The sequence below is a fragment of the Labrus bergylta genome, chromosome 6 (assembly GCF_963930695.1).
Source record: "Labrus bergylta chromosome 6, fLabBer1.1, whole genome shotgun sequence".
In the NCBI taxonomy this organism is placed as follows: Eukaryota; Metazoa; Chordata; class Actinopteri; order Labriformes; family Labridae; genus Labrus; species Labrus bergylta.
In genome coordinates this window covers 7,769,293-7,835,573 of record NC_089200.1, presented here as the reverse complement: position 1 = coordinate 7,835,573, position 66,281 = coordinate 7,769,293, and the positions used below count along the sequence as shown (strand labels likewise).

The window sequence follows — 66,281 nt, the reverse complement described above, 5'->3', positions numbered from 1 at the left end:
CCGTGTTGGACTAGCAGGTGGTTTGTTAAATTTTATGTTATGATAAGAACCGAAAAGTGAGTTTGGTTTAAGTACCGTGCTCAGGGAGATTGTTGTTGTTGTTGTTGTTGTTGTGTCCGTCTTCATATTTTTTTCAGCCTGTGATGTCACATAAATATAACCACATAAAAAAGGATATTATTCTGTTTTAACGCTTCTGAAAACTAAATTAGAAATGCATTCAGAGTTAATCCAATAATATTTAAAAGGCACAGGATAAGAAGTTGTGTTCCTGCTGCATGTTTAAACATATCCTTCCTTTTGGTTTTGGGTATTGTAACTTTATGATTTAATACGTTGTTTTATTGGCTACTGTTACTGTAAGTGACTGTTTTAAGTGAAAGTGAAGATTAAAGTAATCAAGAATGGCTTAGATAAGTTTAATGGTCATAGGTTTCTTCTTATTTAATAAAGCAATTTATTGAAACTGAACTTTGCTAACAGGGTGAACAACGTGTCTCAACAAATCTGAGCTTTAAAGGTTAAAGAAATGGGCTGGTGATTTAAAATGTCAACAGTTCCCTTGGACATAAAATTGATTATCTGGTTGTGGAATAACTGCACTCTTTTAATACTGATAGATCAGAACAGTCCATGTGGGACTGTGGGCAGGGGATTTCTTAAAAGAAACACCAAAAGAACGTGTTTGTTTCTGTGACCTTCTCTGTTTCAAATGAAATGAAATGAAAAAAAAAAGGGCCGACATAATATTGTGAGTATGGTTGGCCTCTCATGAACTTCCACATTCAAGACCGCAGCAGAAGCGAACAAGCAGCTGCTAGATGAATGACCTAAAACCACAAGCTCCACTTCCTGGAAGTGTTCAGAAATGTAACATGTGTGAATATTGTTGAGATTATTTTTAATTTAAAACTTTCATCATATGTTTAATCCATTTTGTAGAATATAATACTACCCACAGTCTGTCCACATTGTAACAATAACTTATAAATACAGCTACAGAGTACTTCAGATTGAGCTTTGATATATGAATACTACCTTAACTTTGTCCAGAATATGAAATGTAAGGATTTGCTGGTTTTCTTCTTCATTTATATTTTCTCTTACACCAGTGTTTCCAAAGTGGAGGTCGGGTCCCCCTGGGGGCCTCGCTAGGTGCCTTCCAAAAAGGCAAAATTTAAAAACATATCTTCTACCCATTATTGAAAAATAGATACAAAAATGCAGTTCAATTTCAAATAAAACCATTTCATTGAGTGAAATGAAAATGATGTGTGAAGATACTTACTGTAAAGATGAACACACCTGTGTGTACATTATGTTGTATGTCCACAAATGACTTGTATTCTGCTTCAAGCCTTTCTTACAATAAATTACTATATAAAATACATCTATGGTGTCTGTTGTATTCCTTTGTGTTCTTTTTGCGTTACCAGGGATTAGATAGTCCTCGCAGTGCGCTGGGTGATTTTGAGCTACGTTTTTAGCCTTAACCACCTCCAGGGACTCCAAAAAGTTTGGGAACCCCCCCCCCCCCCCCCCCCCCGAGTTAGTCAGAGGATTAGACCTTGACAAAAGAGCACCTCGAACACTCTGGACTCTGAGAAACTTGGGTGAGCTGATTTCTTCAGATTTTGACATTTAAAGGCCAATGGATGGATCATGAAAATAATCAGAATATTAATGACAAATGAGGATAATCGTTGCCTGAAGTCCTAATGTTGCCCTTTGACAACAGAAAACACTAAGAAGTCACACAACCCATGAAGGAGAGGTCCCTCAAACAAGGTTGGAAAGTAAGCTCTTTTCTCAAAGCAGTTGTATTCCCCATATTTCAAACAACTGTTTTCATAAATGATTTATAGTGAAGGCCGCAAAATTTATTTTTCACCATAAATACAGAAAGAGCCGAAGTAGAGCTGTTCCAGAGAACTCCCAGTTTTACGAGTTGCTATATTTCAATTGCCACACTTTCCTGATGGTCATAATGACATATCAGAATTTAATGACAGGAGACGTGGAATGACTGAGATCCATCACTGGCCAAATTATCAGTGATTTACATAGCACTAAAAATAGTTGTATAAGAGTCACTTAAGACAAGAACCATTTCCTTAGTCAAGGCAGACATTTAGTGACTGCTCCATCCATCAAGATAAGCATTAGTTTTTTAATTTTATAGTGCCGTCATTGATTCGTTACATGAGCTCCGTTTACATTACATTTATAACACTCACTTGGTTGTGTCGTATCGGGGTCGTTTGGGGGCACAGCATTGTTTTATTCTACTATAATAGTCTAAATGTATATACTGGTTATTGAAGGGGGTCAGTGGAATCAGACAAAGGGAGACTAAAAACAAAGCTCACAACAAAACTTGAGCTAAAAAATGTGTTGATGAATTAAAAGATGACACAATAATAGTTTTTTTTTCTGGGCATGTTGGATTATCAATACCTCAGAGACCGTTTATCTGATCATAGATTTGATATAAAAGTAGCACATTCAGGATATTCCTGAATAGTCAAAGTCATTATACAGGTATTGAACTGTATCTTTTATATACATACCATCCCTCTCAGTTATCTGCTTTTCTTTTAAATTTAATCTCTCTGGTTGTATTCAAGATTTTAATTCAACGTTCTACGATTGAATTAAAAAGAACTAGTGTTTATAAGTAGTAATGTGTAGTCCTTTAGGGGTAATTAATGCAACAATCTATCATCTATCATCATCCAACAGAGAACACTGTCAGAATCAGAATCTGATGACTCCTGAAGATATTATTTGGGGCCTTTATGACATCATTCTCTCTCTTGGTTTGCCCAGACGAGACCCGTTTGTGATCCAGACTGGAACACCCAGCGGCTGCATCCATCAGGACCAGGAGAGAGCTGGAGGAAAGACTTTTTCTTCGGTGTTAAATCTTTGCTAAAAGGCGGAAATGTCTCCGTCGCCATCAAAGCCTGAGATGGAGAGATGACGGGTTTTATTTCAAGCTGAATACTCACTTCTGACGTGGCTTTCCCTTTCAGATTAGGGCTGCTCATTCATTGCAAACACAGTGAACTCTCATCTTCCAATTCCCACTTTTTCTTCTTTGCATTGCTGTTTTTGTGCGTGTGCTTTTTATTGTATTTCCTTAATCCTGTATTCTATTAAGTCAGTAGATGGCAGCAGTGAACAAGGACGTTCCTTCACATTGCTTCACAAACCTGAGAAGACACAGTAAACACAAAGTAAACACACAAACATACAAACACAAGGATGAATCATGACTTTCTTAGAAAGTAAAGGGATTTTCTGCGTACTTCTGCTGACCAAATTAGTTTTAAAATGCATTTAAAAAATGTAGGATATGCCGTATGCCATTTGTGGCATCAAAGAGGAAAGCACACATTTTTGGATGGCATTTCTTTTTGTTTCCCTTTTTTATTGCTGCGTGCCTTTTAAGCACCCAAAGTGGGAGTCATTCATCACAGTCAAGGTTAAGTACCTGGTGATAAATTCAACAGACCTAAAACCGTGTCAGTGTAAACAAGCTTTCATTGTGTGATAATCATGTGCTGATATGCTTTCATGCAATCAAGACAAACACAGCAAATTCACATGACAGGGGTTTTATTTTAGCACATCGATCAAAGAGAGGGTTTTATGGCTGCGGCTAAGTCTAGATGTGGGTTCAAAATTTATTACAAGCTTTATTTAAGATGTAAGACTTTGCAAATTTTAGTCAAGTGTAAATCAAGTGTATTTAGTCAACACAGATTCCCCCAAAAGGTATAATTTGAATTTATTGAATAACTTGACTGTTTTCATAGTGTCCACTTAATATATTTTTTAAAAGTTTATTTAGTTGGGTTTTTTTTTTAAACCTTTTTTATAAAAAACAAAACAAAAGAGAGAGGACAGTGGAGAGTCAGAAACAAGGGGGTGAGAGAGTTTGGGGAATGACATGCAGGAAAAGGAGCCACAGGTCAGAACCAAACCCGGGATGTCCGCACATGGGGCACGCACACCTTCCACCAGGCCACCGGCGCCCCTGTCCGCTTAATATTTTAAGATAAGTTCAACTTTATTGATCCTGTCTAGGAAATGAAAAAGTCAGAGTAAAGGAGAGGAGGTAATCAAGTGATAAATGGAAAACATAAACAATAATAATATAAAAAGCAGTGACATTAATAAAAAATAATAAGTGCTTGTTGCTTCTATAAGGCTGTATTTCTTAATTATTTTCATATGACATCCTTCATGAAAAGGGAATTATCTCTTCTCTGTCAAAGGGCCTCCGAGAAATGTTTTGTGCAAACAGTTTGACTGATTTCAATACAAACAGAAAAACAAATGCAGTCACGATGCTGTTTCATCCCCCAGGACATCCCCCTTTCTTCTGCTTGGCCACTATTCCATTTGCTCCTTCCTTCATCCTCTCTGTTGTGAAACTTTCAAAGCATCAATGGGTGCTTGTTTCGGTTGACCATCGTGTGCAGGGCGACCTTTGGAGGAAAAACAACATTTTGTTATGGTTACACAAACAAGCCAGTGAGTGGATATCCCCGAGAAAGAATTAATTTGATTATTTTAGGCACATATTGCGCCTGCAGCAGAGCCATTCTTGTGATCCAATCACACAATGGTTTCTTGTTTCAAGTTAATAAGGGCTATTGTCAGGATGGGAGCTTGTTTTCCGATAAGGTTGTTAGAAATTATTTTGATTCGTTCCAGTGAGCGAGGCCGAACATACATGATGCATTGTGGATCCACGCCGCAGGAATGTCACATTTTTGTCACATGGTGGATCTGTGAAATGTATCAGTTTTGCATAAGCCTCCTTACAACAACAGACTTCACAATGTCAAGGCAGATAGCGGTCGGAGAGAATCGGCCCTCTATGTGTATTGAGACACACATTTTAAGTAAACAAACTGTTATTCAAAGCCGCTGAAGAGTTCTGGCCTATATCTGCTGGGAGCATGAAATCCAGACAGATGATGCTGATGGTATCGTTCAGCATGATTCTGCTCTAGTGTAAAATGTTTGTTTAGATATGCTGCTGTGGCCTTTAGGCGGTGGGCGCATGTGCTGAATACGCGGAGGAGAGGAGTGAGAGATACTCTTTGAAAGACGCTGAGGAGAATTATCAAGAAGTGCCACTTCTCTTATCTGAGATTTGTCCGTATAATTTATATGCTAATGTAGAACATTATGTAAGAAAGTCTGTTACTTCAGAACATTTTTCAGAATGAAACCTCATTCTAAACTTTGAATGTAGATTTGACATTTCCTGGCTTTTTTTTTTGTGGGTGCACAGAAGAGATTGATTCATGAATCATTGTGACTAACTGTTCTCCACTTGTGGTTTCAATACTCCATAGATCCAGAGTCAAAATATCAATGATATTGCCTTACCCTCATTACACACCACAATGACTCATCAGGTCGTTGACTTAGCTCACTGCCTGTTATGTGTTCCCACAATCCCCCCCCTGGGGATTGAAGTGACCAGGTAAAGACCTTCATCACCTGAGCTGCAGATTAGAAATGTGTTTGCATCCAAAGTATGAAAAAAAAATGCAAATCAAGCTGAATTGAATGCTGATGTAAAAGTACCTTCAAATGAAGACCGCAAGTCAAACATTTATTTTTGTGTTTAAAAAAAAAAAAACGGGTCGATGTTTCCCCTCTTCACTAAGGGACCTTTGTATGAGGGGGCAGAAGATAGTCGCTCATGACTAGCAAACAGTTTTGCAGGGGTAAACTGATTTCGCAGCGTGATGCTGGAACCCAATTTGCCGGTTTGACGGTATTCCACAGTATGAAAGTTCACCGTCATCATATTGTGCACATTCACTAATCTACAGTATGTGTAATGTTGAAATCTGCTGTAGAAAAAAAACATAGGTAACTTTAAATCAAGGTCACAGTATTTACCATTAACTAGCTGCTTATTAGCATGCTAATTAGTAGCATACTCAATACCTTCCAATTACTACTTATTGATGAAGTTAAGGTCTTAATATCCTTTGCTCACTTCTACCTTATAAGGGCCGTACTAAGCTAAGCATATTCATGTACAACAACATCCCACTTACTCTCAATAAGCAGTAAGTATGAAGGTATTGAGGGCAAACTCTTAGTTAATGGCCTATTAGCTTTAGACTATATGGTCATAGAGTAAGGTACTAATAAGGGCTCAATAATGACTAATAAGCAGCCAGTATGCTACTAATAAGCATGCTAGCAAGCTAGTTAATGGTGAACATTGTGACCCTAATTTAAAGTTTCCAAAGCATAATTTGATAATGATAATCACTGATGTTTGTTGGTCCATAAAAATCTTCTGCTCATTGTAGCTAGGCTTTTCTCATACTCGGTCAATATGGCATATGAAAACGGACATGATTTGACGTGCTGTTAACTTTCAACATTCTGGGACTCAAAATGACCACAAAACTCTTTAAGCGCTAAAGAGAATGATGAAGCTCAAGGCCGGACAGCATCCGGCAGAGAAGCTCTTGTTGGCTGCCTCGACACTCTCTGCTCGAGTGATGACCGTCAGTGACACTTCAACGTGATCTGTGTGCCTTGTACTTGGACTTGAAAATAAATTTGGATATCTAACAGACTTTAGAATAACATTATCAATGGGCTAACTGTTCAATGATTGGTCGGCCATTGGCATTAATGACCGTTTAAATTGCGTTCTGAGTCTGGTTTTACACCATAAAAATCTAATATTCCTGGATAAATAAAGGTTAAATAAAAATGTGTATATCAATATTTATTATTGGAACCCTGGTGGCAAATACACAAACTATTCATGATAGACTAATGGGGGATGATCAAATGTAAAGTAAAGATAGTATAATAGAGCATTCAAATCAGCTGCTGACTCAATTCTGTCAGTCAAAGTTCAATAACTTTGACAAAAATGAGCTATAAGACACCTTTTGGTCATACCAGACCTGCCTAGGCAGTATAGCAGGAACACACATAAGTGTATTTATCTTGTTAGGGGTGCTTTTTACTTTAATTGCATATTCACACTTTAAAAACTGCAGATTTTGTATTCCAGCTTATTTTCTGCATTAGACTGCAGATATAGCCTCCCTTACTCTACCAGCCCTTTCCCCAATCACCTCCACCCTCCACAGTAAATCCTCAAGGACATTTATACGCTGAGAGCAGATCCTGGTATCCCAAATTCTCCTCCTACGGCTTCCTCCCTTGCCACTCTTCCTTCCCCTCTCTGCCTTCTCCCTGCCCTGTCATCTCCTTTCCCGCCTTGCGCTGTGATAGTTGAAACTACTGCTTTCCTCAAAGTGTGAGTGCAGCGTTAAGAAGCCCTTACGAGCGTCCTTTTAAGGTTAACAAAAGTTTCAGTAAGCATTCTAAAGAAGTCACTCTTGTCGAGCAAATCAGGCTTGGGGCGGGCATAAATCCTCTGGGTATAGTCACGGCATTACCCGCAGCGTCTGTATGTGCTGATGACTACAAAATTGAAAAAGAGAGGCTCTAATAATTCTGAGGCAAGTTTCCCTCAGCAGTGGGTATTGATTATTTGTGTGTGGTGAGAGATTTGGAAAATTCAATTAAAGGAGTTGTGCAAAGGATTCATAAATTCAGCCCCTCAGACCCGTATCCAGACGTGGTTATGTTCTAAATCAATGCTGCACCTCACAATATATTTTCTTAGGAACATAAAAATAAATAACATTTAAACAGTTCTGCTTACTACAGAAACAAATTTTATTTTCCACAAAGCATTTTTAGTAAGAGCCAAGCACTGACTTGTGCACATCTTCGGGGTGCTAACGTATTTTTATTGCACTTTTTCCCATAAGAAAATCCCATATAATGTGAATTTTGAGATGACAAAATGAGAGGAAAGGGGACGCCTCAGCAGAGTAAAAATTGATCAGGCCATAGATGGTGGGGCCCACGTTGGTGAAGATTTGTATGTCAGCAGTAATGGGCTGTATTAAAAAGAAGATTCCTTAAGATGTCATAAAAGTGATGGGGCTGTGTCGCCGGTCCACCCAGGCAGCGCTCACACTACTGCCACATCAATCCTAGCAGTCCTCACAGACAGATGCCACCTACCCACCGGGAGTTTTATGCCTCCTGATTGAACACACGCTTGTAATTAAAGGGGGGAGTTGTATATTAGGCTGTTTTGGTCCAAGTGAGGACGGTGGCCTTCGATCGACAGCGCAGGTTGCAGAGTATGCATTCCTTTAAGACATGATTTCTGAATGTCATTGCATTTCATCTCAGGGTGCAGAAAGTACACCCATGTGTGTGTGTTGTTGTTGTTGTTGTTTTTTTATATTCACATATTGAGAATAAAAAAAAGTAGATGTTTAAACCAAATCTAGCTGAGGGCTGAAGCTAAATGTGTTTTGATGTGCGAGTGAATGTCATTGCATTTCATTTCAGGATTAGAAAATACACTTAATTGTGTCTTTATAATGTTTTTTTGTTTTGTTTTTTTTAAGATTTATTTTTGGGCTTTTTGTGCCTTTAATGGAGAGATGGGACAGTGGACAGAGCTGGAAATCAGGGAGAGAGAGAGAGAGTGGGGAATGACATGCAGGAAAGGAGACACAGGCTGGATTCGAACCTCCATACATGGGGCGCACGCTCTAACCACAGCGCCCCATGTTTTTATGATGTTAACATAAAAAGGAAACAATCAGTTATGTAAACATGAGGTTTAATCATTTATAAGAATCATCAAAGGAGAAGATTTTGGATTAGTCACAACCAAGCGGCAACCTCCGGTCTTGAAAAATTAAGCCAATGCGAAGGCGCAAAATCCTGCGGTTCGTCAAGTGTTCGCTTGAGGCTGGCTCCAAGACAACCAGAAGTCAAATAAGCACATGACAGGCAAAAAAGACAGTAACCTCGATGTGGGCAATTAGTGAAAGTTATCTGTGCGTGCCTGCCTTTTGTTAGAAGTTCTCTGAAGTCACAGACTACACAGTCTAATTACCCGACGGACACAGATCATGAGTAACTTCAAGGTTTATCATTTCTTTTTCAGGGATTTGAGATCAGGTCCCTCATGTGCATCATGGACTGAGACACGATAACAATTTTGAATATGAAATGACAGAAAAATGTTGGTTTTTGAACAGGATTGTTTTTGTTTATTAAAAACCTCCTGATACCTCTTTCCTCTGTGAACGTTGAAACTTGACAGTGACTGTGCTGTGTGTAATATCAGCGGGTGCCAGTGGGGTTACAATCATGTTTTCCTCTCTCATATTCCCCTGGTTTTTTGTTAGCGAGGCGTCTCTGCTGTTGACAGCTAATGGAATTGCACTTCACCTCTTGTGCGTACGATCCCGCCGAGATCAGGCAGGAGATGAATGTGGAAGCCGTGCTGTCAGCTGTGAGGCTGAGATGTCTCACAAGCCGTCATTCATTTGCGGGAGAAGTGTCTGAAACTGCGGGAGCGAATCCCCTGACATGTCAGAACCCCTGTCTTCCTGCAGCCCGAGCCTCTGCCTGGCACCTGACAAATGTTGATTCTACATTAACCACAATGCTGCAACGCTGTACAAATAATGTTCTTTCAGATGGCAACCCTCATCCCCTAAAACTATGCAATCCTCCCCACCTGTGCAGTTTAACACCTTATGAAAAGTAAAGGTTGGGGGGGTGGTGGGGAGGGGGATGACTGTCTCACACAACACAGTAGTCTCTTTATTTGGCAGTGCCTGGGAAGGCCGAGGCCTCTCGCTGCCCGAGCCGACCTACGCAACAGCTGGTGTTCACAGCAACATTTCCTATTTCTGCCTAAGGTGGATCGTGTAACTCTCACTTTATCACCCTTAGAGGCCACATGAAGGACAAAGCCAGCGCGCCCATAAACAAAACTAATGTTTTGATACTGGCCCCTTAAGAGTTTGAAAGAAGGACCCGGGGTGCTTTTAATGCCCCCTTACCACCGCGGAGCCATCGAATAATCTCATACTGATGTTTTTCTCCACAGGATCTAAATCTGCTGGCTCATTTTCTTATTTCTGGAAATAACCTGTCTCAGCCATCTTGGACCCCTTGGGAATATTCTTTCTATCTTTCATAACAGAGGTTTTTTTTTATGCCTTTATGAGAGAGACAGCATCAGATATCAGAGAGAGAGAGAGAGAAGACATGCAGCAAAGGAGCCACGAGTCAGATTTGAACCCGTTCTGCTCACTTTGTGGACGGTAGCCTCTGTACATGGGGGTGCGTGAACTAACCGCTCGGCCACCAGCGCCCCTGAGGTGTAATATTTAGAGCCACAAAAAGCAGGGATATTTATTGTGGATAACAAGTCAGACAGGAGCCTTTTGTTCACTGTGGATTTAAAACAAACAAGGCTCACTTCTGGCATTTAGCTCCTTTTTTAAAACTCCTCTCTCATGAACTGGATACTCCATTATCAGTCTGAAAACGCTTAAATAGACGACATCGATACTAGCATACATCTTCAAACAGAGCAGTGTAAACAGAGCAGGAGTATGACATCATATCCTTGCCTGTTAACTGTTTGTAATTGATAGGTTTCTATGAATTGACTAATAATATGTTGACAAAATTTCGGTGCACATTAATTCCCTTTTGAGTTAATCGATCACCTCAAGTTGATAAAATGAATGTCTGATTCTTGATTCCCAAGAGGCTTTAAATCACCAATTTTGCCCAATTTTGACATTACAATTTTTATTTTATTTTTTCAATCAGAGAGATATAAAAACAAAAATCCTCACATGTAATGAGTAATAGCAAGATACGGATCGGTTCAACATCTGTATGGCCCATATTGACTCCGTTGACAGACATCGGCACATCTGCAAATAATGTGGCATGAAGCGATGTCAGTAGCCGATGTTTATTTGTTGTTTTCTAACTCTGACTTGTTTTCATCGTCAAACACGAGAGACGTCGGTGGCATTGTGGGAGTCTTACACCAAGAGAAGTCATTCGACAAACATTAAAAGCTAAGTTGTTATTTCAAACATCTGTATTGGCATCGGCCCTGATTTTCCCAATCTGTGCATCTCTCTAAATTATCGATCGATTATGAAGCATTTGTAGCCTTAGCTTATTTGCATGCTTGCCCTTGATGGAAAAGGAAATTGCAAACCATTCGATTTTCTTTCTCACCCAGTGGACTCGTCAAATTACTGAAAATGAAATGCAAAACAATATTCAACTAATCTTTTCTTTTTAACACTTCTCTTATGCTGAACTAGTACTTGAACTGTATTAAAGTATAACTAACTAACGAACTGTAATCAATTAATTTGCTTTACACATTTCGGTCTTCATACTATCTTTCTGGATTGACCCGACTTTACATAAACATGTGAAATAGAAGGGCAAACCAGCGTCTTTCACGCCGCCTCTAATTGCCCCCTCGTGTTCACCCCCCATTGTAGTAACAGTTAACTCAGATCTCAGGCTCCTATTTGTCCCTCTGGCCCATTATTGGCTACCGGCCTGGAGCCTCAGATGCACAGGCAACCCTCGCTGACCTGATAACATTTATAGTTGTAATGGATTTTTTTATGCCCGTCATTAACTCGCTCGGAGATTGGAGAAAGAAATAGCTTGCACCTTTTTTCTGTGGTATTTCAACTTTTATGGCGTTATGTTCAGATGTGTCACCTTCCATCATCTCTTTTTAAGGCCTGTCCCGTCACTGGTTTTGTTTTAAATGAACAGGTCTTTTGAGCAGGACCCTTGTAGTATCTAGGACTGGTAATGAATATTTAATGATGTTGAGTAAAAGCTTTGAAAGATATAATTTCTGTCCAATTATTGGCTCTGTCCATGGCAGACTGTTAGGGCTGATTTAGTGAGGATACTTGGTAAATGTAGACAGTTTATGTGAAGCTGCTCAAAGTCTAATCATTTTACAATGTCGCATTAAAACCACGTTCACTTTAGGTCATTGGGATTTTTTATTTATTTTCACAAGTTTGTACAAAATTACTTCAACAATGGATAAAAAAAGATACCTTAGAAAACCTTACAAAAAGTTCACATGGATAGATGATGATAAACCGTTGCTGCTGGACCTGGGTCCAGTCCCATCAGGGAGGCGTTTAATTAAAAAACCCTGAAAGAGGTACAGAGGAAGGACAAAATAACAGGAACACCTTACAGTTTCTTTGACTCCAGCACCACCTTCAAACTATGACTTTCAAAGTTAACAAAACGTTTCATCTACTCATGTCCCCGTGCTCTTAACATTAACTGAACATTACAGCAGGTGATCTTTTTATTGTTGGCACCACCTGGCGCCTGAGCTTACAGGCACAGAGAGGACTGTGTCTAAAGTCAAATGAGAAGGCAGCACTCTGCTGATTTGTCCCTGTGAAATATGCCAGAATCGGTGTAGTTTGAAGTGTGAGTGGAGAATCATTGGGACCAGCAAAACTATAATTGCAGTAAAGAGGAATGTTTGACATGAAGGAAGTCATGTGGTTATGAGACGGTGGTACATTTAGAGCTCTTAATTGAATTTTAGTAACAGATGAGTGATTTCAAAAATCAATTTGGTCCAAACTAGAGAATTACTACCATTCTTTCCTTTCATTTGATGCCACATCCTCTGAGTTGCTCTAAATTTTTCCATTTACAGCTATTTAAGCAACAAAAGGAGAGAAAACTGTAATTGTATCAAATCTCAGATTTTTTTTTGGTCTAATTCAACGTCCCAATTGACCTGATGTAATGCAGGGAGAGATAAAGCAGAGAACGTCCATATTTAAGAACCTGGTACCATCAAGTTAGTGTGTTTTTTTTGCTTGAAAATATTCTTTAACAAGTAATTTAGTTGCTTAACATTTTTCCTGACATGTGGACTCATCATTGCAGCCTGTGGTGATCCAGATGGAAGTGACAACCTTCAGACATTCCCCGTGGTGAAAAAGTTTCCAGCCAGTATCGCTAACTTTGGCTCCATTTTAATTGGTCTTCTTCTGGGTCTTTCTGCTGGGCGGCTCACTGAACTGGACGATGTTGAAATATAAAAATGTCCCAAAGAAGTGTGAGAATGAGGTAACAGAGACCAGCACAGGAAACAGGTCGGGTAGATGTGGCGGAGGAACCATCGCTACAGTCACGAAGCTCAGGCCGACCATGACTGCTACGCTGATGTAGAACTGCAACATAGACAGACAAAACAGAGGGTAAGGTAGTTATTTCAAACGAGACACAATGTAGTATGATAGTATGTTGAATTTATACAGGACTGCTGCAAGTAAGCTGAACCAAAGTAGCTTATTGGTGGGTTCTACTTAAGAACTATGCAGAAGAACAGACCAAGCATCTTGTAGTTTTTGGGTCTTTACCCAAAGTCCACTGGTTAACTTTCTCTTAAGATTTTAAACACATTTCACTATTTTATTGTAATTCTCTCTGCACATGCCTCAGTCAGTCATCTCCAATCTGTTTAAAGTTAGTCCAAGGTGCGGCTGCTAGATGATTACCAACGAAACAGCCGTCGCTCCCACATCGTCCCTGTTCTTTCAGCCCTTCGTTGGGCTGTTGTTTGTAACTTGCCATTCTTAGCGGGGAAAAGGTTTTTTTTTTTTCCTAAAGGCATCAAGATCCATTGGGAAAAATCTGTTTCTGAAAAGTGATATCAAATTTGTGACTTAGGCTTTCTTAATCACAACCCTGCTCACTGATGGCATCATGATGTTTACTTTTTTTTTTTTCAGAGCTTGGGCGTGGAGAGGGAAAACAACAGAAAACAACAGAAAAAACATTGTGTTACAAATTATTTTTTTTTATAGTTTAAAAGATGGTGGCAATCACCTTGAGGGACAAACATTTGCACTTTGTATGTTTTATGTATTCTCTGTGTTGTATTAAGTGACTCTCGCTTGCAACGCTGCAACCAAATTTACCTACGGGTAACAAATAAAGTAACCTGAACCTGAAGATATTTAGCAACATTTTATTTGTTTAGCTTAAGATTCAGCATTTTGCAAGTATTGCCTATTTTGTAGACTTGATTTGATGATATTTTCAAATTGTGGAAACTCCCCCTTCATGTAGCTCTGATTATTACAGAACTGATCATCCAAAGCGGAACGTTCTACTTAGAAAATAATAACAAGCCTTGGCACCTCAGGCTGAGAACAAACTGTTGTCAATTCATTTGCAGTGTAACTATGAGATCAAACAAATTAATGATTTGAAGAAGCTCTCAAACCAAAGTTGTTAACCGCTGGTTGTCTCACATCATATTGATCGTTACAGAGATGCTATAAAGGAGAGATGGAGGCTCGTAGTATAACACTGAATGGCCTGTTTGAATCCAGGTCTCCATAGCGACTTTTTTGCTTTGTAACAGAGTCGCAAACACAAGTGGCAGTGAGATCTTTCACGTCTAGTTGGGCTTTATGACCCAGAGAAAAGTCAGCGAGTAAGATGGAGGAAACACCTCGTACCCACACACGCCTCGCCACCCCCAAACCCATGAAACCTTATCGCCATCATCAGGGCCTGCTATTTATGCTGCTTGTGTAAATAAATATATGTAGGCAAACCTGTGTTAATGACACATGCTATAAAAAGACACCTTCTCTTAATCTCTGACACCCTAGCAGTGCTCCTGTCGCTAAGGGGCCGGCGGTGCAGCCACTTCAGACGCTGTGGAAACTTAAATAAGTGATAAATAATTCTTTGCCTGGCAGCGGCTTTCATCCCCGGACAGCTTACACAGCTTACAGCGGCACATGATCTTTATTTATACAGTTGGGTATATCTTCTCACACGGTTGCAATTTAGGTCTAGTGCCACTTTCAAAGTCCAGGCCACCCTGGGGTCCTGAAATCAGCACCCTTCTTATTACAAATACATCAGCTACACATCCGCCCTTCCCCCATATACAAAAGCAGGCATGCACTTCTAACGCTATCAAGAAGCAGTATCACTTCTTTGATTACTGTTCATCGACTAAATGCATTATTAGAAGCACAAAGAGAGCATGCTTTAAAGTTCCTGTGAAATCATTTAGTTTTTTAACACATATTTGGTAATAATAATAATAATAATACATTTAATTTATAACGCACTTTACAAAAAAATCTCAAAGTGCTAGATATATCTTTGGTAAAATATATGTGCCAGTATCTCAATCAACGACAGAAATACTACTATTTTCATATACTGTATATCAGTGGTTCCCAAAGTGGGGGTCGCAAGACATTGAGAGGGGGTCGTGAGATTCCTTTCAAAATCATATGCAAATGAAAAATCCCTGAAAATTACTCTACTGATGAGGCATCTAAAAGTGTGTAGCATTTGAAATCCAAGACAAAACAAAAGTGTATTGTGTTGTATTGTTTGTAGAATCAGAAGGTTTGAGGTTCAGTTTTTTTTTTTTGGTCTTTTTTGTGAACAACTTTTTATTGAGTTGGCAGGGTGTATAAATACACAAATGCATTCTCAAAATAGTTCAACAGAAAGTAAAAAAAAATAGAGTGTCTTTTATCATACTGTACCTGGGTAAAATCCCGGACAATCTCATGTCACACGATAAATATTACTATAAGTCCTTCTGGTTGTTACTAAGAAAGCCATCACACGGAAGTGGCTGCAGGTAAACCCACCATTAAAGGATGATTGGTTAGCAATATTCAATGAAATACACTGCATGGAGAGACCAACCTTCTCTCCAAGTTTAAAATGTTACAAAGGTCTGGAAGAAATGGACTATATACTATACGGAATGTAACCCATCTTAACTAAAAAACAAACACAATGAAGCCTGGTTTTAATCAGAGATGTCTGAAACCATTATTCCCTTTCAGATACGGATTCCGTTTTCCTGAGCTTGGGTAATAACAGCCCAAAGTACCAATCAGCTTCTAGTGTGTGAAAAATATGCATATTATTGGTTAAGAATAATAGGACTATTCTGCTAACCAGCATATCAGCCATAACTGTGTCCAAACGATTCTCCACGCCATCATTACGTCTTCGTACATTCATACATTGGAGTCCAAGTCTGTGAGCCTGGGTTGTTGCGGAAGCACAGTGTGTATAGAAACACACACTCAGCTGGCCTTGTAGATCCTTTTGTTTGCAGGCATGACGTAATCATCTGATTTTCTTTGCTCTTTCGACACCAGCCCAGCTGGTGACACACACAATAACCCCTTGATCGAACAGTTAAACTTTCTGTTGAGGCTACTGTTTCCACGCCGAGGCAAGGAATTGGTTTGTGGTGCATTCGTTTACGTACATATCCTAGGCCTTTTGTGCAGTTATCGAGGCGTTCCATAATCTAGCTGTACAAAAACAAGTCAAGTTGTGTCATAGTCTTTGACCTCCAAATGGCAAGATCAATGCTTCATATTGTTATGATACAACGTCACAGCCCCATTTACAAATTCAGAATGGTCTGGAACCTTGCAGTTCATATAATCAATTTCTCAAAAGTCCCTAGGATCCAACCTAGAAGCTGAGACAGGCTGGATGGAAAATGTTTGAACCATCTGCCAGAGGAAATTAAACACAGGCTTGAAGTTCCTGCCCTCACTAACCTTCCATCTTACAATACCAGCCAGGTCCAGTCTGGGTAGGAAGAACAGCAGCTTGTGGTAGGCTCCCAGTCTCAGTTCTTCCTCTGAACAGTGCTCCAGTGCAGACAGTAGATAGATGCTGAAGAAGAGGAAGGCCAGTGATGTCACCACATAGGGCAGCAGCAGGCCGTCCTTTAGTAACAGAGGCAGCATGCTGTACAGAAGGATAAGGACAAGAACAGGGGTTAATTTACAGCTCGTATAGAAGAAGTGGATAAAACCTCTTGGATGTTTGTGAATTCAGTTTAGAAGCCTTGAGTTTGAGATTAGCATTTAAGTCATTTGCATTTTGTTCTTTTGGGAGCAGTTGTGAGTATAACTGGTTGACAGGTCAGATATGCATCATTACGCCTCTTTCATAGTTGTCACAACACTCTGGTAATACCTTGTTTATCAAAGGTGGCCAATCCCTGGATTAAGGCTAATATAGATACAAAAATATTAGAGAATGAAGCTCGCTAGGACCCTGTTCCTCTCTTCGCAGCTCCACATCTCCACCTCACGCCTCTGTCGATCTTGATCAAGGTTCACGCAGTTCCACCATACCTGTGAGAATCTCACAAAGGCTTCACCGTGACCCAACAACACAATCCCTCACCGATGTTACTCAAGGCGGTGTGAACTTTAGTAATCTCCGCACACTGCCCTGGGTACAGTCAGTGGAAAACAGATCTGCCACCCCGGTAAAACTGGCCCTGTTCAATGCAAGATCACTGTCAAATAAGACTTTCATCCTCAATGACTTCTTCACCTCCCAAGCATTAGACTTCCTGCTGGTAACAGAAACTTGGATGAACTCTGATGAGGTTAGTCCACTCATTGAACTTTCTCCTCCCGACTGTGCCTTCTTTAACATGCCAAGACCCTCCGGATGGGGCGGGCATCTTGCAGTCGTTTTTAGAAACACCTTTAACTGCACCTGCCTACCGCTGGGTCGTTTCTCCAGTTTTGAAGCACAGGTTCTCCACAAGTATGGACGGCACACCCTTTGTTAATTATCTTGATATATATTGCCCTCCTAAACCTGATAACAACTTTATTCCTCAATTGGCAGACCTCTTATCTCAGATAATGTCGAAATATGACAGCGTGCTGATTCTTGGTGATTTTAATATCCATGTGTGCTGTCCTTCCAAACCACTGGTTGGTGAATTTCTTAATCTAATTGAATCTTTTAATTTCACACAGCATGTAACTGGTCCCACCCATAAACTTGGGCACACACTTGATTTAGTTTTGACAACTGGTTGTCCTGTTTTTAATATGGAAATAATTGACCCTCACCTCTCAGATCACAGTGTAACTATGTTTAATGTTTCTCGACCTGTTTCTCAGTCAACCGTTCTCCTTCCTTTTCGCTGCTCTCGCCACATTATCTCCTCTACCGCTAGTATTTTTTCAGCTGCCCTCATAGCTGCCCCAAACATTCACATCATTGAGGCCTCACCTCCTGAGCTCAGCACAGAGGAACTCACTACCTTATATAATTCCACCTGCTCCTTCATTCTAGAGGCCATTGCTCCATTTAAATAAAAAACCTAAACCAAAATCTCAACTTTGGCTCACTGACACAACTAGAGCTTTAAGGAGCGATTGCTGTAAAGCCGAGCGGAAATGGAAGCAGGATAAGCTCCAGATTTCGTATGATATTTTAAAGGACCAGCTGTTAAGGTACCAGCAAGCAGTTAAGCCAGCAAGAGCAAAACATTTCTCTGACTTTATTTCAAAGAACTACCATAACCCTAAGGTCCTCTTTAGTACCATAAATTCTCTCATCTGTCCGTCTCCCAGAATCACCCAAGGTGTGCCGTTAAGTAAATGTGACGACTTCTTGAAGTTCTTCACTGGTAAAGTTATAAGCATTCGAAACAGCATTCAAGTACCAACGATGGATGTTTCTGTCTTTCTTATTCGCTCTGCCCAGTTTAACTGGTTTGAGCCCATCTCCCTAGCCTCACTTAAAGAAACTGTTTTTAACATGAAATCTACAACCTGCCCGCATGACATAGTTCCAACTCGTCTTGTTAAGGAGGCCTTGGACTCCATTGGGCCAAGTATCCTCTCAATTGTAAACAGCTCCTTGGCATTCGGCAAAGTCCCATCCTGTCTTAAACATGCTGTGGTGCAGCCTCTGTTAAAGAAACCAAACCTGGACCCATTACTGCTTTGTAATTACCGACCCATCTCAAAACTACCTTTGCTCTCCAAAATACTAGAAAAGGTTGTTCTGCACAAACTTTTGCCCTACCTTCACCAAAATAATATACTTGATAAATTTCAGTCAGGTTTCAGGGTAGCTCACAGTACTGAGTACGCCTAAAAGTCCATAATGATCTCCTCCACACAGTCGATTCTGGAAACTGTGCTGTCCTGGTTTTATTGGACTTGAGTGCCGCTTTTGATACCGTCGATCACGCCAATATAATTGATCGCCTTCAGCATACGTTTGGTGTTGGAGGCTCTGCCCTGAATTGGTTCATCTCCTATTTAAAAAATAGAACATTCTCAGTGAACATAGGCAATTCCTCTTCCTCCACAGCCAATCTGTCCTGCAGGGTCCCTCAAGGCTCCATCCTAGGCCCTATTCTTTTCTCTATTTACATGTTCCCGCTTGGAAAAATCATGGAAAAGCACAACATTTCTTATCACTGTTACGCAGATGATACCAAACTATACCTACCCATAAACCCAAAAAATCAATCAGACTTCAATTCTCTTACACAGTGCCTGGAAGACATCAAATGCTGGATGGCCCATAATCGCTTACATGCTATGTTTAGCGTGACATGCGGTGTAAAAGCGCTTTGAGTGGTGAGAAGGCTAGAAAGTAAGTCCATCTACCATCCATTTAACATAAGAAACTAATGAGGAAAATATTTCCTGGGGTAATAATTCAAGTGGGAAGGAGTCTTGGTTTTCTGTCTTGAATCATAACACTTAACTTCTCTTTGCAACCAGAAGAATTTCCCCCTGTAGGTTTTAGGAGCTTTTTGCAACGACAGCGTTTCATTTGCAGTCCATGCTTTACAGTTTAAATTTCAGGCAATTTGGCTGATGTGTTTATTAGTGAAATAAAAAAGTATTAATAACCCCAAACAAGTCTACATACAATGTCTCTAAAAATGAGTGAGAGAGAACTGCAAACAGATGAAGCCCTTTACGTGCAAAGTCTAGCTATGGTGCACTTGTTCGATGGAAAATATACAAAGCATGATGACGAGGATGATATTTTTAAATGTATATCCAACATTACATCATTAAGTTCAGTATCATGTTTGTTGAGAAAAGGGCAACAGTAAACCACATAGCTTCTTATGCAACAGGCCTGCACACGCAGACCATCCCAGAGGGAAAGTTTACTCTGACATTCATGCCAAGCTTATCTTAGTTTAGCTGAGGGGGCATGGACAAGAACAACAGTTGACTCATAGTAAGTCGCACATCACCCTGGCTTGTAAAAACCTGTGCACTGACAACAAAACCCTCATTCTCGTTTTTATTCTGACAGAAAAGCTCCATTCAGCAGATAAATGGTGAACAATTTGAAATACATACTTCGTCTGTTAAAAAATACTGACTGCATTCTGTCCTCTTGAAATTGCAATGGTTGAGCATCCATTAGGCCAATTATGCAAACAAAAGATGTATTTTTTTTTCAAATGGCAGCCTAGAGGATGTAGATAATGTTAGAGTTCATGATAGACTGTACTGAGAGTCAGCTACAGAATGACCTCCTGTCCCTACACAACGCACACTTAGACAGCAGGCACGCGGACTATGCCATGTAATCCCCAGATATCCTTATACTAAACCACACGCACAACAATTAGTGCTGCCGGAAGAATTTAACAACAGCTGGTGAAAGTTAGACAGAGCATTTGCAAGCACTACTTGTCTTTTCCATTCATGGTCCTCAGCTCAACCCGTGTCATAGACTCATTTAGCTTCAGGGATGGTTATTAAGCGTTTCTTGTTTTTATGGTTCGCTAAATTGGAAAAAAAGGTTTTACAAGGCAAAAAATTATGGATTCAAACTATTGATATTGGAGTCATGCCAATTTGCAACCAGGACAGGCACCATGTGTGTTTCTTTCTTAAAGCAACACTTCAGCCACAAGACATTGGTAGAATTAATGGTACATGATACAATGGACTGTAACAGCAGCAACAATCTACAAAGTAAGCTAAGTGTCTCTAAAATGTCTGTCTGTGTAGCTTTCATTGTCTAATACAATACCTGTATGAAATTATCTATGGCTAATCCCTGGCTACACCAAAAGACCCCCAAAAAATTGTCCATCACCCCCACAGATCAAGGGATTGAGTCCCAACACTGGAATATACCAGTCAAAGTAAGGCAAAACTTCCAAAATCCCTTTTTCTAATTACATGGAACAGGCCTTCTGTCTCATATGGGCTCCAAATTAACAATTTGTAGAATTTTATCCCACACTAAATTTGTTAAAAGCCTGATAAGTTACTTCTTGACTAGTTTCACTCTACCTACTGTGCGTACAGTGAACAGTTCTTTACTATGGTGGTAACTGTCTAAATCATCCAGTCAACACCATGTGAGTATGGTGGGCATTAAGAGCTGGCATAGAGGGAGGTGGCTCAGGGATATCAGAGGACATTGTCCAGCCCTTCTGAGGTGTCACAGGACTAATTGGTCAAAATACCGGTGATGGAAGGTTCCCATTTGACAACCCTGGAGATGTCCTGGCTCTTGCTGCATATATCAGACTACATGGTTGAGTTGTTGGGGCCAATAGGGGCCATGTGGTAGGGTAAGTAGTATCGGCGTTGTTACTATCTGGCTAGCTTGAATCTACAAAATCTGGGTCTGTTGATTGTGGCAATGCTGTTTTGGTTGCGGTGGCAACTTAAGGGCCAGGTTATGTAATTTATCCGTAGAGCAAAGGGGCATAATTGGGACTCGGGGTTTCTTCACTGAGCGCTTTTTCCTTTTATTAGTCCACACGTATCTTGTGTTTATTTAGAAGAAAAGCCAGTCTATATTTGTTTGATAAAAAATCATATCTGTATAAGACAGAAAAAAAAAAAAGCAGCTCAGCTTTTTTGTTGCAGTCTCAGAAACTTGGGTCAAGCCGGCACACACTGTAGCATATCTGCCTGATTTAGACCCAATTCTTGAGTGGTACGACTCATTTTGAAGTCGGGCGACATTCAGCCCAATCACACATCATCAGTCATGCAGTGTACACTGAGGTGTGTCTACTGCTTACCATCCAGGCAGCTGCTCCCGATCAGTCGGATGAATTTCTGACATGTTTGGTCATACGATCGCACAGTGTGAGCGTAACCACAAGCCGATTGCCCGACTCCAGGACCCCCCCCCCCCCCCCCATCCCCCTCCCCCCCCCCACCATGATTATCGCTGCACAAACTGACAGGCAGCGTCTGAAATCACCGTGGCAACAGCAGGCATGTCTTTTTAATCTGTCTTCCCTCTCGCATCATAAAAGTAACTGTGGCAGAAATATCTGCGGAACCTCCAGGTGACAGGGAATATACGATTTAGCTGCTATAGCTTGTGTTTATTAATGGTGATGCAGATAGTGTGCACACATGATTTGAGTGAGTGAGAAAGAGAGAGAGAGAGAGAGAGCATGGTGTGTGTGTAGCCCAGTTGAGCCGTGCATATGAGACATCTGAAATCCCCCGTCTGTGGGAGTTTTCTTTTGAAAATTATGAATGCACCGTCCCGATTTAACTTGTACAGTGTGAGCTCTCAGGTCATGTCCGACAATCGGGTCATACAGTGTGAGCACATAAATCATGAGCTTTGGTCGTGTGTCGTAAACGATTCAGTCGTACAGTGTGAGTCGACATTCCACCAGGACTGTTCTACAACCGTACAGTGTACGCCAGGCTTAAGTATGCAAGAAAACCCTTCATTTCCAATGAACTGATTGAGTACTTTTGCTTTATTTATACATTTAAAAATATGTTGTGCCACCCATTACGTATTGTTAACACTCTTGCTTTTTTTATATAGATCAAAAATGGAGCTTAAAGCTGATAGGTGGATGTCTTTTACATCTGGAATGAGCCTAGCTAGCTCTCACAGTTTCCAGTTGTAATGTTAAGCCAACAAGCTGTTAGCTTCACAGATTGCGTCATAAGAGTCGTATTATCCTCTCATTAGCTCTGGGTTAAAAAAACAAACATGTTTCTCTGCAAAGAATTCAAACTTTTCTTCAAAAAGAAAAGAAATAGGGCGAGAAATGACCTCACATACAGTTTCAATGCTAAGCTAACCAGCTGCAAACAATCGTTTAATATTGATACAGATGTGCAAGTTGTACTTTTTTGCTTAGTTTCCTCTGGTCAATAATATAATCCGCATATTTATCCAAAATCATTTCCAACTCTGTTTTCTAAAGAAATAGAGGCCATCTATGACCTTTGTTTAGTTACTGATCCAAGGTCTTACCTGAAAGTCGAGGCCAGCAGGAGCCAAATCACCATCAAGGGGAGGTCGTTCAGCAGGAGGAGGGCAGGCCTAGAACATATCACACTTACTGTTCAACACAAACTACAATTAGTACAATTAAACATCATTTCACTGTCTAACAGGGAGTGAGGACATGTTGGGTGGGGTAATTATGTCATGCGTTCATTGTAATTGAAAAGGACAACCACATGAATCCATTATTAACAGTCCCTCACAAGACAGTCAAGTGTTTGTTGTACCAAATATATTTTTTTTAATAAATGCTAGTAAAAGTCCAACTTTTACTGGGAATTGAGTTTACAATTTTGAAGATTTGGACCTTTGATCATTTGCCAAGAAGTCCACGTGTAGAAATCACGATGTTATAGTGCATAAACACGTGTGTGTGTGTGTGTGTGTGTGTGTGTCTGTGTCTGTGTGCAGTGAAAGCCTGTTGTTCATTGAACCTGGTTTCCTGCGTCATCGCTAGCCGGTGCTAGTCGTACACTGTGCTCCGAGGTGGGCACTTTCCGCCGCTCCCTGAGCCCATAATTACAGCCAGTGCTCTTTGGCGATCCTGTTACAGCCCAATAATTGATCCTGCGCAAACAACGCCCCGAGCTGCCGCCTGCCATTCTTTCCTAATCCCTGGACATGCATTACTGATTGATTCAGGGGGACAGGTGGGAGATAGAACTCAATAGTTAATAAAGCAACAATCTACCCTAATCTAGATTAATAGATGAGCCCAGATCTAGGAACCAAATCCCTCGCTGTCAAATCTATGCTCGACTTCTCTCTCAGCCATCACAGCTTTAAACATATGGACGTTAATGGTAATGACTGTGACATGCATGCATTTGTAGGAATACTTTTTTTTTCCACCCTGTTAAATATGACCAGCAAGACACACACTGGGTTTAAATCTTGTCAGTAGAAAGCTCTTTTTTTCTGCTTGTGCAGCTGAGAATATGATGTCAGGGGTGCAAGCAAATTCTCAGTAAGCAAAATGGTACTTGGATAGATTTCTCCTTTTTAACTTGGTGAGAAGAGTAGGAGAATAGTGTTACAGTTACAGAGTGCACACGTTCTTCTAAACTCACTCTGCTGTACATAAATCCAGATTGAAGTCAATCTTTACCATTGAATATTTGTTTTTTTATGTATTGTGCTGCTGTTACATTTGATCAATCATCCAGTGGGACATTACTGGAATTAAATCTGTACTTACAAGGCAACCAAGAGGATGGACTTCTCGTGGACTTGATAGGAGAAGAGGAAAAAGGCCAGAGATGAATTGACCTGAAAAGTGACATTGAGATTAGAACTCTGCTGCTCGCATCCAGAACGCCCTCTGTCAATCACATCACCCCCTGTCCTACAGCAGCGTCATTGGCTGCCGGTTAAATATCGCATCAACTTCAAAGATTCTGCTCCTCACCTTTAAAGGCCATCCATAACCTCGCTCCGCTTTACCTTTGCACCTTTTTTTACTGTTACCAATTTGTATTTTTTTTATATCTCTGCTTTGTCAGGTGACCTTGAGTGTTTTGAAAGGCGTCTTTAGATAAAATGTATTATGATAAACAAGTAAACATATGTTTCTGAATGACTACAGTGAGGGAAATAAATGATCTATAAAGAGGCAACGAAAACACAATATTACATATATTCTATATTTAATTGATTTGGTATTTCAGACAAAACACTGGAATGCAAAACGTTTTTAACTTTGTCAAGTTTTTAAAAGACTGATATTTGATACCAAAACAGATTGGTGAATAAACAGGCTTCATCTCTGTAAGGGGAGGAAGATCTGCTCACTTACCAAGGCCAGTTTAAACTGCCAGAAGGTTGGCTTTGTCAGAAGTCTGACACAGGACGGTAGGACTGCAAGGAGTGTGCAGGCAGCACTGAAAAAAAAAAAATACTTACGAGTCAGATTATCACACATCTGCGCTGTAAAAACACATACAGTACATGCACAAAGAAAATCCACCGTGGGAGAGTAGAGTCACTGCAGCGAGGAGAACTCATTTTGAGTGTTAAATCAATTTGGTAGGCCATGTGAATGATTGCATTTGCACATAATTCCAGGAATGACACTGTTTCATGTGAACACTGAGGAGCAGTCTGCAAAGTTTGACAGGACAAAAAAAATAAATAAATACAGAAACAACAAAGCAGGATTCAACTGTTGGCACTGATTTGATGATCTGATTTGAGTGTGAAATGCTGAGGATCAATAACATAAAACCATCTGCCTGTGGATGTCCCCATGCTATGTAGGAACTTAAACAAAAACAACCCCCCTTCTTAGGGTGAGCAGGCATTATTTTAACCCTTCAATTGTCACCTGCTCAGGGGGTGGAGGCCCCCGGAAGAGAGAAACTATTTGTCAGTGTGAATGTGCTGAGAGGTCAGGCAGCGATTTAGTTCAGGGTGTGAGGGCAGAAATATGTCTGTAGTTCCACCCAAAGACATCGATCAAGACAATAACCAGTAAATAAATATGTCTTGATAAAATGTGTGTGTGGGGAGGGGGGTTGGGGGTGGGGGAGGGGGGGGGTGTTGTAACGCATGTGTTGGGCAGGGTTTCATGGTCAGGATAACTTCTCACAGCTGATTCATTAAACACAAACAGTACACCCACACCGGCACGTTTAGCAATCCACCCACTGCGCCAAAAAACACAAGTGCCTTTTTCATTTGTCCAAATGCACGACGGTCAAAGAAGTCCCAGTTGATCCCCGGACTTAACAGACTAGCAGAAACGTGTCCATGCTGCAAACACTGGACTCCTAAATTTAGCATGCCGGGTTATTTAAGCAGTGTCCACCATGACACAGCTGGTGAATCGACTGGTTGGGAGCTTCTGGTCATTGGAACTGATCAATGAACTTCCAGGGATGCTCCAAAGAGAAGTGGGCAGATAGTTAGTCCTTGGCCCACTGCTCAGTTTTTACTGTGTCCTCGTTTGACTCTTTGTTTCTTTAAGCTACTTTATTGGATGGGATGAAATCAGAATCTAAAATTATAAAGAAGAGTAGGAGAAGAGTAGTAATGTATTAGGGGTAATCCTATATATTTTGTAACACTGGGTGGATATTAGGATTGTAAATACACAGGGGTTGTTGTTTATTTATTTTAGATGGAAAACAAACCGAGGATATGTTTGTTTATTAGTCGTCAATAATTGTGAGCATTTTTGGAATAATATACTAAAAGAAGAAATGTGACAAAGAAGTAGGGATATAAAAGTTTTACTTCTTCCTACTCCTTTTCGGAAACTGTCTCTTTTTTTCGTTGTCTGATTTTAATTTTCGGTTCAAAATAAAGTATCAAATTTATTATCAATAAACCATTTGGTTGATTTAGTTAAGAAAATGAATTGCAAAATCTTCTAATATTGGACCTTCAGTGTCTTTGCAGGGATTTTTCAAGTAAAACCTCAAATCACCAAATCAAACATTTATACTGAACCTTTAAGACAAATTAAATTTGATACAACGTACTTCCCAGAGGAGCAGAAAAGTGATTGACTAAATCAAAGAAGAAGAAAGAAAAACACAGAATGATAAAACAGAAAAAGAGTGAGAGGGATGAAAGATAAGGAGTAAATAGTGAAAGCTTGTTTTAGAGAGAGAGAGAGAGAGAGAGAGAGAGAGATTACCTGAGGCAGATCTGAGTGTCACTGGACAAAATGGATCTGATCTTTATCAGGATGTTCAAGCTGCACCATGTGTTGGCCACCTTATCCTGTTTACACACACACACACACACACACACACACACACACACACACACACACACACACACACACACACACACACACACACACACACACACACACACACACACACACACACACACACACACACACACACACACACACACACACACACACACACACACACACACACACACACACACACACACACACACACACACACACACACACACACACACACACACACACACACACACACACACACACACACACACACACACACACACACACACACACACACACACACACACACACACACACACAGCACTTGAATAATGAGATATTTAGGCCACATGAAAGTAGAAGCACAGTTTAGAAACCAACAAATAAAAAGAAAGACGCTCTTATGTCTGGTTCAAAGTGACAGTATATTGCTATAGGTCATTACTTCCTCACTGAAAGTGAAATACAAATTCCCTGCAGCATTCCACCGGGACATTTTGTACGTCGGTAACCCTCCGACATAAATTCACTTTCTGCTGTCAGAAAAAGCATGAGACGCATTCGTAAACTTGGGGACACAAGGTCAAACGTGAAACCAGAGGAGTTTCTGCATCACCAGCAGTTAAGAGACCAACCACAGAGCTCTGCTGGAAATGTCAACATGTTTTAGAATTCTCCATAGAATCAGATTTGATGTCAACAAACACATTTATTTACAAACTATTTAGCTCAAATAAAGTACTGACATATAAACAGTGTTTGTCATTTTGAAGCTTTTTTCGCAATTTACTGATTCACTCCTTTTACCTGGAGAATAAAAAAATAAAAAATACAGAAATTCACAATTTCCCAAAGCCTAAGAAATACATTTAGATCACTTGATTTGTCTCTCTAAGGGTGGGTACAGTAGCAGAGAAATGATTAATGATGGAATAATTTCAGCCCTTCAGAAACGTCTTTGCTTCCTCTCATCTCGTTTGTCTGCGTCATATGAATACTGGTCTTGTGAATATCCTGTAAAAAAACAACAACAACAGGTCCATGATGTGGAAGAAATGTTAGGACCTTAATACTGGCTTTAAAGTGCTTGTGGTTTATCAGAGCTGAGGAGGGCGTTGCTGTGAGATTCAGATGATTTAAGTGCTTAAGCAGTTGTGCAGGGATCAGATGATACAGAGGCTCGACCGTGCACTGTGATATCACAAGCTGCAGACAGAGAGGGCCTAAATCAGCGTTATTATGACGCTGTGAATGGATTCAGTGTGTGGCCCTGTCTAGAAAGACTATTTCTGTCCTCTCTCTCTCTCTCTCTCTCTCTCTCTCTGGTCTCTGGTCTACAGCTGCTCTCTGCACAGCTGTGTGGATCTTAATGGCAGTCAAGTCAGCAGCACTCGACCGGCCACTGTTGTGGCGTCTCAGCCCGTTTCTGCCTCTCTTTCCTCTCTGCTTCGAATAACTGCTGCGGGAATGTTCCTGAAGGCAACACATGAATTGAAGGGAGGTATGGGGCGGGGGTGGCTTCTTCACCTAAAGGCTAGCATGGAATTTCACAGGGAGAAGCATTTGGTGCCATTTTTGTGAGCAGGCAGCAACGTGAGACGCCAGAATGCAGCTCGGTGGGTAAACTTACAACTGCTCCCGCCCAGAGGCTGCCACGACCACCAGCCACCCGCCATCCTCCTCCTCCTCTCTCCCCCCCCCCCCCACCCACCCCTGGACCCCCTTCTCACCCCTGTCCCCTTGTCCAAAGCTTCTGCTTACGTGCACAATTTCACAATTAGTTCAGGACGAGTTGCCCCCCCCCCCACCCGGCAGCCTCTCGTGCTGTCGTCACAGGGGAGTATAGTGTCTCTCACACCCTGTGTATTATGTTTGCATCATTCAGGATGAACAACTACTGCCGCAGCGCGTGCTGCCATCTGCTCCCCCTGGTAGAATTTTCAATTACTTCTCACATCCGTGACACCTTGTGCCGGGTGCCACCTCGGGTGGGGGGGTGGGGGGTGGGGGGGGGGGGCACAGGGTTTCAGACATGGGAGCTGCAAAGCTTTCCCTTGGAGCTGTCAGTCACAGAAACACACACAGTTACTCTACCTCTGACAGCTTTCAACACCAAGAGCTGAAGACTCTGAAGTACTCTCTCACTTTAAACGAGCGCTTTATTTTGAAATGAAGATCATATTGCTGTCTCTATTGCTCTCACGTGTAATGTCTGACTGACCGCAGCTTCATATGTGTAGTATTACGGCCCGACCGATTCATATCAGCCGATAACATCGGCCAGCCCATGATGCACCGATATCAATAGATTTATAAAATAGCATTTCATTTGAGTGTCGTTGTATTACACGAGCAGTTCTTTTTCTGTCTGTCACCAGCAGAGGGCGCTAGATGGATTACAACAAGCATTATCACCCTCCAGACTGTCCAGCAGTGACGCACATACATGACCTGTTATTTTCTATTTGAGAGAACAGCTATTCTACGTTATACCGTACATCTTTCCACAAGTGTTTGATAACTGCATTATGAGTATATCGATCTATGTCTACAGATCGAACATAGATCTAAGAAATATATCAGTATCTGATTTTTTTCTCTCCCCAATATCGATATCGACCCCAAATATCCCACATCGGTTGGCGCCTAGGTGTCTGTGTGTGCGATTTTCAGTCTACCTTTTTTCATTTTACTTTCTTCTATTAAGTTGATACCTTTTAAACTTTAGAGCAATATGAGAGAAAATAACAACATCATTTTGTCTTAGCACTGCTTCAGCTTTGTAACTGTTCACCCTTTATCTTCAGCCCTGCTGCATTAGTCAGAGTATTTGTTTTATTTCATTTTTGCAGCTACCCGGTGAATCAAGAATCCCTGATTATGTTTAACCGCAACCTGAACCCTTGAGTCCAGTAGGTGCGTGTGTGAGACAGATATTCCTCACTGTTAACCATAAATATTGGAGTATTGGTTTGTAATTGATCGTGTATGAACTGTAAACAAGGGGGCAACTTCCAGCAATAAACTCAGCGAGTGGCTCTTTTGTGGTTTTTGCCTTTTTTTACATGATATTTTTTCATATTTCATAATGTGTTCTTGGTTTTCCCCCTCCCCTGAATGCCGTATGTTCCTTAGTTGTATCTAAAATACTAAGAGACAAGCTTCCTTCATTTTTATCCACATTTTATCCAGACAAAAAGGTCCTGTTTGGAGGAGTCCCACACTTTCTAAAGTCATTGATTTTAATTTAACATACTTTGGGTACCGATCCTTTTATTGCTTCATTCATTTGCACAAAATAATTCTGAAAATTCTTATTTTTTCCTACTTCCTTACTTACCTACTTCTTTTCTAGCATAAACTTCAGAAATGCCAGTCTTCGGTGGCAAATAATGACCTCCATAGAAAGCCTACATGAGACACTCAGACAGAAAGCTTGTCAGACCCCGACACAAAGACATGGGAAGAAGAAGAAGCAGCTGAAATCTCAATAAAGGGTTCAGACGAGAGGATTAAAGGAAGAGATCATTAGGATGCAAATCAAAGGGAATATTTGTCATCTTTTATCACAGTATGTTTTATTTAGCAGCTTTATTGATCTCTTCCTCGGGTAGCTTTGCTGTATTTTGACTTCTTCAAAAGGTTAATGTCTTTCCAACAAGCTTCCCCAACATTGCTAACATACTCATGTGCTTTCCGTAGCAGGCAGCAGTTGTTGTTGTATGTGCTCTGATACGCCTGTAAGTGTAGCGTCGGCCCGACTCATCAGTCCATACGGGCAGAACACGGCTGTGCTATGAAGTGCTGAAAACAGCCAGGTCATAAATTAGTTGGATTTATCTCTATCCTGTTACTGTACACACCAAACACCGACTGGAACTGATCTCCTGACCTTTCAATATTTTATTCTGATCCTGCAGGGGATCTGTGTGCAGTGCAAGAGGAGCACCACATGGCTTGTTTATGAATGACTAAAAAAAGCAAAAGAAAAAAAAAAAAAAAAGCATCCGCCACAGCCACGAGCTCCAAATCATATTCTTTAAATCCATAAATGGCTTCTGAGAAACCTCTAACTTCCTAAAAAAAATAGTGAACATTCATTTCTGCAGGCAAGAAAACAAAAATACCGAACCAATAAACAAAATAAAGTCATCCCTAAAAAAAAGCTAAAAATATCACCAGCAGCCTCTCTCGCTTTAACAGGATTAAAACTGAGGAGTTCCCTCGCTGTGTTGTTCCTCTCAACAACATCATGTGCCAACAGAAGTTATATTTATTTAAAAAAGAAAAAAGGTGAATTAAGGATATCTCTTAGTGAACGTTTAATGCCCAACAGTACACCACATGCAGATAAGAATAAGAGCAAATTAAAGATAAACTACTCAATGTAAAGATTCGATACAGTGGTGTGAAAGTTCAGTTGTTCTGATACCAATAACGGAGAACAACTTCTGGTGCGAACCTGAGGAAGCTACAGGCCAAACATGTAAAGTTATAGTAAAGTTATTTTCAGTGTGCCACAGACTTTTGATTTATTTTTTCGTGGTATGTTCCTGCAACGGTGCACGCCTGAGAACGTTTTTCGGCTGTGCGCGGGGGACCCTGTCGGCCATTTATATAACGGATAACTACTTGTTTATGAAGAAGAGTAGCCTACACTGAAATAACATACATCATATCTGGACAACTTACTAAACGGTCTTTGAGCTGCAAAGAAATGACAAACCAATTTCAGGTCAATAATAATAAACCAATAAAAACCTCTTTTCTTCCACTCACTTCTCCATTATCCTTTTTTTTAATTTTATCTCTTTCCTTTTTCAATCATATGAACAACTGTTAAACTAAACCATCTTGTCTTTTGTCTGTATCATTTGACGATCAAACATGTTTCGGCTGTTTATTTATTTATTTTAAATTAAAGGATATAACCAGTGAAATGTAACAATTTCATGTTTAGTCAAGTCAGTGTGTCTCAAATGTTCTTTAGCAGTAACAGAAGTCAAGAGGGGATGAACGAACTGAGCAGCAGCTATCGTTACTTTAGCTTGTTGCTAGGTGCTTAGCTTCTTTAAAGGTTAGGAACCATCAATGTGTGGGAAGCATATCCCAAACCCGATGAATAAGTTAAACTTACTGTAAACTTAAGGAAAGAGAGGAAACACAACTATTCTTAAAGACGTAGCAGAAAGGAAAAGATAAAGAAAAGTCAGAAAAAAACAAACATGCAAAACTCGGCGTCTTTTCTTTCAATCTAATAATTTTTCAATAACCCCCAACTCTCACTCTATATGTACTCTATACTCTATATTTAGATTGCAGGCATCCTGAGGACATCTACGCCTGAAGAGCAGCCACAGACTCACATCCAGCAGATCTGAAACGATCCCGTCCTTAGGCTAAACAGAGACACAGCAGTATCTCTGTTCCTTTATATGAGAAACATACATTTTTATCATGTAAAGGCATCAAAATAATCCCGGAGGCTTATTGAATCAAAATGCCAAACATTTTCAATTTCACTGCGTATGGTGTTTGTAATTTCAGAACATTTGATTACTATAATTAAAGTCACATCCATACATCCATTTCTGTGAAGTTGCAGAGGAGAAGAAACATCTGCAGCACCTCGAGGGTTTCAGTGAAATATGTTGTTTCTGCAGGCCACAGCGGACGAACAGCGTGTTTGTCAGGAGATATTATCGTCTTGTCGTTTTCTCTTAATGATATATTGGGAGCTGCTATTCTTAGACGCCTGCGTGACAAAGACTACAAATGTTTTCTTGATCAGACTGCAGCTCCGAGGCAACATGAAGCTTATCGGTTGCGGGTGCAGTTTCCCCGGCTGAATCGTCTCTCAAGACACTCTACTGTACCTCATAGAGACCGCGAGCCACGGGAAAGATCCTCCTGACCACCTGCGAGGCCTGACCGGGGTCGGACAGGAAGGGCAGCCAGCAGAGGGCAAAGGTCACCAACACTGACGAAGCGATTCTCGCCAGCGTGAAGAACCTACATGAGCGGGGGTCACACACACAAGAGGAAAAGAGAGCAGGAAGTAAACATTTAGTGTCCTGCATTAAGTATTCACCCTCACTGGACTTCCACATTTTACAGTTTGACATCTTTGAATTCAAACAGACTTTTTTTTTTTTTTTTTTTACCGTTTTATAAAAATAAGCTTCAGTTTGTCTTCTTTCACTCCTCAAACAATTAGTGCATACTGTCTTGCGTGTCCTAAATTTGGTGTTTGACCCTCGTGTGGAGGAATGCAGTGAAAGCCCATGCATCAGCTGAAAGTCTTCGGTGTAGGTCAGCCTATCTTGTCAGCTGTAACTGTGAAGCTGCTGGTTAAGTTGCACGCACAGCATAGCTGGGGAGTTTGGGCATGACGAGAGTGTCATCTGGACATATCCCCCCCCACCCCCCTCCCCCCTCCAACCCCCCATTTATAATCCAGCTCCCCATTTGCTACTAAATGCCCTTGGTACATTGTTACTAGATAAACAGACACTGGACCCACCAGTAACAGCATCCAATCTGATTACCTCAGTCATTCTGCGGCTCTCCTGAGGACACGGCTCGCTTAGACACTGACGTTACATGTATCTCCTCTGAGCGCACAGCTGACATTTTCACCACGGAGTGACAAAATAAATGACACGGCCAAAACAAGACACGGCCAATTTCATCGGGACTTCACAGAAGTTCACGGATATAAAAAAAAAAAAAAATGAATCCTCTCCGTTTTGCCTGCACATGTTCTATTGAGAGATCATTTAATTTCCAGAAAGTACACTGGGAGGTCGTCAAAGTCTTCTTTCAAGATTTAAGATTGAAAGTTTACTTTTCTTTGATCCCGCAAGAGGAAATTCAGTTTTTACACTGTGAGTCATGCAACACACACACATGAACAAACAGGATCCTGTGGACGTGCACTAATGGAGAGATGTCAGAGTGACGGAGCCGCCCCCGGCAGGCCGTCCTGAGCTGGTGGTGGGAGGGGGGGGGGGGTTCGGTGCCTTGCTCAAGGGCACCTCGGCATTGCTCAGGAAGCGATCTGGCACCTCTCCAGCTACCAGACCATCTTCCAGATTTTGTCCACACCGGGACTTTGAACCGACCCAACTTCCCAACCCAAGTCCCTACAGACTGAGCTACTGCCGCCCCAAAGGGGTAGTAAATATGAAAATTCACTAAATCGCATTTGAACTGTCTTCTTTCGTTCCCGACATCCGTCACATTCTTCAGTTCCTTGGTCACACCGTATTGTTAGCGTGCAACAGCTTTTAACTCTCTGCTACACTATTGTGGAATGGTAGGAACCTAAACAAAGTGCTGCTTGCAAATTTGTGGCAAGACTTTACAGCTTAGGCGGCAGGATGGCCTGGCGGTTTCATCACACGCCCGATGTGTCGCCGCAGCGGCTTGGGGTTCAAATGCAACCTCGGCCCTTTGTTGCATGTCATACCCCTTCTTGTCCTCCCAACATTTCCTGTCTCTCTTCCTATAAATGCAAAAACCCTAACCCAAAAAAATAACTTTAAAATATTTGTTTTACAGCTGCACATCGGTATTGGCTGACACCGGCCCTGTTGAAGGGCATCGGCCTATCGTCAAATGTCATGGGTGCATGATGTCAGTGTCCGATGTGTATCTGTTGTGTCACATCGATTTAATGCTGGCAAGCTAGTATAACTCAGAGGTTTCTCATTGGACAGGAGAAGTCACCTGTTGGACACACTCTGGTGGGTCTTAACAGCATCTCTGGGACTGATCAGCGACATGCAGTGTGTAAGAGGAGGGAGCTCTAACAACAATTAAAAAACATCAAACGGCAGCGCTCATTTGAAAAAGAGACACGAAAAAATACAATGAAGTAATGAAGAAACATAGGAATCATCTATCTGATGAATTGTTATGAAATCATCTGCATTACTGTGTCAGCGATGATTTTCAAATCCTAATTAAACATCCAGCTTCTGCCACTCTGAAATGTATTGCAGAACACAGGATCAAAAATAAAATGGACAACTTCATTACTTCATTCAATTTCCCAAAATCTAAAGAAACAATTCTTTGGTTTTAAAAAAAGGATTACGTTCCACTGGATGAAGATTAAACCAACTCACCCTCGGCCCGTCAGGCCCAGTTTGACACTCTTTCCGAGCAGGTAGCAGAAGAAGGGCAGAGCGTGGTACAGCTCCATCTGTTTGTAGTTGAGAGCCAGACAGAAGGCCATGGAGCCAAATGCATCCCAGCCCAGACCCAGAGCCAGAACGCCCCACAGGGCAAACCCCAGACTCACTGCGTTGTACCTGATATGGTTAAGATCAATGTTGTGCTCTTTGATACGGTCATGCCTTTTTCACTTAACGGTGATAAACAACTCAATGTTCTGATACGTGACAAAAACAGCAGCTGATCCAAGCTCAGTTTATGAGCCCTAAAATATTTCACAGTTAGGATGAATAGAGTCTTATGACACAGATTTATCGGTATCAGAATATGAAACCGGGACAACAACACTGCATAAGTGAAGAGAGCTTACTTTGCCCCCACATCAATGCCCAAAGTTTCTGTCCATTCAGTCTGTAAAAACTGAGCTTTTTTTTTTTTTTCAGGAAGTCTAAAAAGGCACATGATGCTGCTGCTGGCTACAAAGTGTTTCCACATCCGATTTTTGGTTTACCAATGCCCTCAAAGTATAATTTGTTCAGTGGTTAGCAACTACACACGTGTTTGAACGTTTCAAGGATTATGAAACTTACAAAATGAATTCAATATTTCACTCAGTTCATCTTCAAGTGCTTCAAATGTTTCCTTCATGGTACCATCCACCTGATGTGAGTCGGCATGGAGCTTTCAATACAAGGCAAGTTATCGAAGCACAACATTTAGCATGAAAATGATATAATAGAGAACAAAGAGCAGGGATGCACTTGTGCTTAAAGGATACTGGAAATGGCCGTAGTCAATGAGGATAAGCCCCGGGTAAAGAAGGAAGAGGAGCACAGTGGAAACCTGTAGAAAAGGAGTATTTAGAAAACCACTTAGGTTCAAAAACCTCATATTCTCACATTTTCTGCTTTTGGTTTGCATGCATTATTAATCATTAGCATAACATGTGCATGCATAAGTCTCGTTTCCTGTATGTTAATGATGAGTTTCTTTGATTTTGTTATATTTCAACATCATTAAGGTGGAGGCTTTAAATAAGTGCTGTGAGTTTTTTTGCCTCTTCCTGCAGTGACAGACGAGTAAAAATAACAGATTGTCTCATGGAGGTAAATATCTTTGTTGTTTGTGTTTTAAAGAGGACAAACTTTTCAAACAGTCCCCCTGTGGTCTAAATGAAACATCTGTGCTGTGGTCATAATATTCTTTTACCAGAATCCCATTGTGACATCATAAGGAGAGCACATTTGAAATGGAGCATTTTCATTTCACATTTTGTGGGTCAGTCAACACAGGTTAACCAAATGTATGTTCAGAAACACTGTAATAGTGGAATTTTCATAATACCACATGTCCCCTTTAAATAGAAAACTTTTTTTTTTTCCAACTCTAAAAATGCGTCTGGTATCCAACCAAAGTGCATTGGTTGTATGTCAGGTGTTATCAAAATAAGGGGACGTGATTTTTAATAACTTAAATAAACTTTGCAGACTTTAAAAGGGAGATGTTAATGAATAAAAGGCTTTCTTTTATTCTTTATAACGGTCCACAGTTATTACTTTTATACCTCATGAGGTGCCCTCTTAACAAAGATCAATAGCTGATCTTGTCATAACCTTTATAAACTGTATGTTTAAATGTATACTCCCTGAAATGCAGTTATTACAAAGCACAGTGGGGCTCGCTTCACAAGGTAGAACTTTTCAATGTCTCAGTAAGCGTGTTACCTTTCTTTTAGAGGATCCGTCAGTCAGGTAAAAACAGTAAACAACCACAGCCGGGAAGAAAATCAACAAATCAGCCACCAGAACTGAAACACACAAGAAATACCAGCAGATGTAATGTCGTTAGCAACATGTTCACACTACTCAGTGTAGCGTTATTTTCACAGCACTGCACGATTACAGTAGATCTTATAACGCCAACAACAACAACAACAAAAAAAAACACACAATCTCAGCAGGTACACTGATCTCTATTCTGTCATTGCACAGTCATTAGAGTAAATGAATAAATAAAGAAATCTTATCCTAAGGTTGAGGTTGACCCTTTCTCTTCCAGGTGTTACTGTACCTGTAGCCCTCATGAACAACTTGTGTGCTGGACTTTCATAACCTCTGGATGTGTGCAGCTCCACCCATTCAGGGTTAATCATCTTGGCTCTGCGGGGGGGAATATAGATAATAATATTAAATATGAATAAAAAGAGAAGTTTGTAAATAGCAGTATTCTGTCTCTGTGTGTACATATATAGATAGTATACTCACACGTAAGCACAGATCAGGCTGTGGTAGGCCGTCAGAGGAGGATAGTCCAGACCCCAGTACAACAGGTCATTGTCAGTGGTGTTGAAGTACCTGGAGGAGACAAAGTGGCACATGCACTCTGAAGATTTAGAAGTGTCAGATTAACACTCGTGAAAACAGCAGTGCAGCTTCTGTTCCACGTACATTTATTCACAATTAAATGATTGATGTTGCACTGAGCTGACTTGTACATCATCACTGTTCTTACATGCATGAGAACTAAGTGTGTACTTTCATCTGAAATCTTTTCACATTTTGATGACTTTCTTTTCTTTACTAGCATGCTTCAGGGCTGTAACGCCCTATAATGTAATGCCATCCAAGTTGATTTTTTTTGCATCAAAGCCTCGTTTCATCCATATAATTGTATACAGTGATCAATGCTTCATATGGAGAACTTTTACTGCTGTTCTGGATTTGCGCCTGAAATACTGCACCCAGTAATTATTTGCGCGTGAATCGTTGATTTAAGGTTTTTCAGTGTAAAGAAACAAAACAGAACAGACAATATGAATCCCTCTTTAAAAAACGCACATACACAATATTCATTACAAAAATTAAGTTTAGAGAACAAAAAAAAAAAAGAAAAAGTCAATGGATTTGTAAATTGTTTTTATATCTCTATGTACACACACACACACACACACACAGCCGCACACCTCAGCAAACCCAGTCAGGAAGAATAATCTTTTTAACCTCGGTTCAGGGTCAGCATCTGTCACAGCCTCGTAAACTTAGTTTGATTTTTAGACTTACCAATAAATATCACTGATCATTTTTGTCATGTATTTCTGTGAAGAACAGAAGGCTGTGGACAGTATTTACTTTCTGATTGTTAGAACACTTGATTACTGATATAATCAGCGGCCGCAGCTAGAGATGGGACAGATCTGATCTGATACAACGATCCACGTCACCCCCTCCTGAAAAGATGGTTGGGCGGTTTAAATCACTCCCTGCTCGTTCAGTCTCGCTTTGAAGACGTTCAGACTGAACTGTAGGAAGTGCTCGCAAATCGTCTCCATGGCGACGATCAGACCGGATGGAGCAGCTTCTTCTATGTGATCAAAAGTACAATTTCTTACACTTCAGTTTAAAAGATGTAATTTGGAAAAACCTGACTGTTGTTGTTGCTTCCTGTCTGCATGTGAAGCCAGCACAAAGTTCAGATTACATTTCTTAAGGATACATTTTTTTACTTTTATGCATTTTCATTTATTATTGTTCATTTTTTTGCTGTTTTAATGAGAAATGCAATGTTGCATTGTGTAGTCTTTAAACATAATACATTAATAACAATATTAAAATATGATAAAAAGTAAACATTGCCTATCAGTCCACATGTATCGGAAACAGATCAGAACTGTAAAATAGTGGATCAGTGCATCTCTAGCTGCAGAAGTGATACAACTTGAGGCACCTTCACTGACTCCATGCATGCACACAGAAGTGTTTTCTTGTGTTTGATCGTCACAGAGCTTCTCACTGGTTTCTCACACTTGCTCCACTGAGTAAAACAAATGAAGCTTCAGACTGACCATTCCTGCGGAGGGAGGTTGTAGGTCACTTCTTGCCAATGCCTTTGAGCTTCGTAGTCGCCAAACATGGGAGGTTTCCCCGCCCCTGGAGGAAAAACACCTCAGCTGTTAGTCTGGTGAATGGGAAACCTCATGCATGAATGAATGAATGAATGACAGTGAGACATTACACACAACTTATCCAGCCAGGATGCTACAACAGGCAACCTCAACATTTATACATTTAATATAGCTTTAAATACATATTAAGCCATAATGGAGAGGTGCATTAGTGCAGAGAAAACATGACAGTGGTTCTATCTCTGCATGATGCCGCATGTAAACACACTTCCTACCTGAATATGAATTCAACGAAACGCCCCATCTCGTGACAACTCCGAGCAACACGCAGATCGACACGAGACTCCACGTGTGCATGATTCAGAGGACTAAAATAAGCTCAGGTGGGAGAAATGAAGGCTAAAAATGTGGATCACTTATTGAAGCCTGTTTTGTATTTCCTGTATACGTCATCACCCGTCAAGACTTTCGTTGCGCGTTTTCATTGGGCCCTGCACGCGGACGTAGACGGTTCTGAAGCAAGAGGCGTTCAATGACACCTCGAGAAAGACGACTTTTTCCCTTCCGCGACATGATTACGGCGTATTTAGGTAAACATTGTTAAATTACATTATTTTAACAGTCGATATTGAAGAGAGAGACAGCGTTTTATCTGAAGATTTTAAAATATGGTTACATAGACTGTGAGTTACGTCGTTGTTTTTTTGTTTATTGTTTAACACTCCATATATTTTCCCATTTTTATGAACGCAACATATGTTTAAAAAAGGTTTATGACAGAAATATGGATATTGAAAGTTATTAAAGGCCCTGTTTGTTCACTCCTATCTTAAATAAATATATTTCTGGTTGAATTTAGTGGTAAGGACATGAAGAAGAGTTTTTCCTCCAGCAGAAAATAATCATTTTTTTAAACTAAGAAGGCTGATAACATGATATTTATTGTGGAACAATTACCAAACATGATTAATCGACCACATTATACCCCATTTCTAACCACTGCTAATAAATTTTTTAACTATCAGATCAGGGTCATAAGCCTGCCATATTCTGCATGCCATTTTAACTAGCAAATAAACATGAGATTTTCAAGATTGGCTAAAAAAGATGGTGTCTAAAAACATAGGAATATTTCATTCTCACTGTTGGGATAACAGAAGTTTATTGTGGTTTTCTTAACTTTTCTTTTTCTGATAACTAGACAAAGTTACAGAGTTACATGAAATACTGCCTGCTGCTACTAAGTTTTTAAATAAATGAACGAACAACAAATACAGCCTTGAGATACTGCGGTCAATTGAAGAACAAATGAGCGAAAATGTCCAGAAAGTTAGCTCAGAAACACTTTGATATCTTTTAATGAATTCCTGATGTTTATTTCAATATGTTTTGAGGGATTAAAATATGGTAGTATGTCTTGAAAACCTGTAAGTCATGTGATTTTAAATGTTTATTGCAACTGACCAGGACATCTAACTGCATGTGTAAACCAGTATAGGACCAGTTGTCTCCAGTGTAGTGTCCAGTGTAACTGGTTTGTGGAGACCTTTTGTACACAGATTTGTGTTGTACAGTGCAGACCTCCCCTTCCCTTTCTCCTCACAATGTAAATCTCCGCCCAGGGGCTTCTTCTCCTCCGTGACCTTTTCTTCTGTTGACGCCGTCTTTGTTCCCAAGGTGTTGGGATTTGCCGGCTGAGACACGTTCCTTGTGGTTGTGGCATCAATTATGCATAAATAATAATAACCACGGACAACTGCTGATTTGCAATGACACTTTCATTACAACGGCGGCGGCCGATAACTCACTGGTGGCCATTAGTTATTAATGCCCGGCCACGCCAGCTTTACTTTGTCATTTATTGCTTCATCTCTATGCCTTTTTAAATATTCAGTAACTGCTGTACCTACATTTACTGTCTGTGATCTCCACCCAGGAGAAGGCTATAGCTTGTGGTGGAGGATGACCTAGTTATTATGGAGGCCTATAGGCCTTGCTCGCCAATGTCATAGCAGTCCATCATGTACACAGTCAAGTTCGCTGTAAGTCAGACGTGATCTTATCGGCTGTTTTGATCCAAGTTTGGACTCTTAATAAAAGAAAACATATAAAGACATGTAATTCAAACCTCTTTTCTTCTCCTTTGATTACTGTGTGTTATTTTATTCATGATTTCTGAAAATATAGAAGTAGTTATGGGACACCCCTCTTCTTTTATGTTATGACCTCCTTACTCAAAATCTTTGCACCAAGGCTCAAAACAAGGAGACGGAAAACATTTAGGGAAGCCATACAGATTGAAAGGTTCAAACCTAAAGATGTATTCAACATAAATTCCCCCCAGCAGAATACTCCAAATATAAATCAATCAATCGATATTTATTTGTACGGCGGCAAAGTGTTATCTCGAGACACTTCACCAGAATCCCACTTGTGATGTCACAAGGAGAGCAATTTTGAAACGGAGCATTTTTCTCTGTCTTTTAAGACTTATGCAGACCACAAAGAAAGGACTGGATGGGTTTATTTCACATTTTGTGGGTCGGTAGACACTCCGGTTACCCAAATATATGTTCAGAAACACTGTACAAGAGGATTTTTCTTAATATTTCCCCTTTCACAAAGACCTGGCATTAATCCATCATGAGCGTAGCACTTAGCAACAACATTTAGCAAAAGTTACAGCGGCAAGAGCTCAGCAATAACAGAAGGTTCTTACTTTTGTAACACGCAGGCTGCTTTTAAAATGCAGACCAATTTAACAATGAGTGTACCAATGATTTGTATTTGTGCAAATATATATCTTAAAGTGTTCGAAAACATCCAAAGTTTACTTTATGAATGAAAACCTTAAATAAGCATAAACATATTAAAGACCATTTCACATGTATTTAGAATTGTATTTATATTTAGTAAAGTGTCTTATTGACAGGAGTATTGTATTGCTGCTGAAAGTGAGACCCATCTGGTTCTTATTTAAAACACAGGTTATAGAGTCATCATGTAATCCTGTCTGATATTAACTGACTCAACAAAAAGACACAGAAGTCTCCCATCATCAGTCCCTAAAAGAAACACACTTCTACATAGCAGTAGTGCTTTCCCTTCTTCATTGTATAGATACTCTGAACTGTATCGTTAATTAAACACGAGGAAAAGCCAGCAGCATTCACGTCGTGTTAACAGTCCCTTCTATTCTTTCTGAGAAAAAAAAAAAACACTCTGTTCTCCTTATTCCAGAAATACTAGGTGTCAAAATCGAGTGAGATTCTGATTCAGTAGACTCTGTCTGATGGACGTGCCAAAGTTATACATTCCTTCCTTTTCTTGTTATCAGTTATTTATGTTCAATCAGGTGTTTTAATATGTACCGGTAGTTCAGGTTAAGTTAATATATGGACTCCTTCTCTATGTACAATCTGGTTCAGCAATCTTCAAATGATGTCCCCTTGAAATGTAAAGTCTGGATGTGTGACTCTGCAACAACAAGCGTTGTATTCCCCTAAAGATATACAAAACACCTCTATGCTGCTTTGCCTTTATTGGATAGGACAGCTGAAGAGAGGCAGGACATGTTGGGAGGAGAGAGAGCGGGGGGGGGATGATACAGCAAAAGGGCGAGGTAAGATTTTAACCCACGGCCGTTGCAATGAGGACTATAGCCTCCATCCATAACCACTACACTATCCAGCACCACATTTACCAAACACTTCTAACTGTCCACTTGTAGACATGTAGACAGTGGAACTACAAAGACAAACCCTAAATGTTAAAGGGTTACCATTGGCGCTTCATGTTAATGTTGACTCAATGACTCCTGAAGAGCTTTGATTTTGAAAACACATCGACGATGGCTAAAGCGTTCAGCTCAGTATTTATGTTCGATGAAGCTGATGGTTTTAGTGTTTGGACAATGAGGGATATTCAAAGGTCTAACAGGGATCATTCAGAAACTGAAAAATATCCTCAAAACGTCACATCCAAAGGAGTACACCCTCTACTTCAGAGCTCATGCTACTAATACACATTGCAAATATAGATAAACATAATGTAAGCCTAATTATGGAATACTGCTTCAACTATTAAGTCAAATTAAAGTACACTTGATAAAATAAGCATTTGAGAGCTGCTGTAATTTGCTCCAAATGTTGATGATTATTTAATTGATCAGTTAAAGAAAGTACATCACGAAATGTTCACTCTAACCTCCTGTTTCCAATCAGATTAGATGTTCCCCAACATTTAAGAATGACTCATTCACAGATTAATGAAAAAGGGCAACTTTTGGATGCTTTTCATCAACCTGGACTTTTGTTTTTTTTCCGACTTAACTCTGCACTGTTGCATGAGAAACTGAGGGCTCCACAGTAATCACACTTATTAAAAACAGTATAGCTTATCTGTCATGGTGACCACGCTTGCTTGGTACTGTAGAAACGTTGACTTTCTATGATACCTTGAAGAGACTGACATTCTCAAAATCACATTAGCAATGTGGGCTACGCCACAGCATGATGATGACGACCCTTACTGCTGGTCATAATTATTGTAACGTTACACAACTCCATGAATATCAGGAGCAGTCCTCCTGAAATGATCTAGATAGTTGCAGGAGTGCAGCATATGTGAAAACGGCTTTAGACGACTGAAAACACTGTCATGACTTAACCTTGTCCAACATATCCAAATGTGCAAACATAATATGCAATGAGCCTGGATTAAAGAACATATCAAACTTGACTTTTCCAATCTCGCAAACCTTTAATCAAAACACCAACATGTAAAAATCCTTATTAATATCACATGTTGAAATACTCTTCTCCAAATGAACTGTTGTGTTAATTAAGTGTTTGTTAATTTACTCAATGAGCTCATGAGTTCACTGGCCACCCACGCACGCACACACACACACACACACACACACACACACACACACACAATATGGAGACTGATATAGACTGGCTGCTGGGGCTGTGGGAACCTCCGTCCAGACTTCTCTCCACCTGTGCGCACAGGCACGTGCAGCTGCATAGGTCATTATCGAGGGCGCGAGGATTAGAGTGAGTGAGTGTAGGCGCGCGAGGGAAACTCGTCCAATCGGCACATTGTGTTGTTGGCTACGTAATGAGCAGAAACGCACGTAAACATTTTATTTTTTGTTTAAAGACAATTACCTAATTTGATTTAAAAACACCGAATAAATGAGCAATGATGTCATCTCATTGTTTTGGAAGGGAACAAATTAGACCTACTCTACCTAAATCTTTTAAGGGTAAATGAAATAGCCTATCTCTTTTAATATTTCATTCTAGCGTATCTCACAGCCGGATTTGAATACTAAAATTTTGCTGGGCTACTATTTTTTTTTTTGTTTGGCCTTACGTTCTTGTTCACGTCGTTACGGTCACGTTAGGTCTGCTACCTTTCAATGCTGTCCTTTCTCATAATCTGAAACCCTAAAGTAAATCCACATTAACAAAAAAAAAAAAAATTCCCTCAGAAAGAAAGACAATTGTCCAATGAGTGACCCTGAAACACTGCACAAACCCAAGTAGTCCTAAACGGTAGCCTATATGAAGCTGTGTTTCTGGTAATTATAAGGCAAAGTATTAACCTTGACTCTTATCATTATACAGTAAATATATTGTATATAATAATCAATTATCTGATTAGATTTGTCGAGCATATTTCCTTCTTAAATTAGATCATGCAATCCTACATTATTATGATTTATTTGAACACATTTTAAGACAAAAGAAACATATAGGCTAAGTGTGGGTAGATGCAGTTTTTAATCCTCTAGTATTCCAGTTTGTTAATTCCTAAATATTTCTTTGATTTCTTCCGAGGTGTCAAGGAACGCCCCCTAGCGGTCTGTCTGCTCCGAGGTGTGTGTTGTCAGCCTGCAAAAGCATCACCGCTGCAGCTTCACACACACACACACACACACACACACAGAGTCATCACACCTACACTATATCCGTGTTTTTATTTTTACTCTGAACCTTTGGCACATTATGCACGACAGCTTGGCTGTTTTTTTTTTTTTCGTTTCGTAAAGGCTGAAGCTGGATCTGTATACCCACACATGTCTCTCAGAGTGGGGGAAAAAGAGGAAAAGAATTAAATGAACCTGCAAGTTAGACCTATGATGGTTTGACTTCTTTCATGTTTTGTTTTTTTTGTGTTTCAAAATACACAAAACGAGAGACATTTCACTATGTCGTCCTATATTTAGTAAGAGAATAAGACAATAAACACTTAACCTTATTGTAAAATACAAGCCACTGTCTGAGTGTAACCTGAAAGAGAGCTCTGGTGGTACCTGAACGTCTCTTTCAAAACCTCATGAAGGGGTGAGAGTGTACACATTTAACACCTCCTTTCTATTTCATAAAAGAAAAGTCCAATTGTTATTAAAGAAATTGCAAAGGAGCAATTACAGAACCTAAAACGTCTTTATTTCGATTTTTTGTTTTTTTATTTCCATGTAGGTAATTTAGTGTTTTGATTTTGGATGGTTTAGATTATATTTATCAACGAGACAAAAGCCAACAGTTGGATTCTATATGCTCCAGGATTGTGTTTGTAATTTTAAAAACCATGAAAATAACTCGGTAATAAAATAATATCACAGTAATAATAATAATGAATGAAATGCCAGGGTGACATTGGAGAAGTCTTTTGCATCATCAGCACCTTCTTCGGTGTCTGAGATGAAGTGAAGCAGAGAGAGGGGGGGGAGGGGGGTGGCTCCTTTCTCATGGGGATCAGATAAATATAGCACACGCGCGCACACACACACACACGCTCTCAGCAGCGCGAGCACCATTTGCTGTTTGTGTAAAAGTGATTATCCAGACACAACTGCGAAACTGTTACCTTTATAGTAGCGGAGCCGCAGAATGTGCTGCGTGTAAAAGGAGCCGAGCAGCGCTGATGTAATGGAGGATTAAAAGAGTCCAAAGTGTGACCTCCACTCAGAGATTATTATCAGGAGAACAACCGTAAATAGAGTCTAAAAAAACACAGTTAGAGTTGTTCGTTATTTATCCATCAGTAATCGTTTAGTTCACATGGATTAGCTTGAGACTTTATTTTAAATTTAGAGTCTGGAAAAGTGAAGGAATTAGGTGAATAAGAATGTCTACACATATCTGCAATTGATGACAGGATATGACTTCCTCTCTTAAAAATTACCCCCACTTTTTTTAAAATTTATATAGGCTATTTAAGAAAATCATTATTTATGTTCTGTCTTTTTTTCTCCATTTCTTGTTTTAAGGAAAATATTAGAATTAAAATGTACGTTTATTTCTATATATAAAACAATTCTTTATATTTTAGATTCTTTAAGATCTTTAAATTAAGTTTATTGGCATTTAAAGAAGATGGGCTAAATCTAAAACTGGATAGACTTTAAATGGATCAATAACCTATAAATTAAAAGCAGCAGAAATATTACTACAGTTTTTCCTCTGAAATTGGTAAAACATGGGCTAGACCTATATATAAAAATATACTGTATGCATCAAATATTCTGAAACAAATGTAAGATAAATACGATATTACCATCGTAAAGATTGTCTGAGATTAATAATCAATAACACCTTAAAATGATTCTGTCATTTCAACACACATAATGTTCGAAATTGCTCAGGGCAACTTTTCTTTTACGTGATTGCTTTCTAAAAAGAAAACATTTTTTATGAAGTCTTCAAATCAAAAAATGTATTCCCTTGTGTACCTTTTTAAGCGTTGGAGATCCTATTTATTTAAAAAAAACACAAACAAAATTACAAAACGTTTCTTATTTAGTGATGTTGTTGTCAAGTAATTTGAAAAAGTTAGTCATGAAAACTGATTTTAGTTATTTCTCAGATTTATTTACAAATAAATTCAGGGTACAACACATTATAGCTACATAGAATTACATATATTTTACTTCTTTTTTTAATTATAAACAGACTATTTTTTCAGAGCTTTCTGTGTCTTTTATGAAAAGGAAGCAAAAAACGACTTCAGCTTCCAATAAAAAAAAGAAAATCACAAACAGGAACAAAAGAAAAAAAAAGACAGGTAAAAGTCACACAGGTAAAATCTTTTTTTTTTTTTTTTTTTACAAATATTTACAAATATTACCTGTACAGAAATATCTCCTTTTTCTTTTTTTTTGCTCTGTGTTTCAGCAGTCTTTACATGGCTACAGAGTCCAGTGTTTCTTACTGATTTGTGCTCTTTACACTTCCCGTTTTGATAATGTCTTTATAGAAAAATAAGAGTTCATTTGCTCGCCTTTAAAGTCATTGTGAAGGCCATTTGGACACCGCGGCCGCCGTCGCTGAGGGTAAAACATGTCCAGAGAGAAGACTTGACGGCACGCTGAGGATGGGCGCGATAGCGGCGGAGGTCCGGGACAGAGACAGGGACTGCGCGCTCAGCAGGGCCGACTGAACCGTCACCGGAGGCCGCAGGAACGCCGCGCCCGGCGAGGAAGACGCGCTGGACACCCCGATGATGTTCTCTATACTGAACGAAGGTCTGTTCGAGGGCTCGGATTTGATCATGGATGCCGTGCTCAGGCTGTTGAGCTGCAGCTGGAGACTCGGGCTGAGCTGGGAGTTGAACGCCTTTCTGTTCAGCTCCGCCGAGGGGAGAAGAGGGACGCCCGGGGGCAGCATGTGGCCCACGGGGGGGATGTACGGGTACTGCAAAGCCGCTGGATGAGTGTACGCCGGGTGAATCCCGTAGTGCCTCCCGTAGGGGCCCCCGAGGCTGTACGCGCCGAAACTCTGCATCATGAGCGCCGTCTGGTCCCTCAGCATGTCAGGCTGAACCCTCTTGAACCGTTTTCTCCTCCTGAGGAAGCTGCCGTTGTCGAACATGTCCTCTGAAGCTGGGTCAAGGGTCCAGTAGTTGCCCTTGCCGGGGTTGCCAGGCTCCCGGGGGATTTTCACGAAGCAGTCGTTGAGGGACAAGTTGTGGCGGATGGAGTTTTGCCACGCCGGGAACTTTTCTCGGTAGTAAGGGAAGCGGTTGCTGATGAACTCGCAGATCCCGCTGAGGGTGAGCTTCTTCTGTGGGCTCTGCAGAATGGACATGGTGATAAGGGCGATGTAGGAGTAAGGTGGCTTCACCAGGCTGCTTTTAGTCTTCTGGAGCCCACTTCCCGGCGCTCCGCTCTGCTCGTGACCCTCTCCCTTCCCGGTGCCAGTCTCCCCCTCCCCTGAGCTCTCGCAGCACGGACTCCCTCCACCGGAGCCCATCTCCTCCTTCTCCTCCACCTCGATCTCATCATCCACATCATCCTCGTCGCCCGGTTCCCCTCGCAGGTCGCGCAGGATGCCTACCGGGCTGTCGCAGTCGCTGTCCCCCCTCTCCATGAGCTCCTCGTCTCCTTCGCCCACCACGTCGATGTCCACGTCCTCCGCCGTGAGCACAGTTTGGCCGGACATGTCGCTGGCTCTTTCGCTGCCTCCAGACAGGGTCATCTCACGGCTTCCTCACTCTCTTTAGAAAAAAAAAATAAAAGTCTACTGGAGCCAAAATCAGCCGGGTGTGATGGCTCAGTGCGCACATACACACACAGACACACACACACACACACAAGCCGAGTGCGCTGGACTTTTTTGCTCGCTCCTGTCAAGAGATCAGATGTCTCCAAAAATCTAAAAGCGGTTAAACCGACAGCAAAGCCAGGCAGTGAAAAGGAAAGTTCAACTTCTGGAAATATTTCTCCACTCTGTTAGTGAGCAGGCCCGGGTGGAAAAGCAGCCTCGAAGTTGTTTGGAGATGTGTTTTCGCGCTCCGGTGTCTCTTCTCTGTGCGCGTATTTCCTACCGGAGTGATATTTGGAGAGCCAAGTCGAGGTGACACATGCTGCTTTTAAAGGCCGGAGCTTTTAAAAGGACTGTCTGATAGATTACTTTTCCCAGTATAAGATATACTATCAGTGCAGACCACGTGGTGCGGTGACGACACACGCCCCCTCTCCTATCCTCCCTCCCTCGTCTCCCCTCTTTCCTCTCCTCTCTGTTAAACCATGCAAACTGGAGTTGTTTCATGGATTTGTCAACAATGGGACATCAGCAATGCTGCTTTCCGCTGATTTCTGTGTTCGTCCGTCATAGACCATTTAACGATGGCAGAGGGAGGAGGAAGAGGAGGGGGGGTGAGGGAGGGGGGGTAGAGAAAATTGGCCTGTGATTGAAAGATCTGATGCGCATTAACGTTGCTGCGTAAAATCAACCCAAGCCTTTAACTAAACTCTGTGGAAAGCTGAAGAATGAAAACGACGACAGATAAGTTCACTGATTTGTCTTTCTTGTCTTTAAATGTGTGTTGTTGTTTTTTTAAATCGTGCATTAATGGATGTTCTTAATTCAAAACATATTCAAGAGTATGCGTAAATAATGTTTTTCCCTGTGCGTAAAGATTTTTGCACATTTGATATTTCCAGTTTTAAAAGCCATTTAGCGTGAATCCAAAAGCTGCGAATGCAAACCATGAATTCAAGTGTATTTATTCCCGCAGGATTAGCTGAAGGTGGGAAGAATATTAAAGAAGCAGCAGCGGCGGCGGCAGCAGCAGCAGCTCCGGTGACAATGAATGGAGAAAGAATAAAGAAATTCCTTAAGAGTTTGAAGAGGTGCTAACGACCCCGATCATTGCATGTTTTTACATTTGAAAAAAAAAGTAGGAAATGCGGGCAGCGGGGGAATGCAAAGAGAGCATTTATTCACAAGCATGAAGGTGAGCGGGGAAGGCTCGGATTCAGAAAAGGTTTCCTGCGTAGTGTGTGAGAACATTTGGGAAGAAAACAAGGAGAGAAAACTGCATTTTCACTTTGCGAAAATGTGCAAGTAATAAACAACAAATGAGTTTAAATTACATTTATTTAGTTGTGCTCCAACGTTTAATCGATTTTTATCGGAAGTCTTTTGGCAGGTTAATATAATTATCCAAAATCAACAGCAGTCAATTATTTGTAGCGAATCTTTATTTAAATAAATTAAAACATATAAATGAGTTACTAAAGGAAAAAAGAGTAATTTACGATCATCTCTCAGTCTGTACCTCATATAGTAATATCAACTCATGAAGTTTAATTTACTTTAATAATTATTGTTGCATATTTGGATAATTTCCACCCGCACCTTTAGCCTTAATTAAAACAATAGGCCTACCATTTGATAACAAGAGTGTAACTGACAGTATCTCAAAACTGAGTGCATTTTCATGGATGCATCAGCAGTCTGTTTTGCGTTTAAATCAAATCAATTTTTATTTTCAGTCATCTTGTCATTTCGGGGTTTAATTTGATCCTTTGAATGGCTCTTTACGGAGCGCTGTGTCAGAGGTGCTGGCTCCGTGCGCCTCCTCTTTGACACCTCTGCTCCCCGGGATGAAAGCGGGATTAATCAGACGCTACAGTTCATAATGCGCAGTGCGGGTCAAAGGAGGGGAACATGGCTTCTGATCAGACTCGCCTCCCTTGCCTCTTCGTGTTAATCTCTCGGTGACCTGTGTGAGCTGCAGGCTCGTCAATTAGCAGATGAAACCAGAAGCTATACAGCAACTTATATCCTGTTGATCATGGAGAGCGAAGAAATCAGATTTGAACTTCACTTTTATAGAGTTTCTCTTTTTTTCCCCCAGTGCTTATGTCAGAGAAATTATATAATATGTTCAGAGGATCATGTCAAAGAGGATGTCTTAATATTTTTCACACATTCTTTTTCTTCAAAGCAACACAGCTCTTTTTGATATCACTGACCTTATAAATAATAAATGGTTCTTCCCTCGATAGAGAAAGGTTTGCTATGGAGCCAAATCTTCATTTATTTATTTTTTTGTGCATTTCAAAATGGGCCATGGCATGTTTTATTACAGTTTAATAAAAAGAGCTTTGTGAGGCCCTCTGGTTGGTTTGGTTTTGGCCATTTTTGGCATTTTTTAAGGAACCACAAGGTCAAAGAGTCACTGTCTTTACTACCCCCTCTCTCTCTCTCTCTCTCTCTCTCTCTAGTTTCTCTCCCCCTGTGTGCAGTATGGAGACAGGTGCAGCCACCCTCCTTCCTTTTTTAAAAAATCCCAGAGTCGCAGTGTTGTGTGAAAGGCGGTGTAACTGCTGGTATAACCCGCCTGAAACAGCACCGAGAGGGGGATTTGAAACGCGTCCTTCCTGTGATCTTTTGAAGCCTCATAAATCCGCTTTTATTCCTCCGCAGTTTGTTAATGAAATGTACGTTTTAAGCACACATGCACGGCTTAGCGCGACAAAACCTTTTAGTATAATAAGCCAACTCGCTCCTGCATGAAACCATTAAGGTGGGAAGGTGGTAAGGGGGGAGGGGGGGGTGGCAGACACAAGAAGAGACAGCAGAAGCACGAGCAGCAGCAGCAGCAGCAGCACAGGTGATGGAGAGGAAACAAGTCAGCACAAGTGATCATCAGCAAGGTCACACAACAAATAACTGTGATCATAATAATGTGATGCTCCGGTGACTTCTTCTGCAGGTCTCCTCTCTGTCTCAGCAGGTGCCAAAGGTCAGGGTGTACCTGCAGAGGAAGGCATGTGTTTGCTCAGAGACACTTCAGCAGGGTGGAGGAGGATCAGTCTGAATGAATGAAGGTGACACAGAGATTTCTTTTTTATTTCATCGTTGAGAAAAACAAACAACGTGTCAGTATTGTTCCTCTGTGTGTGACTTGTCTGAAGGGATTTTTCCTCATTATTCTCGGAATTTAACAAAGACTTTTTTTAAAGACTTCTAAAGATTATTTGACCAAATATTGGAGGGTTGGGAGCAATAAGGAACAAACTTCAAGATTAAGAGCATTTTAAGACCCTGCTGAGATTTTTTTTTTCACACCCATATGCTTAAATATTTATAAAATATTTTATTAACTCATAAGAAAACTGTTCCATATCTTTTTTAAAGCACATAATCCTAAATATCTTAAAGAGGATGCTGCAAAGATTTAAGAGAATCTGAATCAACTTGAGGTGTTTTTTTTTTTTGTTATTTATTTCTTTGCTTTACATGTTACAAAAGAAATAACATTAGCCTACTTTCAAACAGAATTTGACACAGGGTGCATGTTCAAGCCTTTTAAGGATTAAATATAACACTTAAGCCGTTTTTTATTCATGAGTAGCCTATAAGTTAATATCACTGCCTTAGAAAAGAGCGTGAGAAGGTTTGGCATTGAAAGGTTGAATATGCAGATTTCGTTTTTCCCCAGTGTGTATTAAAGCTTCATTTATACAAATAAATAAGAAAAATAAGACAGAAAAGTTAAATACTGCCAATGACCAAATGTCTGTCAGATATTTGTTCTGCTGGGTTGTTCATGAAAATCAATCACGCTGCTTTACAAACATGTAGGCCTAGAAGAATCCAAGCTAAACCAGCTATGTTGACTCCAAATCATCTGTTTTTGAAACAACATTTAAATACTCTGGAGAGCAGTTTGGTCGAGCAGCCAGCAAAAGCGTTGCGATAAATCCATGGCACTGTCAGCGCGTCTGTTACAACGACCTTTATGTTCATTATTTTTACACCATGTAGCCAATTATCAGTTTGTCTCATTTAATAAAACGAGAAAAAAAAACAACCACGACTGCAAAAGCTAAGCTCGACAAAGCACGTTTTTGTATCACCACAAAAATACATAATTGAAATATTTGAATTTCATTTGATTTTTTTTTTTTTTCTCTTGTTGTATTTTACAATTCACCATTTTCAGATTTTCTCCCAGAATCCACCCTGTTACCCTGCGAGTTTGCGTCAAACACTGGGATTGAGGCCATTACTAACCTCCACCATCCTGCAGGATCAGTACCGAGCAGATCTTTACTCCACACAGCAGAAGGACGTGTGCGTGTGTTAGTGTGTGTGTGTGTGTGTGTGTGTGTGTGTCTGTGTGTGATATTGGACAGCACATCTAGGCCTATACACAGTTACAGCTGGTGGCGCAGAAGGACTCCCCGTGTGTGCAACTTCATCTCGCCTTTCGTTTCGTCCATATTTCTTGAATGACTATCTGATATCATGATGGGCTTCCAATTAATGCCTCTTCTTCTTCACGTTGCCTATTTTGTCCTCAGGTGTTGCAGTTCTGCAGAAGCCGCAGTGTTATTAGGCTACGATACAATTCAATTAAAACAAACATTGGTTTTACATTTCTTGCAGGATAGTGGTGTAACGGACTTTCCACGATTAAAATGAGTATTTAAGCAGCCAGTAAGTAAATTATCCTGCAGCCTGTCAATGTTTGCAAGTTTTAAAGGCGTCTGTTGCAATGCTAATGAAGCGATAGGACTATCATCATTGTAAGCCTATATGTTGTTATGTCATTAGCCTTAATATTATCCTTGTTAACATTTCAGCTCAAAATCTTGTCAAAATGTGTCATGAATGATTCAGATGTGTATGGAGGCCAATGAATGCAGGCCAGTGAGCAAATCACACGTGGGCGTTCGGCTCTCAAAAGCTCCCATTCGTTGTCCCTTTTGATTAATTTTACTCTTTAAATTGAGCCATTGAATATTAATTCGTTTCAAATGACATTAAAGGTAAACATTTAAACACGTAAATAAGCAAAATGTTTGAATCACTTGCAGTAAATTTAGGAAGTAGCCATATAACTTGACATATTTTATCAACTCAATATACAATTGTTTGGGTTTTATTCTGTGAACTTTCTGAGAGAATAATCTAGCGGCTCTTCTCACTCTCTTCAGCCGACCTCCGCGCTCTCCTCCCGGCTGTCCGTCATCAGAAGCCCCCGGGGGGAGCCTTCTCTCTCTCTTTCTCTGTCGGTCGGCCGGCCTCTGGTGGGAAAGTGACACCTCCTGCTAAATGCAGCCGGATTACCATGTCAATGTGTACTTGTTAAGTACGTGCAATGTCACCCAGTTTGTAAGCTTTTTGTCATTCAGATTGAGCCTGAAAAGTTGCACATCATGTATATCAGCGCGGTGTGCTGGCTGCAGAGATCCAGGCTGTAAACGGTGCAAATTGGGGCCTGTAGCGGGTATTTAACACGGTGTCAAAACACATGCAGCCTGGCTTTGCACCACATCATTGTCTGTGTAAAACCACAGTAAACAATGTGCTAATACAGCCCATAGGGTGTTAAACGGTTGTGGTATTTGGTGCTTAATAAATGAAGCGCAACAACGATTTAAGAAAAGTCACTTAGATAGGTTTTTTTTTAATCTGTTGAAGAATAAGAGACCAAACAAATGAAGTTGAAAGCTTCTGCAAAGTCCTGTCACAAATGTACATGCATCTAACAGAGGAGATACATATATATATATATATATAAAAACACATTTATTGCAACATATTTCATCCCTAGGAAGATATTTCTTGGAAAAAATAACAGAAGTTGTTGTCAAAGAATTGATTTGTGGATGATTTGATGGTTGAATGAAACATTCAATGAACCAATGCTCAAGATAATGTAAAATACAATTTGTGCACACAAAAAAACTCAGCAGAAAAATAAGCATCCAGCTTAAAAACCCAGCTATGACCGTACTTAATATTTGCATGTGAAGCATTTTTTCCACATTTAAAGGAGAACTCTCATTCAGTGTGACCCCTGAACTCAATATCCTCCTGCCTATTGATGCATACATATATGTAACATCACACCAAATTACCTCCTACATCCCGCCTGCCCGGCCCATAATAATATTCCTTCACATAATCTGTCAAGTTCTGCACAAAGACACTTTACCTCCTCTCGAACCCAATTACAGGAATAGCAGGAGAAGAAGAGGAGGTGGAGGAGGAGGAGAAGAAGAAGCATTAGAAATGGACTGACTTGAAGTGTATGTTTATGTTTCCTTAAGGCAAATTATTTGATGCATCTTAAAGCCACAATATTCCTCATTTAACACCCAGCTTTATTTACGCTTTATAAAGAGCATCCTTGTTTGTTATTCCAGCGTTCAAATGCATATCCCACATCCTGATGTGCTGTCTCTTGAAATTAAGCGCTGCACCTTTAAATTGTCAATTACTGTGAGGTTAAGTGAACTGAAGAGACCCAATGATTCAAATCAGGTGTTACAATTTACTGCACATGGATATCTGACTTCATTTTGGCCCGAGTCTCACAGCAGACAATGCCTGTGCTTTATTACACAAAGGAAATATACATAGATGTGTGGATTTGGCCTCTTCTAAATTCAAATGTTGACGATGTAACACATTTGAATAGATTTCTTTGTGAGAAAAGTTCAGCAATAGACCTCATTTTTCCAATCCCAGGGTAAAAGTGGACCCAAGTCTTCTCAATAAAGCAGACCTTCTCAACATAGATGAGTCATTTTTTTATTCCTGTTGTTGTGTTTATATTTTTACATTACTGTTAGTGGAATAAAAAGGGATAATGTTGATCACACACTGGGCACAAAATGCTCTAATTACAACTACAAAGTCTCATAAATATATACTCTCATTCCAGCAGGTCTCTACACCTAAGCAAAACAAAAACACCTTCACCAATGGTTTGTCAGTGTTATTGTTGACATGACAGATATTTATCTGATATAAAAAGTGATTTGCCTTTAATTACAAACTGTTAAAATATACCATACAGCTCTTAATGCCACTTTCTGCCAACAGCGTGTGTTTCTGTGTTTTTTTTAATGTAATTTGTTCTTCAACATTTAACTGTTTTATGGTTAAAATATAGATAAATGAGCATTCTTTGTCCTACACCTGTTCATTTAGAACAGAGGAGATATCCAAAGCCTTCACTTTAACCACCGTTGGAATACAAAAACACTTCTCTTCAGGTGAGGGTCGTTCATTTCAAAGGTTCTGCAGGAAACTTAAAGAAGCAAAACTAAAATGACTCGATGTGTGTTGTAGTAAAACGGTGGTTGCATGCATCATGTGTACACTGCATTTTACTGCTGCATCAAAAGAAATATAAAGAAAGGCTTACATGGGGAGCGTCGATGGCCTAATGGTTATGTCATGTGTCCTATGTACAGACGTCATAGTCCTTGTGGCAGCCGCTGTAGGTTAGAATCCAAGCCCGGCCCTTTGCTGCATGTCATCCCCTACTCTTTCTTACCTGTCTCTCTTCAGCTGTCCTATCCAATAAAGGCAAAAAAAAGACAAGAAAAAAAGAATGGCTTAAAAATGACTATTTTAAAATGTATATTGATCTGCTTGTTAGTAAAATAAGTCATCAATGAATGGTTCAAGATAACTGTGAGAAATGTTCATCAAAGTGATCAAGTGTAACCTTCAGATTGCTTGTTTTCTTTTTTTTACTACAAAGTCCAAGAATCAAACATTTCAGTAATGATTTAAGACCTGGAAAAGCAGAAAAAGCACATTACCTTGGTATTATGAAATAATTGTGTGTGACTATTTGATTAGCCTACTTAACATTTTAGCTCTATTTATGGATATATATTGGAGAATCATCTATGAAAATGCATCATGCTTTAAACATGTTCGTAAAATTTGCACTGAGGTAAAATACTCGAGTAAATACAGTATGTTACTGTCGATTCCTGCAGATGAATCACATCCTACTTTGGTTATAATAAGTGACAGATATAGAAAATGATAGCTCTGACATACAGTAAAAAACCCAGTGGATATAATCGAGGCTATTTTGCTTGTATGCTGTGTTTACTTTGAGCTTCCTTCTGGTCCATATCCAGTTAATAAAGTGAATACATAAAACCGTGTCAGCACCCAAACAAAGTTAGCACCCTCACACCCACACACTGGGAGTCCAGAGTCAGCCACACAAGCATCAATATTTTACAATCCCTCCAGAATCCTCTTTAAAGATGCAATCAATGCCTCCTATTCATTATCCATGTGTATGTCTTCTAGGTATGGCCTTTGTCATTAAGCAATAATTCACCTCTCCACAGTCCCACATTACTCCGCTGCTCCATACTTTTACAAATGCCTCGGGGCTATAAATACTAATGAAATCTCTTTGCTTAATTTGATTTTGCTGGTACACTTGCAGTTATGGCTGAACTTTCCCACGAGAGAGGCTGATTGAACACTTTCAAGTCCTTATGGAAGCAGGAAAACATTCCAAAGAGCCGGGGAGATCATTTCCATAATTACCCCGATTGGCAGCCTAATGACCTTCTGTGACAATAAAAAGATCTCTTGTTAATTCCATTTCTGTCGCTGACATTCAAGAGATTCCTATCTTACATGTTTGAGGGTTCACAAGATAACAAGTGTACTTTTTTTTTTTCCCTCCCATTTTTCGGCGCGCAAAAGAGCAGCCCCATTCAGTTCTGCAGGGATGTGGCTCCGCTCTGAAAGGGATCTGCTTGTGCCTGCACGCCTCGTCCAACCGTGCCCCCAAAATGTTGGATAATTTATGGGCCTGGGGGGAGATTATAAAGATGGATCTTTGAGGCAATCAATTCTCATGTTGCGTTTTGAATGGTGGGATAGAAATGAAGTGCAGAATAATTAAAAAGATCACAAGTCCCCCCTCGCATGTAATAATGAGTGGCTCCAGAGGCAGTGGGACTCTGCCACAGGGCCGCAGGAAGAGCCTTTGAATAGACTGAGAGGACACCCGGCTCGGTCCAACATGCCGCCGCACAATGGGGGGATTTCACCAACACATCGCAAATCAGGCTCTAAGGACTGTGTGATTGTCCAGCAGTCAGATCATAAGCAGAGACTGTTGTCAGAGGAAATGTGGAGGAGGAGGAGGAGGAGGGGGGGGGGGGGGTTCTTGTTGCTTGGATGTCTAAAGTCCGGGTGACTCAGAGCTGGAATGAAAAGTGACGGGGGCGGTTGTTGTGAATATGTTTCACAGGGACCACAATGCCCGGAGTGTTTCACGATGGTTAAAATAAAATCCATCCGCTCTTTGCATGTGAATCAGTGTCAAAATGTACCATCAGCCTCTCTGTTGTGCCTTGGCAAATTGAAATGGTAATCTGAGGCCTTTTTTTATACCTCTGAATGTGTTAGACTAAATATGAAATGTGCATCTGTGTCAAGCCTCTTCTGCCTGCTTCATGTCACGCCTGCCTATTATCCATTTTCTGTCTTTAAATCACCCGTTTAGTTGGATATTAAATCCTCAAATCTCAAAAATGGTTTAGAAGAAGTTGACTTCTTCTCTAGATTCAAAGATTCAAATGTAGAAGAAACTTCAGGACACATTGGCTAACATCTGACTACATTTTAACTCTTTGGGGCTTCTCATGTAGCCAGCGGTTAGCGATAAGCTAGACTTACAACAAATACTTCCTTTTTCTCGTGCTGGTGTTGCCATGGTTTACAGTCCACTGAGATTTGAGAATTGAAGTTGAATTGTTAGCCACACCTGCATGGAGATAAATAGAGTTCTAAAAGCTTTTATTGTCATCGGATGACATGCTGATCAGTGATGATGTCAGGTATTGCATTAGTACTGAATGCACTGCACCTCTTTCACTCTCCCAACAGACTGTTTCCATGCAAATAGCCGATACGCCTTGAAACACTAATAGACAATCTTTCTCGGAGAACCAGAACATTTGTGACACCAAGAATCCTCTCAACTACAAACAGGTTATGCACCTAAATGTGTTCATAGTGACTTATTCAGAAGTAACTTAAACCTGCATTCGGCCAGCAGGGGGCGACTCTAAAGAATGTCAGAAGATGTCGGATTGTATGAAACCAGGTCAGAAAGGAACTGTTTTCTCTGTGGCTCAGTTGGTAGTTGTCAACTCCAAACCAGAAAGGAGGGTTCGATAGCTCCTGCAGCAACATGTCCAATGTGTCCTTGGGCAAGACACTTAACCCTGAATTACTCCAACTGCTTCGTCAACGGCGTATGAATGCGTATGAATGCGTATGAATGGGATTAGTTACTTCTGATGGTCTCACTACATGGCAACCTCTGCCAACAGTGTGTGAATGTGTAGGTGTGACCTGCGGTGTAAAACTGCTTTGAGTAGTCAGAAGACTAGAAACGTGCGATACAAGCTCAAGTCCATTTACCTTTTAGTTTCTTACCTCTGAAAATGTTTTCCTATACAGCTAGTCTCAGTTGCTAGAATCAAGCCGTCCTTACTATACACATGTTGATTGAATCAACAATAAGTCAAGCATGGCTCTCTGAGACTGACAGAAGTCACTACCATGAAGACCTGCCAACCAAGACAGACACACAACAATACAAATCCAACCTGCTCTCCAAATATGGTCACTTCTGGTTCCAAAAGAAACTGTGATGGGTAAAATATCAAACACAACGCTTCATAACAACAGTTCACAAACCAACCACTCTTTTATAGTCCATGATATTTGCCCACTCAGCCTGCGCTGCATGAGGAGTTTGTTAAGGATAGTCAGCAAGCAATAAGGGGGTCAAATTTTGGCACAATCCCAAACCACAGTCCCCCTGAAATAAAGACAAAATTAAATCAAAAGATAGTGCAGTGAGACAGGGAGGGTGTTCTCCAAACAGATGGAGGCCTGTGTGAATGTTTTTCTCTGATATAGGGGGGGAAGTGTAACGGCACCTGGCAGCAAAATCACATTGAATATCGTTCTGCTGGTCACTTGGTCAACTCAACATTGGCACACTGCACACACATCCAGAGGCGTGCAGTTCTGCAGGTGGCAGTTCATTTAGATCGGATTTCCGTTTTTAGCTGCTTAAACATCTCATAGTTCGATTTCATCTTACAAGTTCAAGGCATGCTGTGTGTGTATCTGTAGTGCACTGTCGTATAACATGTCCAACTCCCCTGATGTGTAGGAAAGAAGTCTAGACATGCTGTGTTTTTGACCTTCAACATGGATAAAGCTTTTTCTCACTGATTATGCACCCTTTCTTGGTTGCAAATATCATCAAGCTATAATATGAATTAGTGATACTGCTGTTTGTCAGCCTCAGGCGTGCTGAACTGACTGTTAGACGTTGTGAAACAGAAGAGCCTGTTGGCTATTAGCATTTTGATCCATAGTTCCGTTTTATACCTAATTGGTCGGGACATTGACATGTTGGTGAGCATCTTCAAATTCAAACTAATTGATTTATCTAACGTGCAAAAGGTGACACAATGTGAAAATGTAACAGTGAATGATTTAGTAGAAGGAGCTGAGTCTGTGACTTCTAGACAAACACTAAAGTTGATCGTCTTTAAACCATCATGTTTGTCATGTTTTCTCCATCAACACTCTAACAATTAAAACCATCCCTGATTGTATGTAATGGAAAATGCCCCAGTGGCGCCACCCACATGTTTGTCGACCGCCGCGAATTTGGCATTTGGATGTCACATGTTGGGTTTTATGAGCCAGAAGTGACCATGTTTGATCACAGGGTGTCACAGAAGAGCAGCGAGGGATTGACAAACACCAAGTTGTGCCAGAGGCTAATTAATTTGCTGAAAAACATCATGATTCCCACAGAAAATAAATATGTGGTGGTGGATAACCAGAGTTTATTAGACCACAAGAGAACTTTAAAAACTGGGTGAAGAAAACTACCAGCTTTGTTTACGCACATCTCTTTGGGTTGAAAACAGCAAAAACAACAAAGACGCGGACAAAAGGTAAAGCTCAGTGTCTAAATTAGCTGAAACAACACCTAGCTGACTGCTAGAAGCTCACTTCATCCACACCCCTCAATATTCATAACTCTATGCCTTCTTATATTTGAAATGGGGATAATTTTATAAAATCCTACTAAGCACTTGTCATGAATAAAGACTAAAGAAATAAACCAGCATGTAAAGTTAGACATTTTAATGTGGATCTTAATGTGGGTTGACTCACTTAATGTGGTTGCTAACCTCAAGTGGTCACTCAAGGAACTGCAGTTTTGGCTTCCTTTTTGTTTCCACCCCAGAGGTTTCAGTTTTCCAGTTTTTCAGTTTTCAAGTCTTTCAACTCATTTGTATCAGGGAGCATAACTTTATGATGTTGATGTTTTTAAAAAAAGATGATAAAAAAGTAGGCCTAGATAAAAAAAAAAAAAGTCTGCATAGATTTGTGTCACAAAGACTATTTTTAATATGATGGAAATTCACTGCCTTTACATCCAATGGACAATCACCTACTTTTTTTTTACGCCAACAATTAACCACCAGACTCTTTTTGTGTTAAAGGGGCCTTTTGGTTTTTGGTGTAATGTTGCAAATTATAAAAGATATCCTGAAGAGGTTATTATTACAATGACATTCTGAAACCTAGCTGTTGGTAAATGGACTTAAGCTTGCATACACTTTTCTAGTCTTCTGACAACTCAAAGCATTTTTCACACCGCAGGTCACACCTACACATTCACACACTGACAGTAGAAGCTGCTAAAGTGACCATCAGAGGTAACTAATCCCATTCATACACATTTACAAAACCATTGAAGAAACAGCTGGAGCAACTTGGGTTTAAGTGGCTTGGTCAAGGACACATTGACAAGTGGCTGCAGGCTGGGGATCGAACCCTCACCCTGCTGGTTGAGAGACAACCGACTCTACTTACTGAGTCATTTATCAACTATACCATTTTTTGTGAGTAATGCAAAGCTGCTTGTTGTATGCCTTTTTGTTAGCTGTCCCTGTTCCTCACTAACATACCTTTTTTTTCCCCCACATTTGTGCTTTGTTTTAAACTGATCAACTTGACCTGAAAAAGCAAAGCAGCAACAAAAACATCTGGTTTATAAGCATGGCTGTAAATAACCCGTTTCTTATCTGAAGGAACTTGTGCAGACTAAAACAAACAACATCATTCAAACATGTTACCAGATCATCAAAGCGCTGCGGTTAATAGTTATTTGGCTGGTTTTGTCAGAACTGAGGAAGCAAAGTGGGACGCTAAACGGCTAATGGGGCCATGTGACTGAAAAAGCAGCTCAGAACAGCAAATTCAATTATCATGTTAAGATTCTGCATGAAAACAATCTACACTAGAAATTAGAGGTATTCCTGTCAGATGACTCCTGTTAGTGGAGCTAATGTGGTTTGGAGCAACCTTACACCTTCTTTGAATGTTATCAAATGTTTACAAAAGAGCGTAATGTGCTAAAATGCAATCAGATCGACTGAGCAGCGTTCACTTTGAGGGGCTTGGTGATGCATTCTGGGTAACAAACTTGACTTAGAGGTTGTCTTAAGAGACAACGAATGGTTGGGACCTAAACACCATGATATTTATGCTATTCGTAATAGCAGCATATTTATGATGCAATTACTTTTTATGTCTTCTGAAATAATGTGGCATAAAACTGTGATTAAAACTGGAGGTCTATAGGGCACCTACGGTAAATGCCTGTGACTATTCCTACTCAAACCTAACAGCATTTTGTATTTGTTTCACTATATTCTTCTCCCATAAAGTGACCTTTACACATTTTTCAAAACAACAGATTTTAATATCATGTAAAGGAAAGGCTTTGTGCTTCTCAAACACAGTAATTTAACTCATCTGCAAACTGTGGAATATCTTTTAATGCCATGTCATTATCACAAAATCGATTGCAAAAGTGATTTGTTTGCCAGATTCGATGTGGATGTCTTTCAGTTTTGATTGCCAATTCAAGCAATTCATTCTGAAATAAAGTATTATTTAAAGAGAATGATGAGTTCTCCTGTTTGCAAAGCTATTCTAACAGTGCCTACATTAACCAGGATTCATTGCAAGCACACCAGCCTCTGCCTCACTCTGCTGTTTTTTTCTTTCTAGCATATGCAGTATCGAAGCTTGTAATGGAATTTGTGGATAAAGACTCTTGATTTGGAATTGAAGCAAATTCAGAAGTGCCTTAAATTGCATTCTTAATAATGGCCAGCAGGGGGGCACTCAACTGGTGGCACAAAAACATCTGGAAAAATGATCGGGAAAATAATCCAACTTTTCGGTTGATGCATAACCTCTGTGAAAAATGTCCAAATGATTTATGTTTACATGTAGACTTTGTATGATATACCGCTGTTTGTACACTTCTATTAATTAACGGTCGTAATGATTATCTTGTTTTTTTCTTTTTCTTTCTTGCAGAACTAAAGGTAGTCCACAAACTGATTAGTGGTGTCACTTCTTATTTACAGTCTATAATATTGCAGTAGCACCAAGCTGCAGCAAAGGGATACTAAGGCAGTGTTCCCACTGCAGCCAAAGGTGACCTGAATCTGATGACTCCTCATGACTCAGATATGATTTTCAGTGTGAACAGCCACACCAACAGAGTCACGTGGATTCTGATCTTTTCGAATCAGATTTCGGCCACTTTCATATTTGGATTCCCACAGGAGTCTGATACAAGCCACATTTAAAAATCCAAACAAATAAATCTGACCTGATCAAAAAATCTGAATCGAGCATTAAGGCTTGCAGTGTGAATGCAGACTAAACATCTACCACAACTATTTGTGCTGCTCAGATTAGATACATTTCTCAAATACATACAGATGAGGTTAATAACATGCAAATAATCCCTTTAATTCAGATTTCACAGGCCTGAAATGTAATGACGACATGCATGAGCAAATACGTAGTCTGAAATTAGTACTAACCGTATCCTGCGTACTTGTCTTGCACATCTCTCTCTGGTTGACAACAAACTTATTGACTTCCAACACCTATCCACCTCTCATGCAATCCAGCAGGTAATTTTCCAACAATTTTCAAATTTGGAGTGGAACTAAGTTGCAGCATCAGTTGCAAAGTTGATCGTAAATGTGCTCTCCTCGTGTTGCTTGGTAAATTGGGTATTTATCATATTTACGTAATAATTACCCTTCATAGAGACATGTCTGCCTGCGTCAGGTTTTGCTGCAAGGGACCTTCAAACTTCTGGACACACACAAAGGCCCCTTTCTCCTCTGTGTTGCTCTTCTTTATCACCCGGCCTCAGGGCATAGGAGATCTGCTCAAACGCCGGTATTGTCTCGGCAAAACCACATATTAAATTTGCCCTGCATAAGCCATTTCATTGAGCTGCAGCAGGAATTCCTTTGCTGGGTCATTCATCTGTGTACATGGTTTGGACACACATTTGAAACAAAGCAGGCCAGTCAAGGATAATATTGAGGATGTTACATACATTTTAAGTTTTGCAGCTTGTGTCATTTCTGTTTCGCGCTCTTTTGGCTCTGGATTTGTTGGTGCAGATTCCTGCAGCGGGCAACACTGTGAGACTGTAGCTGCAAGCCATCTGAAATTTCTCCCTGCATATGTAATGCTTTGCTCTTCATTAGGAATTCTGGATTTTCCCCATCAGGAATGTCAAATGAATAGAAAGAGAGGGGAGCTAAGAGAGCTCTCTATCCACAGCAAACAATTAACAATGAAAAATAAAGAGCAGAACTCTGATTCAAACTGACAAGCAGTCCTGTGGAAAATTCATCAGTTGTGTATTTGAACAGTGCATGAGCTTATCTCTTGTTTGCTCATTTGAGTTATGAATACGCGTCTTATTTCATATCTGTTACTTCATCTCTGCATCAGCACAGCATGGTTTAGCTAAGCATTTCACAACCATGCAAATGGTTTATGTTGTGCTACTTGTTTTGTAATTACTTGTGTAATGAAAAGAGTTTTGGACGTCATAATGTAAAAACTATAAACTTCATTCAAACGTGGCAAAAAGGAAACTTTGAAAGGATACACTTGTAAGACAAACAATGGATTCCATCAAGATCGGTTGTCTTTTTATTTGCAACCTTCTGCAAAGCCTGTCCTCTTATCGCTCAAGTTTCAACAATGACCCCTAATCTAAATGCTCATTAATGCACACCGCTTTGTTTACATAAATCTGAAAAAGCTCGGGGGGAGAAAACACAAGATGCTCCTACATGTGGACTTTTCCCAATCAGGAAAACTGTCTATTTTTATTCTTGAGCATATGGATTATTGGAAGATTTTCAAATCAAATTTTGTTCATGACAAAGGGAAATAGATTTGAAAAAAATCTACAAAATATGCAATGAAACAACATTTAGCATAGGCTACTGCCAATTTGAGCTGCAAAAGAAAAGAAATAAATGAGAAATGCAATGATTGGATTATTTAGAAATTACAGCCTTTTTCTCATGCACCACCATAATAACAGATGCATTTTTCAAATTGATTACAGAACACATCCATATGCAAACAGAGTTTTTTTTAAAAGTGCATCACATCATGCAAAATCAAAGTTTTAATATAATCAGACCAAGCAGGAATGCATGTGAACAGCCAGCAGGAGTGCTACTAACGCATATTCAGTCAAACTCTGATGCAGCTAAAATCGATCTGAAAGTAAGCTTTTTCAAAGTGCGTTCGTGATAATACATGTTCAAATCCCTGAGTGTGTCTGAAGTTTAGTTTTTCCCTTCAGCTGTGCTTTTTTCCTCAAGATTTATGTTTGGGCTTTTTGTGCCTTTATTGGAGAGACAGGACACTGGATAGAATCAGAAATCAGGGAGAGAGAGAGTGGGAAAATGGGACAAAAACCACAGGTTGGATTTGAACCTGGACCACCCGCTTTAGAGGACTTTAGCCTCTGTTGCACGGGTTGGACGAGCACACTAACCTCCAGACTATACCAGCGTCCCTAAGCTGTGCTTTTTAAACTCTGTTTTGTTAATTTATGTTCAACTTACAGCCTTATTTATTTCCTGCTGTCCGTTATTTCAGACACTTTCTATAATGCTGTTTCTGTTTCATCAAACTGTTGAAGTTGTTTTCTTCCTTTAATTTTGTCTTGTCTATGTGTTGTTTTTTAAATTGCATTGCAGCTCGCTGAAGTTGATTTTTTTTCCTTAAAATAAATCAGTGCTCAGATAATCGGTTAGTCCTGCAAGTTCAAAAAGGTCAAAGCCAGAGTTGAAAGCTGTTCTTTTATCACATAAAGTGTTCTGTAACTCGGTGCTGACCTATATGGCACAACCCTGCTACACAAATCTTTACGGCAGAGTTTACAGTAGACTCAGTGTGCACAGATTCCCCTCAATTTAGCCCATTAATTGCTCAGTAAACATTAGATTTACATTTCCAGTAAATTGTAAATTGTATTTGTCTGAAACCAAAGTCATCTGACAGAAAAAGCCTACCTCTTTATGCTACCGCTGTAGTACAAACCCAATCCTTAATACAATCTAATTATCTGTGCTGCAGTAATTTAAACATCAGAGAGGTGAGCGTCTGTGGCTGACCATCATCCTCTCACATGATGGGCAGAGAGTTGTGTTTGCGCATCACTAGCCTTTTACAATAATGCACCAAACTCATTTAACACTGGTAAAGCAGTCAAGTAAATGTCATTATAGTGACTCAGACTAAACTGGGATACATTAAATAACAGCTGTTAATGGCTGCAAAAATACTAAGCTTTCAGAGAAGAACTTTTTGTTCTTTGCTGTTAGCTTATTTTGGACCAAAATAGAAATTGGATGTAGTC

At 40.2% G+C, this 66,281-nt stretch overlaps 2 protein-coding genes and 1 long non-coding RNA gene across 3 annotated transcripts; 1 reads left to right on the top strand and 2 right to left on the bottom strand.

Moving 5' to 3' along the window:
• Window positions 1-11,938: 11,938 nt before the first annotated feature.
• alg6 (ALG6 alpha-1,3-glucosyltransferase) lies at window positions 11,939-39,322 on the bottom strand. Its single transcript, XM_020633702.3, has 14 exons — window positions 39,146-39,322; window positions 38,811-38,895; window positions 37,234-37,323; window positions 37,040-37,128; window positions 36,694-36,776; window positions 35,748-35,812; window positions 34,921-35,106; window positions 32,665-32,800; window positions 26,729-26,814; window positions 24,884-24,968; window positions 24,287-24,357; window positions 23,056-23,124; window positions 16,560-16,752; window positions 11,939-13,163 (listed from the first exon to the last, which is right to left on the bottom strand). Exons 1-14 carry the CDS (start codon window positions 39,225-39,227, stop codon window positions 12,966-12,968), a joined length of 1,518 nt encoding a protein of 505 aa, XP_020489358.2. The 5' UTR covers window positions 39,228-39,322; the 3' UTR covers window positions 11,939-12,965.
• Window positions 39,323-46,730: 7,408 nt separating this feature from the next.
• On the bottom strand, window positions 46,731-48,871 carry foxd3 (forkhead box D3). The gene has a single exon (XM_020633764.3). The coding sequence runs from the start codon at window positions 48,359-48,361 to the stop codon at window positions 47,174-47,176; it is 1,188 nt and encodes a 395-aa protein (XP_020489420.2). The 5' UTR covers window positions 48,362-48,871; the 3' UTR covers window positions 46,731-47,173.
• A 2,366-nt stretch (window positions 48,872-51,237) lies between these two features.
• On the top strand, window positions 51,238-54,195 carry LOC136179391 (uncharacterized). The gene is made up of 3 exons (XR_010666517.1): window positions 51,238-51,504; window positions 53,069-53,119; window positions 53,620-54,195. It is a non-coding gene; the product is annotated as an uncharacterized lncRNA (long non-coding RNA).
• The last annotated feature ends 12,086 nt before the right edge of the window (window positions 54,196-66,281 follow it).

Coding starts and splice junctions, on each gene's coding strand:
- foxd3 (XM_020633764.3), bottom strand. CDS start 48,361: ATGACCCTGTCTGGAGGCAGCGAAAGAGCCAGCGACATGTCCGGCCAA.
- alg6 (XM_020633702.3), bottom strand. CDS start 39,227: ATGCACACGTGGAGTCTCGTGTCGATCTGCGTGTTGCTCGGAGTTGTC. Junction 37,324..38,810: donor AACCTCCCTCCGCAGGAATG/GTCAGTCTGAAG, acceptor TGTCTCCTCCAG/GTACTTCAACACCACTGACA. Junction 23,125..24,286: donor TCCATCCTCTTGGTTGCCTT/GTAAGTACAGAT, acceptor GATATGTTCTAG/GCCTGCCCTCCTCCTGCTGA.